This window comes from Rhineura floridana, chromosome 3 (genome assembly GCF_030035675.1).
Source record: "Rhineura floridana isolate rRhiFlo1 chromosome 3, rRhiFlo1.hap2, whole genome shotgun sequence".
Classification (NCBI taxonomy): domain Eukaryota; kingdom Metazoa; phylum Chordata; class Lepidosauria; order Squamata; family Rhineuridae; genus Rhineura; species Rhineura floridana.
The window spans coordinates 79,919,044-79,991,132 of record NC_084482.1 but is presented as its reverse complement, the minus strand read 5'-3'; the positions used below and the strand labels follow the sequence as shown (position 1 = coordinate 79,991,132).

The 72,089-nt window shown below is 40.8% G+C and overlaps 1 long non-coding RNA gene across 2 annotated transcripts; it reads left to right on the top strand.

Moving 5' to 3' along the window:
* The first annotated feature begins 17,154 nt into the window (after positions 1-17,154).
* On the top strand, positions 17,155-39,662 carry LOC133382199 (uncharacterized). Of its 2 annotated transcripts, XR_009761839.1 has the most exons (5): positions 17,155-17,242; positions 19,665-19,747; positions 25,053-25,199; positions 33,530-33,651; positions 39,091-39,662. It is a non-coding gene; the product is annotated as an uncharacterized LOC133382199 (long non-coding RNA). The 2 variants fall into 2 exon arrangements; XR_009761838.1 differs by lacking the exon at positions 25,053-25,199.
* Positions 39,663-72,089: the final 32,427 nt, after the last annotated feature.

The window sequence follows — 72,089 nt, the reverse complement described above, 5'->3', positions numbered from 1 at the left end:
AAAACGGAGAGGAGCTAATGCGGTGTCTATTGCAGAGAGAACTAAGGTGCAGCTTAACTGCCCAACTCAGTGTCTGCTTAGAGTTTCACTCTGGATAGAGCAAATTTGCCATAGGAGATGTTAGAACCAACACTACTTGTTACAAGAATCAAACCCTACTTTGAAGGGAATGAGAAATGTTGTGTGACTGGAAGATAGTTATGTTTGAAATGTCCCAGAATCTCTATGGCTGTCATCAGAGACTTCAGTATATAAAGCAGAATATATAATACTGAGAATTGTGAATACATTTCCTTGCACAAGGTTGTATATTCTATGCATAAGGGACTTTCAGTACATCTCTGAACATAGGTGGTTAGAACTCACTCATTCACTGATGGGTTACCTAAATTGCTGAAGTGTTGACTTTTACCATTTATAGACCAATTGGCACCCCTGTCACAATTGCCTTTTGACATGTGTGAGGCTGGTGGTGGGCTTGCAGCCTGGCAGCAATTACATGGAGGTTCAAGAACCAGTGGCTCCTACAACTAAATTTGGATGACATGCACGACTCAGAAAAGGACATCCATGATCACTCATATCATAGGGGCTGCATCTATATGTGGTGCCTCGTAGAGGTGCCTGCTCCCACCAATAATGTTTCAATGTGATTGCTGTAGGTTTGAAAGCTCTATCCTCTGACAGCTCTGTTTCTAGATAAGCCTTCCCCAACTTAATGCCCTCCAAATGTTTTGGGCTACAATCATTCCCAACATATGAGTGTGCTAGTCCAAGTATCTAGGGGGCACCTGGTTGAAGAAGGCTGATCTAGATGATCATGTGAAAGCCATATATGAGAACCAGGCTTGAGAATGACGAAATCTAGTATATATCAAGTTCAGTACACAGGACATTTTCAACTTTCCGTCAAACCTCCACAAGTAAAGTATGCCTCATATCATTTTAGGGTAGTTTAGAGAAATGGCGGGTCAGAGGAGACATGATAGAAGTGTATAAAATTATGCATGGCATTGAGAAAGTGGATACAGAAAAGTTTTTGCCAACACACCAAGGAAGACTCGTGACACATGTATGGTTGAAATGTTATATTTATTAAAATATAACACATAATCAATCAAATTCCAATCCGCCAATTAAAGAATCTCAAATCCTTCGGGCAGGTGAGGCTCAACCTATCTATGAGGGTCTAGACCCTCCCAACCAGGAGGCAAGTCAGTCACATCATACTGCAACTCCCCAGACAAGGATGTGGGAAAACTTCTCCCTCCTTGCAATCGGAGTCAGGTTTGTGGTTCCAACCTCCGCATCCTGGCCCCACCGTACAGGCGTTCACCATGATGCGCAAGCCGGTCCCACGTGGACGCCCCCCGGATCCACACCAGACATTACGCCTTGATGTTTCACCACGGGGTGCCCTTTTCCCAAATGCCTCATCCACCTCAATTTTAACCCCAATTACCTCACCTGCCCGAATCCAACGCCAGCCAAACCGGAATCACCACAACCCACCCAGAACAAACCAAATGAATCAAACCCAAGCAGTATGGAGTAGGCAAAACCAAAGACATTCTGAAATCAGAATCTCCAAAAAAAAATTCCTACTCAGCCCCCTCAGGCGACTAGCAGAGCCCATACTGACAAGGGAGGGGTGGGTGGGTGCCGCAAGGCGAAAAAGGCACGCACTTAAGGAGGAGCAGGCTATATATAGCTGCTCAAAACCCTTACCCAATTGGTCAAGGTGCACCACCTGACCTATTACACAATTTTCCAGAACCTTCCCGAGCCTTCCCAATAATAGGGTGTAGGCAAATCCGCCCCAGCCAAATGGGCAGGAACGTTATTCTCCCTCTCTCATAATGCTAGAACTCATGGACATTCAAAGAAGCTGAATGTTGGAAGGTTCAGACAAAAGGAAGTACTTCTTTACTCAGCACATAGTTAAACTATGGAATTTGCTCCCACAAGATCCAGTAATGGCCACCAGCTTGGATGGCTTTAAAAGAAGATTAGACAAATTCATGGAGGACAGGGCTATCAATGGCTACTAGCCATGATGGCTGTGCTCTGCCACCCTAGTCAGAGGCAGCATGCTTCTGAAAACCAGTTGCCGGAAGCCTCAGGAGGGGAGAGTGTTCTTCCACTCGGGTCCTGCTTGCGGGCTTCCCCCAGGCACCTGGTTGGCCACTGTGAGAACAGGATGCTGGACTAGATGGGCCACTGGCCTGATCCAGCAGGCTCTTCTTATGTTCTTATGTTCTTATCAGCAGTCCTCTGGCTCAGAGAAGGCTGAGCCACAGCTGGGGTGGAATGTAGAAGTTCTGGACCAACCACAGATTTAGGAGGGGGGGATTTGCTAGGAATGCAAATCTGAAAACAAGACCAGGACCCTCACCCTTTGGTATGCTTTAACAAAATATTTTAATCTTTTTCAGTAGCAGGCAAGAGTATATCTATTCTTTTAAATGCATGCAGTTTGCTAGTATATGCATACGTAGTCACATGTAAAGATCTCCAGTGCTTCTAGGGAGTTAATGAGAAGCAGCTTCGATTTCACTGAAATATAGACAGCAAGATGTCTTATTTCCAGACCTCCTTGTGAATATTCTAAATGAAAAGAAATGTGTAAGTATAAAGAGGGTAATTTACATTAAAGATGTTAATCAGCTCCCTTATATTTGGGCATCTATTTTAGTTTGTATTCCACAAACATGCACATAGATACATTTTTATTGAGGACACTTTTTCCTTTACTTTCTTTTCTTTTTTGTCTTAGCTTTAAAAGATGTCTTGGTAATTTTCAGAAGTTTAAGAAACAAATACACCTAGCTGCTGAATGTAACAAGGAAGGGGACAAGGCTTATTCTGAAGAGTGGAGTTTTCCAGCGGGGAAATCTTTCCTCTTCCTAACTGCTTTTACTTGTCTTTCCTTCAATACACTTCTTCATTATTCATGTCATTTAAATTGCCTTCATTATGCAGACCCACTGCTTTTAAGATCAGGGCAAGAAAAACTGCACTTCCTTCTTGCTCCTATTTTCTATCCAACTTGGTCATCATTTATATTAGTCCCAAACTTGTCTCCCTTTATCTCCATTTCTATTCTGCAAAATGAACTTAACTGCGTCTTTTTCACAGGTGGTCCTTCCGACAAATCACTTAGGCATGGGAAGCTATTTCAAAGTCATTAGTGTTGCAAAAACTCATATCGGTGCCGAATAACCTTTTGAGCCAAAGGCTGCAATCATGAGCACATACACTTGGAGGTAAGGCATGGTTTACCAATGCAGGTGACTCACATTGTAAACACCATTCCTAGCCCTGTACCATTTTATTCATTATTATTTTTTAATTTGAGCGATTTATAACCTGTCCTTCAGCTGTTCCCAGAGCACAAAAAATTTAAATTCTAGCTTTTAAAAAAATCCTTAAAATGAAAGGTGATATCCAACATTAGTCATTTCAGCGGGTCTACTCTGACTTAATTGGATATCACCCCAAAACATTAAAAGGCAATTAAGAAGAGAAGCATAGAAGCAGTCCATTTCAGACTTCCTGTGGCAGATCATGTATGCTTTCTCACACAGAAATCTCCTTGCCCACTGAAAACTAGCACATGAAAGAGTTTCTAGTCTAGCCTTCTGTTTGGCACATTGTTATTTTTTACATGAATAATGGTGTTTTTTTTAAAAAAAATGAGGAAGTGGATAGGAAGAGCCTACTGGATCTGGCTGCCTTACCTTGAATGTGATCCTTCCTCTTAGAATAAGGTCTAAGAGCCTAAAATCCAATGCAAGCAAGTAGATCCATGCTCCTCCAAATATTCATGGTATTCTGTTTTAAATGCAAAAGTTGCTATTTTAAAATACATGAAACACTTAATAAAAAAGTGTTTCATTTTTTAAAAACAATTCCTCCTTCACATTTTTAGTGCATGTTCACAGTAACTGTTTTGCAATCTGCTGCTATTTCATCACAAGTCTAAAAGCTTGAGATGGCTTCTTCATGCTATGGTCCCAGCCTCTCAGGGATCACATAGTGTGTGATGGGATGTGCTAGAATTCCACCCAATCTGGATTTGGTACCAAATTTTTGATTAATGTTCTTTTTTGCTGTTGTTGTGGATCAGATTTTTATGTAGTGAGTTTCCATGGCTATTTTTGGTAACAGATTTTTTTTAAAAAAATCAGCATCTAAAATATTTATACATATAAATATGTATAGATATAGATATTTCCTTCAATTTATCAATATTTCCTTTAATGCATTCACATTTCCTTTAAAATATTGATATTTCCTTTAAAATATCAATATTAATATCAATATTTTTCTGAGGGGAAAAATGTATCGATAAAAGCAGCGGCTTGTGGACAAAGAATGAATTTGACTTGATACCAGCCTGTTAGGTCAATGGAATGCTTTTGAACTGGCACCAACCAGATTCCATTCCTATCAAAGACCCACATAATCAAATCTGATTTGGCTACCTAGTGATGCCACTGAGGTCAAATGAAGATGGATTGCTCACCCTTTCTTGCAGCCCTATTGCTGGGCAATGACCAGAGCTTAGAAGATTACTTTTAAAAAGTAATAAATTACAGTTACAATTACTTGGCCCAAAAAGTAGTAATTACCGTTACAATTTCAATTGCTCTGAAAGTAACTGATTACTTTACTTTTTCTCAGAAGTAATCACTACAATTACATTTCAGTTACTTTTTTTAAAAAACTCCTACAAGGTGCTGGCCTTGGCTGCTGCACATCTAAGAAGCCTAAAACAATATTAAAAATAAACACACACACACAGGGGGTAGTAGAATAAAAAAAATTTATCCTTAAGATTAACATAATGGCATAACAGAATCTCACATCCCCCCAAGCAATGAAGATACCCCAACTCTTGAAATCAGATTTTACACTTGAAATGCTTTTATAATATGTTTCTGTTATGTCTCAAAAGAACAAGATGCTCAAAGAGCATGGCAGACAAGGAATGTCTTTTTACAGTCATTACGTTGCCACCAGTACTAAACAGGCGTTCTACTGCGGCGCTTGAAGGCATGCCTGTGTTGTGCTGCAAAAAACACCGCAGCACACGTGGAAAGCCATGGAGTGATGACACTTCCCTGCTGGGAGACCTCAGGTACCTCACCAGTTCCTCCTCAGCAGTGTCCACTGCTGACTTCTTGCCCTGGGGCAGAAAGTTAAAGAAGTCATCTTCTAAGTCATCTCCTTCCTGGTCTTTATCTGAAGACTGATCACTGTCCTCATTAAGTACACCCATCTTTATTTCAGCTTTCAGCAAGGCTTCCATTGTGTATCTAAGAAAGAGAGAGGATATGTTAACACATATATGTTAGGAAACCATCATCTGCTCTTCATTTCCTGATGCTTGTCATGTCCCCTGGTTCAGGGTCCAGCCTGAGCCTCTGGATGATGACATGGAAGGTAGGAAGGTGACCAAGTCACCACACTCATGGGGCAGCACAGCAGACCCTTAAGGATTACCTGCAGCAACCCAAGGTTGTGATGAGGAGCCCCAGGAAGAAAAGGCCCAGCCCCTGCCTACCACCTTAAGCCCTCTGATGCCTCCCTTGAGACAACATTTCCCTTGGAGTAATCCACCCAAAGGGCTTCCCTAATTGTCTTACTTGTTGGTATGGGTGGTGGCCTGACACGATTCCAGCCGATCTAGTTTGAAGCGAGGGTGTACGCAGGCTGCCAGAAGAAGCAGATCCCTGCCAGATCCCCACCTCTCAAGGGTTGTCTGCTGCTGCTTCAGCATTTTGGGAGGAGGGGTGCCATGCATTGGTTCAGGAAGGCCACGTCTCCTTGCCTTTATTGCTTCTTCAATTGCTCTCAGCTTCTCAGGGTGTGCCCTCTGAGGAAGAAGAACAAAGCATGAATCCAAGAAAAAATGGAAGAGGAACTTCACAATTTAAACATAAATAGACAATGGACACTCTTTGAGGACCAGCATGAAAAAGGCTTACCTCAAAATGTTTCTTCACATTGGATGAGGAGGAAACAGCTGATCTCAGATTTTTGATCCTTGGAAGGCAGTAATTGCATCGTACAACAACATTTTTCCCACTCTGGCTCACAAATGTACAAGCTTTCTCAAAGCCAAACCATGGTACTTGCTGTTCTGCAGATGTGGCTGTGGGCAACTGGCACTGCTTCATGCTCTCCTCCTCCTCGTGCACAGGGCCTCCTTTCTGAACCTCACTTTCTAGTTTTGCCTCCTCAGGATCAACAAGCTGTGACTCAAGTGGCCGCACTAACTGACTGCTGCTCTCAGCAGCAAAACCTGCAACAGGCGTCTCTGTAATAAACAAGAGATAATGCTCCTATATGGGTGAACTTCAGCTGTGATGTGCCCCCATCTCTTCCCCATGCTGCAAGATCCCCCAGTCAGAGTGGAAATAAGCAGGTCGATAGCACAATTAAAAGAGATCCTATTTGCTCACTGAATAACCCTGCCTGGGCCAGTCTAACCTACTATCTCACAGGGTTGTGAGAACAAAATGAGACTAGGGTTCAAATCCCCACATAGCCATGAAGCTCACTGGGTGACCTTGGGCCAGTCACTGCCTCTCAGCCTCATGAAAACCCTATTCATAGGGTCACCATAAGTTGGAATCAACTTGAAGGCGGTACATATATTTTTTATTTTGAATATCATGATTATGATAATAAATATGCAGCATTTCAAATTAATTCTGTATGAGAAGCATTCCATGCCAAGCTTGGAAAACCAAGGATGAGGTATAAAATGTAGACAAAAATACTTTTGACAAAATGCCGTTTATATTTTATATTTTATATATATGAGCCTGGGTAGGAAACATTTAATCTAGCCTACTTGCTTTCAGCAAGAAGGGTTAAGTACCTTCAGGCCAGGGCAGTCACCAGAAGGCCACAGCAGAGACAAAGGAGCCTAGTGTTGTGGAGATGTTAGATGGGAGCTTTGGGGAGTAAAGATGGAGGCTCCTGAAGGCTGCAATTCTAAACACACTTACTAAGGGATTAAGCCCCATAGAACTCAACAGGACTGACTTCTAAGTAGATATAGTTTGGACTGTGCTGTTGGTAAACCTTGACTAGGGTTCTTCTGCAAAGACATCCATATCCAAGCAGGGTTGGCAACCCCCTGCCTGGAATACCCTGCCCTTATCTTTTAATGTGGCTGCTCCAAATGTTTTTACAGATTTGACCCTTTACTTCAGAAAGAGGTCTGAAAAATGAGTAAGAGTAAGAAGTATCTTTTAAAATTGTTCTTTTCAATTCACTCTTGAATGAACATCATACCTAGGGCAGATCCACACCATTCCTTTAAAGCACATTCAACACCCATTTGAAGCACATGAATCCCACCACAGAATCATGGGAACTGCAGTTTGTTAAGAGTGGTGAGAACTATAACTGTGAGGGGGAAATGACACTTCCCAGAATTCTTTAGGGGAAGTCATGTGCTTTAAATGCGAGTTGGATGTGCTTTACACATACTGTGTGAATCCGCTTAATAAATTTTGCCTGCATGTAAATTGTTTTAATTAATTTTTCAAAATGAAAATAAGCTATAAAGTGTAGTGGGTGACCATGGGCTACTCACCATTTCTCAGCCTATCTGCCCCTCAGGATGAAAACAATGGAGAACCATGACTACCCCAAGGCATACTTAAAATGTAAAGGAAGTATTGTACCACCATAGTATGCAATTGGATACTTATAGGGACACAGCATGACAAAACTGAGTGGAAGTAAAAGTTCTACACTTAGGAAAAAGAAACCAAATGCACAGTTATAAGATGGGGGATACTTGGCTCAGCAGTACGACATGCAAGAAGGATCTTGGAATTGTTGTTGATCACAAGCTGAATATGAGCCAACAGTGTGATGTGGCTGCAAAAAAGGCAAATGCTATATCAGGCTGCATTAACAGAAGTATAGTTTCCAAATCATGTGAAGTATTAGTTCCCCTCTATTCAGCACTGGTTAGGCCTCATCTTGAGTGCTGTGTCCAGTTCTGGTCTCTGCACTTCAAGAAGGATGCAGACAAACTGGAACAGGTTCAAAAGAGGGCAACAAGGATGATCAGGGGACTGGAAACAACGCCCTATGAGGAGAGACTGAAGGAACTGAGCATATTTAACCTGGAGAAGAGAAGACTGAGGGGAGATATGATAGCACTCTTCAAGTACTTGAAAGGTTGCCACACAGAGGAGGGCTGGGATCTCTTCTCAATGATCCCAGAGTGCAGGACACAGAATAATGGGCTCAAGTTTCAAGAAGCCAGATTTCGACTGGACATCAGGGAAAGCTTCCTAACTGTTAGAGCCATACAACAATGGAACTAATTACTAGAGAGGTAGTGGGATCTCCGATACTGGAGGCATTCAAGAGGCAGCTGGACAGCCATCTGTTGGGAATGCTTTGATTTGGATTCCTGCATTGAGCAGGGGGTTGGACTTGATGGCCTTATAGGCCCCTTCCAACTCTACTATTCTATGATTCTATGAAAATATTTATATAAGCATCACTATCAAATATGTTTATTTATATAACCTGTAAATATATTTATAGTGCAATCCTATGTTTGTTTACTCAGAAGCAAGTCCCAATGTATTCAATGGGGCTTACTCAACCAGGGAAAACTGCAGCCTCAAGTGATAAGGAACTTGTTCTTTTAACAAGTCCTTTAAGTTGAGAGCTTATCCCAGTCTGTGTCTGTGTTGAAATTGCTTAATATTTTTTTAAACTTTTTCTTTAAAAAAATGTTTTTAAAGCTTTTAAAAATGTTTTTAAAGAAGTTTTGTTTTAATATATTTTAAAGTCTGTTTTTATGATTTTTAAAGTGTTTTTAGTGCTTTTGTTTGCTGCCCTGGGCTCCTACTGGGAGGAAGGGTGGGATATAAATAAAATAATGAAAATAAATAAATAAACTTCATTCATTTTTTTAAAAAATGAGTATTAGTTTCCTACATAAAAACTGTGATAAACCCTGCCTAATTCTTTAAAAATAGGGTTGGAGGGAGAGAGATTTACAACACAAACACAAGTCTGCACTTTACTCACAATCATGAAAGGGTGGGGTTGCAGCCAGAGCTTTGAAAAGTTACTTTAAACTACAACTCCCATCAGCCCCAGCCAGCATGGCCACTGGATTGGGCTGATGGGAGTTGTAGCTAGAGCATGATCTGTTTAAAAAAAAGTTGTGCAGGGGGCGTTTACGTTTTGGTGTATATCTCAGGAATTAGACCACCTAGAAACTTAATTTTTTTTTTAAATTGAAGCGGAGAGTCCAGAGAGTAAGGGGTGGTAGCGAGAGAGCCGGAGCCCCCCCAAAACCAGAGACTCCAGCCAAAAACACACACACTGGGGCACACACACACAAAAATCATCGTCACTCACCTCCACAGCTCTTCGCCATTCTGCTGCAGCCTTCTCCTCCGTTGTTGTCCTTGCCCTGGCTTTTTCCTCCAGCGTCCATTTTTTCCTCTCAGAGTCAGACGCTAGCAGGCTCCCCCTGCCTATTCATCTCTTCCCTTGTGCCTCCTAACACAGATCATGAGGAAAGAGACAGTCTGCGCAGAGGTCCAATCAGTGTGAGGCACATGTCTTGTGTTAACCAATCACAGCCAGGAGCTGACTTCCCCTTGTTCCCGCCCCCAAGTAACGTCCAACCTAATGTGGAAATGTTAAAGCTGAAGCTGAAAAGTAGGGAAATTACTATTCGTTCCATTACTTGCCAAATGTAATGGAATTACCCACTCGTTATTTAAAATTGTAACGAATTAAAAGTAACTCGTTAAAAATAATGAGTTACTTCCAAGCTCTGGCAATGACATAAAGAAATGCGTAGATTTAAATAAATTCTTCTGAATATTTTAGGAGGGAATCATTTAAGATAGTGGCTAACATTTTGATGGTCATGACATACAGTATTTGTGAAATTTTGGCCCCCGATTTGACTCAGTATGAATCATCTCCCTTAAAGAATGATGGTAGGCATTTGTATGGATGATAATGTGTGTAGGCTGTATTCCAGCATTATCTCCATTAGAAAGACTGTCTTACACATGTCTACTTTAAAATAAGTCCCAATGAATTCATTGGGGCTTTTTTCAAGGTAAGTGTGCACATCATATCAGAAAATATATGGTTCAGCTCCTATATTTCATCTCCAAAATGGTAAAAATAGTAAGCATACTGTTAGGGGAAACAAGACAATGATTAAATAGCATAAGAGTCAGATACTGTTCTCTTGAGATATATTCTGATTCCTGCAGATATCAGTGGTACAAAGCTAATGAATGAATGAATATTTTATTACGGTCTATGACCAGCGGAAATCACAGTACAAACTATAAAAACATCATAAAGAAGTTAACAGTACAATAACTGTATACTGATGAGCATATAAACTCAGTCCAAAAAACATTCTTCAAACTGCAACGATCATTGATTTGGCAGCGCTTTTCGATATTTAATGTCCGCATCACAGAAGCTCGCTACCTTGGATGTTACTAGGGGATTTTTATCGGCTAAAAGATATTGTACATAAAAGGCAGCATCCCTACCCATAAATTTCTGTAGGATAGGACTAATAAACCAACTGCGGAGGGCATGATAAAAGGAGCATTCTAATAAAACGTGGCTCACGGTCTCTATAGCACCAGTATCACATGGACAGTGACATTCAGCAAGTGGGATTTTTTGATACCTACCCTCTAAGAGTGCAGGTGGTAGGGCGTTATGTTTGGCCAGTGTGAATGCTTTCCTGAGTCTGGGTATATGGAGGAGGGCCAGGTAATGCTCTGGGGTAAAACTTTTGAATAAAGACTAGGGTCAGAATTAAGACCAACAAGGGACAGGTGGTTTGGAATTCCATACCGAATATTCTCTGCATAATAGCCGGCTTCGCTTGGGAGAAGCCTAGCGCTAGGATAGTAGAGGGAGAGAAACCCAGACCGGAAAGTTTAGTAAGTAGAGATTTCTTCCATTTTGACTGATACATATCAGATAGCACGAGAGGAGCCAAACCGACTGGTACAAAGATCAGTTTTAGCCAATACCTGAATTTGAGCACCCATATACGAGCCTCAATGGTAGGCAGCCCAGCTTCAAGGCGTAATTTGGTGTTCGGGACACATGAGGGAGTGCCCAATATGTTCCTTAGAAACTTAGTTTGGATAGTTTCAAAGGAAGTATAGCTGCCATAGACACTTATCTGGGCACCATATAGTAATTGGGAGATGACTTTAGCAGAGAATACCTGCAGCGCAGATGGAACAAATTGCCCACCCTTCGTGTAAAAGAAGGAGAGGAGCACCTTAGTGCTCCTCATAGTGTTTGCTTTAGCATTTTTTGCCTGCAGGTGCCATAATCCAGAGGAGTGAAGGGTTATTCCCAGGTGTGGTACAAAGCCTAAATTTTAAATGGATCCTAAGCATTCATACTTGGAAGCAAGTTCTACTGATTTCAACAGATTGTTTCAAAGACATGTGTGTTTCTTAAAACTGAGGCTGATGTCTACAGCTCACAAGCCACTGGACACATGTCTGGAAAGGACCATTGATGCTTGGGGTCTATGGGGATTCTCTGAAACTACTCTATGGCTGCAATTACTTGAGAGTAAGTTTTATTGAAATCTGACAAAACATAGGTAAGGTTGGGTTGTTAGAATATGGAATCTGAAAATTACAGTCTTTGGCTCCACATGGAGTGACTTCATTGGCTGCGAAACACTGAAAATTTCATCCCACAATTTTAATTAAATGGTATTCATTTATTATTTGAGGGGAAACAAAAAATGTCATTGTCACATGCTGTGAAAGCTGAGGTGCATGAGTTAGTTTCTGAGCCTTTTAGATGATTGGAACTGCTATTAAAGTGCCATCAAGGCATTTTCAATTCTGTAGCATTAATCATGAAATCTGTTTCTGCCAGCTCACTTATCATATCCGAAATATTAATTTTGAGCAAAATTAAATCGGACACCCACCGACAGCAACATTTTGCCCTTCAGAACTCCCCTTCATATTGATTTATTAATGGCTGCCAGAAGTGTGCAACCTAGCAATTTATTACTACTTTCTCAATGTTTTTCTGTACATACAAATAGTTCTCCAAAGTGAGAGGTCCTATCTAACAGCATTGTGACAAGGGTGCATTCTTCAATTTGCATAATTCTCTTTGGATTTATTGGGAGGCAGAGAAATGAATTTCATTTTACTATCAACAGGAATGAAGCAATTCATTATTTTAAAAGAAAAAGTTTCAGATTCGTCCAAATACTCTGTATCATGTGATGCAGAAATAAGTCAGGCCCCACACTTTCACTGGTAAACAGAGCAAGTGTCACATGGCAACTAGCAAATTGTTTCATTTACTCATTTGCACTGCCTTTTTTACATTACAAAACAATAGTTGCTACACACTGAATAAAAACTAAACATTGGTTTTTAAAAAAATCTAAAATTTGGTTAACATGATCCACTTACCACATTGAGCTGTCTGCTTGTGTCTCACTGCATTCAGTGCAATAATATATTTCAGCCTTTCCCAACTTTTGGATCTCTGGATGTGGCTGGATTACAATTCCCATCATCCGATTTGCTGAACCGTTGCCTGGCCTCGACAATGGACTGGATGAGAGTTAACAAACTGAAGCTCAATCCAGACAAGACTGAGATGCTGTTGGTGGATGGGTTCTCTGATCGGATGGTGGATATATACCCTGTCCTGGACGGGGTTACGCTCCCCCTAAAGGACCGGGTTCGTAGTCTGGGAGTCTTTTTAGACTCTTCCCTCTCACTTGAGGCTCAAGTAGCCTCGGTGGTTAGGAATGCGTTTTACCAACTTCGGTTGGTAGCCCAGCTACGTCCCTATTTGAGTAAAGAGGACCTTACATCAGTGGTACATGCTCTGGTAACCTCACATTTGGATTACTGTAATGCGCTTTACGTAGGGCTACCTTTGAAGACAGTTCGGAAGCTACAACTAGTGCAAAATGCGGCGGCCAGATTGCTGACAAGGACCAAGCGGTCCGAGCATATAACACCTGTTCTGGCCAGCTTGCACTGGTTGCCAATATGTTTCCGGGCTAGATTCAAAGTGTTGGTATTAACCTATAAAGCCTTATACGGTGCGGGACCACGATACCTTGCGGAACGCCTCTTCCGATATGAACCGGCCCGTGCACTACGTTCTGCTACGAAGGCCCTCCTCCGGGTTCCAACTCACAGGGAGGCCCGGAGGGTGATGACAAGATCTAGGGCCTTCTCAGTGGTGGCCCCCGAACTATGGAACAGTCTCCCTGAGGAAGTACGCCTGGCGCCGACTCTGCTTTCCTTCCGGCGCCAGGTCAAAACCTTCCTATTCTCTGAAGCATTTTAAGTTACATTGATCTAATTTTAATAATGTTTATTGTATTGTTGATTGTATTTTAATATTATTTTGTTATTCATTGTATTTTTATACTATTTTATGTTCACCGCCCAGAGAGCTATTGCTAGTCGGGCGGTATATAAATTTAATAAATAATAATAATAATAATAATAATCCTGGATCATTAGCCATGCAGGCTGGGGTTGATGGGAGTTGGAGTCCAACAACATCTGGGGACCCAAAGGTTGGGGAAAGCTGGTGTATTTCTTACAGACAAGAATCAAACACTGGAATTTGAAAAGAGCTATTTGTGGCAACTCTGTTACAAATGTAAGCTTTTTTTCCCTTTCTGTTGGTGATCAGAATGATGTTGGAATTGGGACTGAATTGACAATAAACATTTACAAATGAATGTGGTAGTAATAACGGTAATAATGGTAGTAGCAGCAGCAGCAACAGAAATGACTGGTTAGTCCTGTGAGGGTAATAGGTAAATATGATGTAATTGTGGCTGCATATGCCATAGCTACAGCAGATCAACTAAAGAGCAGATTTGAGGCTTTAAACTTAGTTGACAGAGAACCAGAAGAACTATGGAGTGAAGTCAGAGACATGATCAGGGAAGAATGCAAAAAGACAATACCTCTAGTTAAAAAGAGAGAAAGACTTCAATGGATGACTGAAGAAACTCTTAAAATGGTTAAAGAAAGAAGGAAAGCAAAAGGAGACAGAAACATGGTCAGAACCCTAAATGCAACAGTACAGCGACTAGTACGTAGGGACAAAGAGAACTATTACAATAGTTATTGTATTGAAATAGAAGAGGACAACAAAAAAGGAAGAACAAGAGCCCTATTCCAAAAGATTAGAGAAATGAAAGGGAAATTTAAACCAAGAGTAGGGATGTTGGATAATCGACAGGGAAACACACTGACTGGCCAAGATGAAATAAAAGGAAGATGGAACCCAACACTGAAGAACTCTATAAAAGAGATGGCAGGATGACAGATTCATTCATGGAGGAACTGTATGATGAAGAACCAGAAATTTTAGAATGCGTGGTGAAAGCTGCTCTTAAAATACTTGGAAGAAACAAAACACCAGGAACAGATGGCATACCAATAGAGTTGCTACAAGCTACTGAGACTGAATCTGTCCAAATTTTGGATCTACAGAGATCCAAAAAAAGGGTCACTTTTGCATGACATGATTCATTCTCAGAATGGGAGTCATCCATGGGAGAAAATAGTGACACTTCTACCAGCTCAACACGGCTTTTTTTTCAGGATCCCCCCAGGAGACCAGAGCGTACAGGCACACGACGAAGAGGTAAAAAAAGATACCTGGAAGAACACTCTCCCAGGCAGCTAAGGAGAAGGAAACCATAGTTGTTAATTTATCGGACAAAAGACTATCAGAAATAGAAATCCAAGTTTTGGAAAAAGGTTTGTTGTTTGTTCTCGCGCCGAAACATGATCTTGTACAGACACGCTTTGATCTTTTTTTATTTTTTCGAAACATAAAATTGAAACATTATTTCCAGAAACAAGGCTCCACATGCCAGGATACACAAGCGAAATTCAGAACTCCGTCCACATTCATGCCACCTGGTCCAGTAGATCCAGCCATCCAGGTATATGAACAACGAATTCTGCAACAACTTGGGACCCTGGAAGCCTCTGAATACACACCACGGCACAATATGACCAAAATAAAAATGGATGTGTTACAAAAATTATCACAAGACATGGATATAGTTATCAAGGAAGCAGACAAGGGGGTGCCATTGTAATTCAAAACAGCAAGGACTATGAGGCTGAGGTCCTCCGTCAATTACAAGACCAGGTCTCGTATGCACCAGTTGTATCTGATCCTACCAAGGAGATAAGTTCACACATTAGAGATATTCTGGAGGAGGGCCGTATCATAGGGTGGATTAGCACTTCTGAGTGTGCATTTCTAGCTAAGAAAAATCCCAGAGTCCCTCTATTTTATGTTCTGCCAAAGATCCACAAGGGCATCAGTCCTCCTCCTGGTCGTCCCATAGTTTCAGGGAACGATTCTGTTCTGGAACCATTGTCCCAGTTCGTTGACTATTTTTTAAAACCTTTTATTCCCCTCATGGAGTCTTATGTATGGGATTCTAGTCATTTTTTACAAAAGATAGGCCCCATCAAGGTGCAGCATGAAGACATCCTGGTTACCATGGACGTCAAATCTTTATACACGAGCATTCCACAAGACCAGGCACTGGATATAATGTTCAGTGTTCTACAAAAATGTGAAGTATGAAATCCACCAACTCATTTTTTGACCTCTTTGGCTGACATAGCTTTACCAAAAAACTATTTCTCATTCAAAAAAGAACAAAAAGTTCTTTTGGCAAACCAAGGGGGTTGCCATGGGATGCCCCATGGCTCCAGAGGTTGCAAATTTATTCATGCAACATTACGAACAACAATTCATTTTTGGCAACCACCTATATGGCTGAAATATCATATCTTGGCTGCAATATATTGATGATGTATTTATGATTTGGCAAGGTGCAGATCATGAATTAAATTTTTTCCCCAATGGATTAATACTCAAGATCCCAATCTCAGCTTTGAGACCACTTACAGTAATGAACAGGTCAACTTCTTGGATATTTGGTTTACAAAATGTAGGAAGAATCTAAATACTACTATGTATCACAAACCTACAGATAGGAATACTTTTCTCAAGTACGACAGCTATCATCCTGCTCATTTGAAAAACAATCTGCCATATAGCCAATTCTTAAGAATAAAACGCAATTGCTCTAGGAATTCGGATTATTTTCAGGAATCTCAATCTTTGGCACAACATTTTTATGATAGAGGATATCCTACAAAGGTGGTAAAAACAGCTATGCCCAGAGCTGATGCTTGCAAACATGACACTCTGTTATGTCCTCATAAAAGAACAGTGCTAACCCGCACAACATGTGTTCTTCCGTTTAATCCGATTACCAGGAGACTTCAAACATACATCCGTTCCAAATGGCATCAGGTCCAGGATCTGCCGGGCCTAACAACACGGCACAGGGTAGCCTTTAAAAGAAGCAGAAATCTCAAGGACTGGCTGATCCACACAGATTATGTAAAGAGCGGAAATAAGCAGCGTCAACTCATGATTTTTCACACATCTAATCCAACAGGACACCATCCATGTGGCCATTGTTCATACTGCCAATTCACTCACAAGAAAAAATCCTTTGTCAATCCCAACACTGGAAAGTATATCTAAATTCAGGATTTTTTTACCTGCAAATCTGCAGGAGTTATTTATCTCATCTTCTGCCCTTACAATCAGATTTATGTTGGGAAGACATCAAGACCATTAAAACTCCGAACTGGTAAACATCTCTGCAATTTAAGACATCAAAGAGTGGGTGCTCCATTGGTGAGACATTTTGTTGAGAAACATCACAAGCCAACTGACATAACATTTTGGGCCATTGAAAGAGTTGTGGACAATGAGAGACTACTCAGCAGGAGAGAATTATTCTGGATTATCTCTTTTAAAAGTCTGGTTCCTTTGGGGTTAAATGAGGAACTGGATTTCTCTGAATACAAATGAAATCTACAAAAAGGGTCCTGTATGAAAGTTGGGCTGATTTACTACAACTACTGAGTATGCCAGTTACTCTCTGCAAGTATTTGCAGGATCAGCTGTATTCGCAAATGCAGTAATTAAGCAGCTGAGCTGATCCATAGTTCCAATATAGATAACAGAAGTATCAGAATTCGGTCTGTGGTGCTCGTTTTGTGTGGAGCTGGATAAAGAATTTGAACTGCGCAGGCAGAGAAAAAGAAACAGATCTCCATTGGTCAGTACAGGGTCTTATCTTTGTTGTGTTTGGGGAGGGCGAGAGAGTTTCATGTTGCAGCTGGCTAGCAATAGCATTTCGCTTTGTTTGAGCTGCTTTACATAGATGCAAGAGATGCAAGTTTTAATGTTATGACAATTTTTTACTACATATTTGAAGTATGTTATATGGAATGTGGTCTTTAAAAGTGTTTTGCCATATATTTCTGTAAGTCTCAGACCACAATGTTGTCTCCATGTTATTGATTTTAGTTTGTTTTAATGTTTGTAGCTCCTGAGGAAGGATTACTCCGAAACGTGTTGAGCCTCAATAAATTTACCAAGCACCAGAGCCTGCCTCTCTTTTTTGTCCTTTATAGATTACAGCAAAGCCTTTGACTGTGTAGATCATGAAAACTCTGGAATGCTTTAAAAGAAATGGGGGTGCCACAGCATCTGATTGTCCTGATGCGCAACCTATACTCTGGACAAGAGGCTACTGTAAGGACAGAATATGGAGAAACCAATTAGTTCCCAGTCGGAAAGGGTGTGAGACCGGGATGCATTTTATTATCCTATTTGTTTAATCTATACGCAGAATATATACGGAAAGCAAGATTGGACCAAGATGAAGGAGGTGTGAAAATTGGAGGGAGAAACATCAATAATTTAAGATATGCAGACAATACCATACTCTTAGCAGAAACCAGTAATGATTTGAAACGAATGTTGATGAAAGTTAAAGAGGAAAGAGCAAAAGCAGGACTACAGCTGAATGTCAAGAAGACTAAAGTAACGACAACAGAAGATTTATGTAACTTTAAAGTTGACAATGAGGACATTGAACTTGTCAAGGATTATGAATACCTTGGCACAGTCATTAACCAAAATGGAGACAATAGTCAAGTAATCAGAAGAAGGCTAGGACTGGGGAGGGCAGCTATGAGAGAACTAGAAAAGGTCCTCAAATGCAAAGATGTATCACTCAACACTAAAGTCAGGATCATTCAGACCATGGTATTCCTGATCTCTATGTATGGATGTGAAAGTTGGACAGTGAAAAAAGTGGATAAGAGAAAAATCAACTCATTTGAAATGTGGTGTTGGAGGAGAGCTTTGTGCATACCATGGACTGCAAAAAAGACAAATAATTGGGTGTTAGAACAAATTAAACCAGAACTGTCACTAGAAGCTAAAATGATGAAACTGAGGTTGTCATACTTTGGACACATCATTAGAAGACATGATTCACTAGAAAAGACAATGATGCTGGGCAAAACAGAAGGAAGTAGGAAAAGAGGATGACCAAACAAGAGATGGATTGATTCCATAAAGGAAGCCACAGACCTGAACGTACAAGATCTGAACAGGGTGGTTCATGACAGATGCTCTTGGAGGTCACTGATTTATAGGGTCACCATAAGTCGTAATCGACTTGAAGGGGCATAACAACAACAAAAAATTAGAAATCCCATAGCTACAGCAACCTCATACCCTTCATGAATTGAGAGACACAGTAGGGTCATCTCATTAGCCTAATATTAAATGCATCAGTGGTGCAAATGGGTATAAATTAATATTGAAATGGGCAAAGTAATAATGGAATGAATATTTAAAAATGTATTATTTTAATAGCTTTGTGGCAGACAGAAATTAAACAGAATAAACCTTTTTTTAGTATAGAAATACAATTATGGAGAAAGGTAGGACTTCAACAGGTGAAGCTGTCACACATCTTATGTGTGTGGCCTCCTCCACCACCTGCAAAAGAGGGCACAACTTTGTCTTGCAGCCCAAGGCCCAATCCTCTGTCTGTCTGATGTTTTCTTGGTCTTCAGTATATGTTATATATTCGCACACAGCTTGTGACATTATAAATGCTGGTGGGGGAATGTTGAGGATGAACTGATTATGAACTAAAAGTTCATTTAGAAGAAATTGAACTGAAGTAGTTTGTTTTTTAAAACAACAAACTTGGAACTAGTTTCTTTTGGGCAGGATGACTTGAACTAGAACTAGTTTCTTTTTTAAATGAACTTTCCAAGCACTGCCCAAAACCTAGATGTTTCTTACAATCACCACTTAACTAGGCACTTATCTTTTATTGTGATTGAAGGGACAATGTGTGTAAGGTAGCCACTTCTACTCTTTCCTCATAGCTTATCAGCCTGCTCTCATTAAAATCATAGAACCAGATTTGAATTAACCAAAATCTGGAGACTCAAAATATAACAAAAAAGGGAGTTCTTCATTATAGCTTGAATGGGGAAACTATTATGTCCTTGTCTGAAACACAAAGGCCCTCATCTGGTGGTCACTGAAACATCCAGGAAGTCATAAAATCCAAATCATGATTTGAGCCATTATTCATGTCCAAAAGTTCTGCATCATCATAATTCATTTGGAAGGGAGATGTTAACATCTGTCACCTTGTTTTCATACAGTCCTTGTTCACCCGTGTGCTGCTCTTGATCTGAAATGCAGGCAATAATGTGAGGATCCATGCTGTTTGTTGTCCACGCTGCAGGTAGGTAAACAGCTGTGCCACAGAAAAACAGAATCCCAGATGGAAGATACAGCCAGAATATATTTATATCCATATAAGGAAATCAGGATTTAATCAGCATTTAATTTCTTAGCTATACCTTTGGTAGCTACATCACATTTGCTGCTACCTGCCAAAACAACAACAAAACCCTAACTCCAAAACTACATTATTTCTGGCTGCATCACAACCATGATTCATAAGTAAAATGGCTTCAGCATATTAATCTTTCAGAGTGCTCCTCTGCTACTTCTACTGAACCAACCGAATGTTTCTGATCATTACACACTCAGCATGTATTCCATAATGTGCAGATTCCCTGGTGTTCACAAATACATACATACTTAGACCCAGCAACGGGTTATTTGACACTTTTAAGGACAATTATGCTAGTAGCAGTAGGGGGGGGGAAGCAACCCACAATTCAATAGCAAGACCCATTATGTGCATTTGTACAGAACTGGAAAAATACTACGAGAAAATAGCAGAATGGTCAAATGTCAAGAAAAGGCCAATGGAAAAGCTGGAGACTAAGGCCTAGTTGTCACTGAAACCCTAAACCTGCACCTGACTTCTGGCTGCAGGTGGAGGCAGTCATGATCTAATGCTCTGCTTTTTAATAAATAAAACAAACATCTGCACGTAGAACACAAAATATCAGGGAGAGGGGATGCTAGCCTAGTTTGGCTCCCTGACATGCTAGTATTCTGTGTGCATAATTTTTAGGGAGGAAGCCTTTCATCACGTGCAGATTGCAGTAGTACAACTGAGACTCAGATTTATTACCACTGTAAGAAGTGGCCTATGACAAGAGATGACGTTTATTGTGTCATGTTTCATCTGCATGAGAGACCATGGCTGAATTAAGAATAAGAAATATTAGATTATAATGCTGGGACAACCCCCCTGACCCCCCCATTATATGGTTGCAAAAAAGGGGGGAAAGAGGATCGATTTTAGATTTACATTTAGTGTAACAAGGTTATATATTAGGAGGCAAGAGGTTTTCAGAAGTCAGTGATGACACTGAGTGGGAGATTCATTGTCAGTCTCTAACAGTATCACAGTAAACAAATAGACGTTTGACTCCCACAAGTACTGAATAGATGGCCAGAGAGAATCACAAGTCATTTCACACAGAGTCATTAATTGAAAAATGCCAACATGTTTTATTTCAACAAGTACTCACAGCTTATGTCCAGAAGGAGAAAGCAGAGCTGCCAGTTACAATTTGTATTACATCCCAAATTAATGGCCACTTAGCACTTCCTAGAAGAGGCCTACATCATTTATTTCTTAAGTAACATCTGCCTTTCGTCTTCCAGTCTTTTCACCAAAATCCCAGGTATTGTTAATTGAAAGCAAGTCCCAATGATTTCTATAGAACTAATTTCCAAAAATGTGTTCTTAGGATCACAGGTTTTGGCACTCCCACAATTTCGACATGCTGCTCGTGAAGCTAGAATAACAATGTTATTTCAGAACAAAAGGAGGTGTTCAGGGTCTTATGCTACCATAGAATGGCAGATACATTTCCTAGCCAATTACTATGCAACGCAACTCATTTTTGTTAGACCAGAAGTACTCATCTGATAATATTTCAGCTTTCATTCACACATTTGCCTGGGTGGCATATTCATTTTTTCTAAAACAAAACAAAACACCATTAAGCATCAAGGCCAGTAACTGAAGGTTACAGCACAACAATTTTTTACTTTAAAATCTATTTTTATTATTATAAGGGTGTCTGTTTCTAATTCAAGATTGCCTAATGAATCCATTTGTTCCATGTGTTCTGGGATAACCCTACACAGAACGAGCAACAAATGTTTAAACTGGAACCACAGGTGATAAAACATGGATAATTTTGGCACCAACCCTTAGCTCTGAAATGTCCACCATTCTTTCACTTACTTTTTGCAGAGAATCTAGACTATATCATGTCACTGATAGTTCAGGAACCTCTCACCCATAAGCCAAATCCAGACTGCCAGGCCTAGGCCTTTCTGACTGACCCCTAACACTCCCCCCAGTGCACATTTCCTCAGATATGTCCATATCCACAGCCACTCCCCAACCCCCATCACTGGGCTCCTCAAACACCACTACTGTACTGGCACCTGATCAGTACCCTCACCCCTGGTCAGTACGCTCCCCTGTAGCTCTTACTGCAATTCCAGAAGCATTTGTCCTTCAAAGCACTTCCTGGTTCTTTGAGAGCAATCATTGGTAATTGACTTCCTTTGCTAACTTTTGTCAACTTCAAAGAATTTCCTCATTGTTCAAGAATGTTATTTTGCTTCAAACAATGTTGATATGTGTATGGGCAGGGCTGGCACCAAAGGGCAGCCAGGTCAGGTCCTGGCTGAGGGCCTCTGTGGCCCAGAGGGGCCCCTGAAGGGGCCCTCCTTAGGGTGTGGGGGTAGCGCTCCCCTTCCACAATCCTCAGCAAGGTCAACTCCCGACTCTGCTGCAGATCGCAGAGACAGAGCTCCCAGCTCTGCCACAGACTGTGTGGGCCCGCAGTGCCAGCCCGCCCCACCTACCCCTCCTCCCTTTTTGTGAATACTCTGGCTGGGCAGGTGCCATCAACCAATGTGGCAGCAGAGGCTTCTATAAGGGGCTGATGCCCTTACCGCCATATTGATTGATGGCAGGCATGTCAGTGCACGAAGTGTAGCACACATGTGTGCCATCAACAAAGATGGCAGCGGGGATATCAGCCCCTTAGAGAAGCCTCCACCACCATCTTGGTTGATGGCAGCATCCTCTGTGCCCACCGTGCAGGGCATTCACAGAAAAAGAGAAGAGGTAAGTGGAGCGGTCCCACACGGTCTGTAGCGGGGGTTGGGAGCAGTGGGCCCAAGTCAGGCTGGCACCCAAGGGCCCAGCCATGCCTGGCGCCGGCCCTGTGTATAACCTGAGTCAACATTTATAGAGGGCTTTTGTCCATGGAGGAGGACATAACGAGATAATACAGAACTATATTAAGTGTTGTGTGGAACCACCATTTTAATTTTGCTTCCAAAAGACTGGGAAAAAGGGAATGCTGGGAGGACTCTTGTATGGACACATTCATTTTTTTTTTCCTTTCCTCTGGATATGAAAGATGCCATCCTCCCATTAAACAATTGTCTAACAGCAGTAAAGACCTGGATGACGCAGAATAAACTTAAACTAAACCCAGATAAAACAGAGGTGCTGGTGGTTGGACATCGAACTAAGTTGGAAACAGGGAATGTTCCGATATTAGACGGAGTTGTACTCTCTTTAAAGACTCAAGTCCGTAGTCTCGATGTTCTCCTAGACTCGGCCTTGACTCTAGAGGCTCATGTTCTTGCAATCTCTAGAAGCGCTTTCGCCCGCCTGAAGCTAGTTCGTCAATTGCGTCCTTTTTTGGAGCTTTCTGACTTGACCATGGCTACCCATGCCTTGGTCACGTCTAAACTAGATTATTGTAACTCACTTTATTTAGGTCTTCCCCTTAGAATACTCCGCCAATTGAAATTGGTTCAGAGAGCAGCTGTTAGGATGCTAACTGGGGCGGACGTCCGAGCTCACACTACTCCGCTTTTAAAACAACTACACTGGCTTCCAATCTCCTATCGAGTTCAGTTTAAAATCCTGGTTTTAACGTTTAAAGCTTTATCGGGCTCAGGTCCTAGTTATCTATCAAATCGTTTGTCATTTTATGAACCGGCACGTCCTTTAAGATCTTCTTTAGACCCTGGTCTTAATATTCCCTCCTTTTCCCAAATTCACCAGACGGGCATTAGGAATAAACTGTTCTCAGTGGGGGCACCAACTCTTTGGAATGCTCTTCCCCAGGAAATTCGTTCTTCCCCTTCTCTGTTTAGTTTCCGTTGCCCAGTTAAGACCTTTTTATTTCGGTTAGCTTTTGAATTGTAATGTGTGATATACTGTATATTTCTTATAATGTTTTTATAACTTGTTTGGTATGTTATACTGTACTATGTTGTTTTATTATGCTATTGTTTGCCGCTTAGAATTCATTGGAACTGAAGCGGGATATAAACTTTTTAAATAAATAAATAAATAAATAAATAAATAAAATAAATAGCAACTTTCCATCATTGTTGGCAGTATTTCATTTAATATTTGCCTCTAGGATAGCTCTGTCTCCATCTGATTTAACCTTGGAAGCCATCAGGCACTATTCTTCCTCAGTGAATAGCTTTTTAGCTAAAAAAAAGAGTCTTGCCAAAAAGGCCAGGTTAGATCTAGTATGCCAACATTAGTGTGACTAGCACCAGTAGCAAAGTAGTTCTCTGTAGGTCCAGGATTTCAGATAACAAAGCAAAGCAGTCCATATGCAAATAGCTACCTCCATAACTGGAAGAAACTAAACTAAATTCTTTTTACTCTGCTTTCATAAGGCCATAATTATTTCAGCAGAATCATTAGTTACCATGTGCAGAATGACACTCTTAGTTAAATATTTCATTTGAAAAGAATCCTATAATTAAGATATTTGGCAACATTACTAAATCAAAAATAGTTCATAGAAATTAAAGGAGCCGTGCACACTGCTTTTTGGTAGGACATAAAGTCTCACTGCTGCTTGCTGGGAAATTAGATTGAGGGCTTCAGGACCATTTCTGTTCAGTGTATCAAAAGTCCGGTATTCAGCTGGGGTGCAGGGATTGTTATTCATCCACAGCTGAATCATGTAGAGAGCAAAGGTCTGTGACTGGATCTCTTACCTCTTTCTGTTGTCACAAGGGCCATGTCTCAGTGGCAGAGTATCTGCCTTGCATGGTGAAAGTCCCAGGATCAATCCCCAGCACCTCTAGATGGGCCCATGAAAGGCTGCCTGCCTAAACACTGGAGAGCAGCTGCCAGTAACTGTGGACCATAGTCAGCTAGGTGGACAATAGCTTTCCTATGTTCCTATGACTAATAGCAATTGCAGGAGGAACATAGTGTTGATGAAGGTAGTGGAGCTGGGCGAGCAGAGTTAACCATTTCCCCTAAGGAATTTCTCAATAAAAATATTCCATCTGCATTTTGCCCTGTTAGGAAAAACTTACAAGAGCAGCTCCTATGTTTTTTCTAACCGGGCACAATAGTTCCTCATTACCATCACCACAATTTTCATCAAGAAAATGACACTAGGGAAAACCCCTACCCTCTCTCACCACTGCACCACCCCTTATTTGCCAGACATCACAGATCTGTGTACCTGATCTCTCAGTCAGATTTGCAAATACCCCAAAGGAAGTTTAGATTCATTAATAGGTAGTGGTATTTTCAATGGTTTCCCAAGGCAGCTCCCTTCTTGGAGGTTTATGCGGTCAAGCTCTGGCTGAAAGTAGGTTGGCCGGTGGCAAGATTGCTCCTTGAACCCCATCACTCAAGCATGGTTGGAGGAGAAGCATGCATATCTCCCAAGTGAGCCTCAGCTTCCAAACAGGTATGTATGAGGTAGAAGGAAGGATGATCTTCCCTGACCAAAGCACTTAAGATCCCAAATGCAGATCTAAACTTTGTCTCCAGCTCTACTGAGAGCCGTCCCTAAGACTAGAAATTTTACAACAATTCCAAGATTGCTCCTGGTCTTGCTTGCTGATTCTATTTGTCACATTCTTTATGCAGGGATTTAGCTGATTTATAATCTGCAAACATGGTTTGTTTGTTTGTTTGTTTGTTTGTTTGTTTGTTTGTTTGTTTGTTTGTTTGTTTGTTGAACTTATATCCTACCCTTCTCTCCAAAGGAGCCCAGGTCTGCAAACACATCAACAAACAGTTTAACAACAAAAAGAAATGCATTCTAAAACAGTACAAAAACCCAATTGCAGTTTAAAACACTCTAAAAACACAATTACAGTTAAAAGCATTCCAACCCCCACTCCCCCACAGTTATAGTTAAAAACATTCTTCCACCCGGTGATATCTGAGTTGCCAGAAACAGTTTCCCTCAGCCATCAGATGCCTGAATAACCAGGATATTTTTTTCAAATTTCTCCTGAAAGTCAATAGTGATGGAGACAGATGCACCTCACTGGGGAGGGCATTCCACAAATGGGGAGCCACCACTGACAAGGCCCTGTCACGGGTTCATTCCAACCAGGCAGCACTACCAGGGCCTCACCTGGTGTGAAGAATAGAGACCTACTTATAATATTTACCTCATGCAGTGGGGGCATCATAAATCCCCACCCATCCACATTGTCCAGGAACAAGTAAAGGAAGGGCAGGGGCCATACAGCTCTGCCCCTGTCAGCTGCAGATTCAGCACACATGTGAGAAAGGACTCCATGTACTCATGTACACTATAAAGATCATCCATGTGTGTAGGGAATCTGATTAGACTAGAAGCCCCTTCCCACAGATATCAAGCACAGAATTGGCAGTATGTGTGAGTGGTGCTGAGTGTGTTAGCAGTGGGAAAAATACTGGTCTTCTGCAACCAACTGAGAGCAGAATTAAAACTTTGATCCCCCACAGCACTTAGCATAGAGGTCCATTTCCCATAAAAATCCTGCACTAGTGAATTCTGAAGTGCAAGCGCTCTTCCTGACAAGCCCCATAGCCAGATACCCATAGCCATGTTCCTTCTAAGACTACACAACAAAAATGATTTTTTGATGAGTACAGACGTTATGGCTTCAATACCAGGCCAGCTTTTTTGTCACCCTCCCCCACCCTCCCACTTTGCTTAACATCCAGCCTGAAGAAGAGCTCTGATGGACTCAAAAGCTTGCTCGCTATTTTGTGACATTTCAGATGGACATAATAAAGGGATCTGGGTTGTTGTTTTTTTCAAAATAAAGTGGTAGTTTAACCTTTAGCCATGTGTGCCAATATAACTTACCACTTCCTCTGCCTAGCTTGTTTGGTGGGTTTTTCTCTGAGAAAAGACTTTTTTTTCGTGCAGGGGATTGGTAAATAGCACCCCAGGGAATGACATGATAAATCCCTCCTGTGAAATAAGTTGTGGTGCTTCATCTCTGCCCTTCCATGCTCCACTACACCATTGCTGCAGTAACTATTCTCATTGGCAGGTTCCTAGGTATGTTTAGTCAGAAGCAAGTGCTATTTCATTATAAGCAGCAACAGAACTAGACACACAAACAGAATTCTCTTAACAATCTGAAAACAAGACATCCTTTACTGAGACTAAGATCTTCTGAAATAAGTATTTAACTAGACATTGCATGTTCCTTACCAAAACTGTCCTTTTAATTTCTAACTTTTCTTTGCAGGCAGGTCAATCTCACAGTTTAAAAAAAAATTTACTAGTGAAATTGTGCTTAAGAGAAAGTAAAAAAACCTTTAGAAAGAGAGAGAGAGAAACACTGGTTGTGAGAGAAGGGAAATGAAGGATGTGTCCAGTGATGTTCTTAGTGCTTTCAGGGAGCTCTTTGATTCCCTGAAGGCTTCTATCAGTGTAATTGGGAGAAAGGCATAGTTTGCTGATTCCCTCCTGCAGCCTCTCATGCACCCTTCCAAAATCTGCTCCAGATAGTTGGGGGTAGGGATGGATGAATCTGTCCATTTTGGTTCTCTCAGTTTCTCATCTTTCCAATCTTTCATTCAGTTCTCCACATTTCTGCAGCAGTTTGGATTTTTTTAAAAAACAAACAAACATTCTTCAGTGTTTTAGTGTTTGTTTTTTGTAATGAACACATTTTCATATGCAATTTTGATAAATATACACATTTTCTACACAATTATTTCTAATACAATGCATTTTGCATGTTATTATCATTAATAGGAGTATTTATATGTGCACTTTACCCTAATTTATTGCCGCCCTGGACTCCTACTGGGAGGTAGGGCGAGATATAATATAATATAATATAATATAATATAATATAATATAATATAATATAATATAATATAATATAATATAATATAATATAATATAAATTTTTAAACAATATTTGCCTGGAAAACAGCATTGTAAAATTCAGGGAAATGCACATTTCAAAGGATGGATGTGTTTTGGTTCAGGTATTGTTTTGGAAAGTGCTAATTAGGTAGGTTCACCTTTAAATGCAACCTGAATCAAATTTCTCCCCCATCCCTTGTTGGGGGCCCCATTCAGAAGAGCATAGGAGGTGGCAAAGCAGGCTGTGGGGGGGGAGAATGAGAAAAAATGTCCTCCCTCCCCATTCTGCTGATAGAAGCCTTTACTGGATCAAACAACCTTCTGCCAACAGAAGTGACAACACTGGACACAAACCAGGGTAAGCAAGGCAGAAGGGCAAAGTTTCACCAACCTCATTGCCAATTACCTCTGGACCATTTCTCCCACCAGCTGCCTTAATAACCCTTTGCCTGGCCACAAAATATTTTTCAAAAAATAATAATAAAGGACACCCAGAAAAAAAAAACAGGCTGAAAGTGTTTAGCAATGTCATTGACTTCATTCTCTGAAATAACTGAATGAGTGCATGGTGTCAGTTTCAGATAATATGAAACACAGGGAATCAATCCAAGACATGGGAAGGTGAGTGAGCATCTGAGATACATCAGTGAAATGCAGCATACTGTTATTATTTGGAAGGTAGATGGATTGATTCCATAAAGGAACACCTGAACTTACAAGATCTGAACAGGGTGGCGCATGGCAGATGCTCTTGGAGGTCACTGATTCATAGGGTCACCATAAGTCGTAATCAACTTGAAGGCACATAACAATGACAAAACATCAAAACCACATTTCTGCTAAACACTGGAAAAATGCAAGAGAACTTTGTGATAAGTATTCTGTAAAGCCCATGAGGAACAAAACAATGTATTAGTTTTAGTCATTAAGAAATTACTAAATAATTCCCCAAACAACTTCTTTCTCTTTGGGTTAAAAGCCCACCCCTTCCTCAACTCCCAACGTCTTCCCCTCCTTGCCAGTGTCCACAGAATATTCTATCCAATTCCACTCTATTCCAACCACTACCAAATTTCTCCCTCACTAGAAAGATAAAAAGAATGAACTGGATTCCTTCTTTCCCGGTAAACACAAAATGAAAAGACATAACTACTGATTTATCTGTATTCCAACTTCTTTAAGAAGCACCATTTTACTAGAGAAATTGCAAGAGTTGTGTAGAGCAACAGTGACATCCAATGGCTGGCAACATCACCTCAAAGAAACATCTCTTCCTTCCAGCTCTGCTTTGTGTGGGGGATGGGAGGGAGAGAGGATCTTTCTTTTAATAAGGGTGAATTGGGCATTAGCTGTTCTATGTGAAAAACAAGCAGAATGTGTCCCTGGAAACACATCCCAAGGTGTTGAGATTTATCTTGAAGCACAGGCTTAAGCAAAAAAAAAAGAAAAAAAGGAATCCTGGAAATTCATTCCATTACCTTGCTAACAAGTAAGTCCCTATGGGATCATGCAAATAGGAAGGAATAATTTTCATATTTCATTTATATGCCAGTAAGATGTGCAATTGTTGTTCTCACTGTGAAGAGCACAACAATCTGGAAGATGCTGTGTTTCTTTCATGTAGCCAACAGGAAAGAGAAATACGGATGCATCTACCATATCACTTCACCTGCAAAAGGGGAAGAGGGAAAGTTATGAAGTGTTAAAATGCAGCCATTATATCTCTTGCAGGGAAGCAAAATTTACATTCTTTAAATCAGATGGAGCTGAAGCTTTAAGACTGAAGTCAGCTAGATAAATCTGAGCTTTTTTATGGCAAAAAGCCCAAAATCTAAATGCCTATTAATAGTACCGATGAGTTATATGCTTCTAATAGTTTGGTGACAGTGAATTTCATTATATAACAATAAAACCAACTTTATGACTTGCTTAAATACACCTACCTCTATAGTGGGGAGTTTGGTCATTTTAATGTGCATGTTTTTAAATGCAGTACAAAATCACTTTGCTATTACTGATTTCTTCTGTTCTGAAGCCAGAGTTTCTGCATTTGTTAAAACATTCATTTACATAACTCTGATTTCTCACTGATGGATTCTTCCTCTCTTTCTTGAGTTGGAAACTCACGGGACATAAATGATAGAAGTAGGATGAGGGTAGGGTTGCCATATTCCAGTTCCACAAATCCGGGCAGGTTAATTTGCATATTATGTAAAGTATTTGCATATTATGCAAATATTTGCATATTAATACTTGGATTGTCCAGTTGTTTTGTTTTTGTGCCTAGGAATTACCACCAAAAACTGGGAAAAGATGTGAGAAATCTTTTTTTAAAAATAAACATTTTTAGTCTTAAAGGCCTAGACTCTAGTTTCCAACACTATGGAGTATTTATTGATTGATTAAGAGAATTTATATCCTGCCCTTTTGCTGTTAAAAACAGAGCTCAGCACAGCTTACAAATATAATAAAAACAATAAAAATACACAATCAATATAAAAACATAATAAAAACACAAAATAGCAACAAACATAAAGTAAGTCAGGGCAACAGTACAGTTAACCATATACGATATATTTCAAAGATGTGGTGGGTGGAGAAAAACAAGAAGCCAAAATGTTAGGAAAAGGAGTCTTTCACACTACATGCTCAGTTGTAAATACTGTTGCAGCAAGCTTTACAAGTTCCTCCAGTATTCCACTGGTGCAGGCACTCAGACATTCAAAGTATCTGTATGTTTCTTAGGTTTTATAAAAGCAGAGCTTTGCTTAACTCAAAATTTCTTCTCCCTTTGATCAACCACATCTACACAGGTTCCACCTCCATACTCAAAATGAAACTGGGCCTGGAAGTGTGCAACAACCCCACACATACCTTGCTAATTAGATTACCAATGCCAGGAGGATGTCTGTCTTATGGACTACTCTCCTGCTCCCCCCCCCGGGCATCATGAAAGACCCAGTCCTGGGCTCAGAAAGAAAATAAATATCTGGTCCTCTTCAAAGTATTGATAAGCCTCTTGTTTTAATTGAAATAATAATTATAAATTCTTGTTCTTATCACTAATGGGAGTTAATTATCTTGCATATGCTGCTGTTGCTTCTATGGCTGTAACGGAGTGAGGTTAAAGATAAGTGAAATGCAAATAGGAAAAAAACAACACAAAAGGCTGTAATACTTTCCTAAGTGTAATACCATACCAACCACAACAAGATTCCTATGAGTAAGGCAGAAAACTAAGCATCCCACAACCAAAAATATGATAAATGAAGAAATACTTATATAAAAGCATGACTATCAAATATATTTATTATTTACACAAACTGTAAAGATATTTATAGTGCAATCCTAGGTTTATTTATTCAGAAGCAAGTCCCAGCGTATTCAGGGGGGCTTACTCAAACAGGGACAGAAATGCAACTTCAAGTGATAAGCAACTTCATTCACACAACCCAAAATTCTGAATCATGCCACTTTACGCTGTTTTGCAACTGTTTATACTTGTTTTTATGGTTATTGGATTTTAAATGGCTTTATTTCTTGTTGTGAGCTGCCTTGGTTTCCAACCCTACCTCACAGGGGTGTCGGAAAGATTCCATACACGCACATGCAGACACTGCAGATGTATAAATACATACAGCCGATATAATAGTTTATTGTCAAACCAGTTGGTCATTGCAGAAAAATCAGTATTAATTTTTAAAAAATCAGTATTACTTTCCTACAGAATAAAAACTGTAATACCTAAGTAAGCCCTGCCTACTTGCTTTAAAATAGGACTGGAGGGCACAAACACAATTCTTTTTTTAATTCACTCCAAAGTCCCATTGATTTTCAGCACATTCATAACCGTGTCTACTCAAAAGTAAGTCCTATTGAATTAAATGGGATTTACTCTGGGCATATGGGATTAGCATTGCTTTTACAAAAAGCAAGCATTGGGAAAGTTTTCAAAACACTGCCCAAGATCTGACTCCTGCACACAAGAGGAAAAATAACTGAAATGTATATACTTACCCAATTTATGAGATTTTCAGATAAACAGGGGGTGAAACCACCATTTTGTTTTCTAGACACTGCCTAAGGTCACTGAAACTGAAACACAATCCCTGATTGGCTGCAATCCTGAACGGGCGGGGTTAAAGCTACGAAGTGCTATACAGTACTGTTTAAAGAAAGATTTAACAGTCGGGGGGCGGCTGATGTTTTTATGTATATCTCGAGAACCGGACCACCTAGAAACTTAATTTTTTAAAAAAATTAAAGCTGAGAATCCGGGCCATCTAAAGGGCTAGCCGGGCGCCGGGTGGCATGCATAGAATCCGGGTAAAACCTGGCTAACTGGGCAATATGGCAACCCTAGATGAGGGTGATTTAAATGTGGTAGCAGTCAAAGCAATATAAAATTAGGAAGTGGATAAAATGGGACAAAGTGTGATGGAAGGAGATTAAGGAGTAGAGACACACTTACTGTTCTGCTGATTCCATTGTGTCTCCACCTCTCTTTTACTGTAAAACCTGGTGGGATTCGCTTGAGTGCTTTTTAAAAAAAATCAGCTTCAAACAGATTTTGCAACTGATCAGCAGATCAACCCATTGCCCATCCAGGTGTGGCCAAATGGAAATGCTTTGCTGTAGGCGGCTAGTGTGCTCGCAGCCTAAGGCTGCAGTCCTACATTTGTTTAGCTGGCAGTAAGCTCAACTGAACTTAATGGAACTTACTTCTGAATAAACATAGGGTTGCACTGCAAGAAGTCTTTAAATCAGAAGTTTATTTATGTATTATTTATTTATTTATTTAACTTGTATCCCGCCCTTCCTCCCAGCAGGAGCCCAGGGTGTCAAACAAAGCACTAAAACACTTTAAAACGTCATAAAAACAGATCTTAAAATACATTAAAACAAAAACAGCATTAAAAACATTTTAAAAAAAGAAGTTGCCAATGTGATGCTTTTAGAGGTTGTTGGACTACAGCTCCCATCTTCCTTGGCCATTGCCCATGCTGGTTGGAGCTGATGGAAGTTACAGTCCGACAACATTGGTTAAAAATGTTCTCAATACATATCTAGAGAGCACCACATTGGCTGTGGCATAGTTGATCCTGAAGTTTGCTTCTCAAAGTTGGGATGGGGAGAGGCTGAGTATGAGGGCAGCAAGAATTAGACATCAGGCATATCTAAAACTGGTTGGTGAAAGGCAGCTTAGCTGGAAATGTTGCATAAGTAGGGGATTCTTCTTATTCCCAGGACTGGTTCTAGGATTTCAGGGTCACCTGAGCACTGATGGGTCTTCCTCAGTGGATTCTCTTAAGGAGTGAAAGATTGAGAGAGAATGAACAAATGTAGCACTTAAAACATGCTTCTCCACTGTCCCAGAATTCAGCCAGTTCTGTCTCCTCCCTAACTCTTAGCATTCACCAAAACTTCATCAAAAGGTTGTGGGGGTTTTTCACAGCACACAAGGGAAGGTTCTGCAAAGAATTTTTATTTACTACTTTTTAAAAAATTAACTATCTATATATAACGCCTATCAATAACATTGTTCTCTGGACACAGAGAAGGCAGAACAAATACAAACAGAATGAAGACAAAGCTTCTCATGACCACATCACCTGGTGATGTCTCTTTTCCTGTTTCTTATGGCTCAGAATATTCAGAGTGCTCAAATTAAGGGGATATAGGTAGAGATAAAACCCTAATGTATCCACAAGCCCCACCCGTAGTTTTAGTCAGGCCACTCTCTCTGTCCCCACCCCACAGCCTGGTAATGCATGCACTGCTCATCAGCCAGTAATCTGGGCCAGCCAGCCAAAGAAAAAGACAGCCAAAGATAAGCATCTGGCTGATTCAATATAACTAAGACTGCAGTTCTGCTCATTGTTTCCTGCATGTTATGTTTCATTGCACAGTCAATAAGACTTACACAGACATGACTGTCTACAGGATCACAGGCTAAGCCAGAGCACCAGCCTGAAACTCTCCAGGATTCTTGACCCAGACAAATGAGTTCCTGTTAAGACTTCCTGCCACCGTAAGTATCTGTGCATTTTCTGATTTAATTGTTTCTCTTTCTGTGGAAGTAAAAGATGTGCAACATCACCATCTCTGTGGGCTGTATATGTGTTTCTAATTAGCTAGTTCCAGTGGCTCGCTAGAGGGTATTTTGAAGTGTATACACTCTAATTGTCTCTGCTGGGTGTCTTGGGTGATTCTATAGACAACTTAACCTCACTGTAGGAGGGCTGAGCTTAGGGGCATGTCTCTCTGCTCCTTCCCTCCTTCCTAAAATCTCTGTCTCAGATGCCATATAAGGGTAGCAAGAACACAAACATGCTTAAAATTAGAACAAACATTAAATAGCCCAAAGAGAATATGAACCAATGAAATTAAACAGCCGAAGGGAAAACATATAGGGTTGCACTGGTGAATTGTGGCCTTTTCATTCTCTAGAAAATGATTTCAACCAATTTGGAGTTGCAAGGAATTCAGTACTAGCCAGCCAAATGGCAATATTTTGGATTTTCTTTTTAGTTGCTTTGGGTGATTTTTATGGAAAGGTGGGGTATAAATTTTTTAAAAGGAAGCAATGGCTTTTTATGGCTGCCAGATATTTAACCCAAGAGAGACAGGTGGGCGGGGCTGAACCTAGGGAATGTCCCAAGGATTGAACAGGGGAAGTTGGTGGGCTGCCTTTGGCTTCTGGACCTGAGCTATCCTACTCCTGGCCCAGAACTAATCGCTTGATTTTGTTTTTTTAACAAAGGTTGCAGAAGAAAACCTGAAAACAGTTTCTAAACTTGCTTACTCAAGCTCATACTATACTTTGAGTTCAAACAGGACATACACATATCACAAAACCTGACTCTATTCATGGTTCTGTAGCAAAACAGATGTTAATTAACTAAAACATGTAGTCTTAGTAATGCAATAGGTAATGACAACAATTGCCACAATGCATTTGTTTGACATCTATGCACATTTAGGAGACTACCAGCTTCTTTTTTCAAAAGCATTAAAGGATATAAAATTATTGAGGAAGCACATTCTGTAAACTCTACCATACTGTGAGCTACAAGTTTTGACCTAAGTATTTCAAACAAAATATTCATGCCTCCTATTACAAGGGCAGTAAATTAAGCATGGGGATTACAGCAGCTGCAGTAAAAACCCCAAAGAAGAGATGCTATAATTGTTTTATAAGCAATGGTTTCAAACAGCTTTTATTTATAATAAAGAGGATTTACAACACAGTCCTCAATTTGAAGCTGTTCAGCCACTGCATACCCTGATGCAGGGACTGGGACCAGGGCCAGCTGATTCCAAGCATGGGCATTATTCCTTCAATCCCACAATTACTGTGTGCATGTTGAGCAAACAGAACCAACCATGACATGGATCCAGGTTAGTCACCGCTCAGTGCCGATAATTTCTGGATCACTGCTGGAGAGGCAATGGAGCAGAGACAAGGGTGGTAGCAGAGCTACCTTTCAGCAGAACAAAAGAAGTTAACTGCTCTGTGCACCCAGCAGACCCTTGCAGTTACTTTAGGAAGTCAGGAAATCAAATGAAAAGCCTCACTTTACCAGTAATTTGTATGGAATGGACTATTCACTCAGATCTTCCAACTTCAGTCATTTTTATACCTTTAACTGAAATCTGGAGACTATCTGAATACATTGTGTGCTTTCTGGGTGGAATGGTCCACAATCATGGAGCTTTTGTACCTGTAGGACTCTCACCAACAATTCTTACTGCAGCGGTTTAGTGCAGGGGATTATAACTCCAGGTTAGGATTGGGTTCTTGAGGAAGGAACATGACAAGTTTTCAGAGCTTGGAAAAGTTATTTTTTTGAACTACAACTCCCATCAGCCCAAACCAGTGGCCATGCTGGCTGGGGCTTATGGGAGTTGTAGTTCAAAAAAGTAACTTTTCCAAGCTCTGCAAGTTTTGCTCTGAATGTAATTTAATTCAAACTGGAATTCTCTACAATGACTTTTCTGCAAAAGAAGATGTCCCCTACCCATGAAGGTCTGGCCTAGTGCTAGTCTTAGTTTATCTCTCTCAGCGTAAGTGAGAGCCAACCAACCAGCCACCATCTTTGTTGCACTCATTCATTGGGTCCCTATCTAGTATGAATCTATGCTGGAACTATTTTTAACTTTTTATCTGTGGAATTGTTTTTAAATGTTTGTATTGTTTTGTATATGTAATAGTTTTCAATTGTTTTATATATGGCACTGTTTTCAGTTTTGTGTGGGGTTTTTTACTTTTCTTATTTTTATGGTTATAACTCTTTTATTTGTTTTAAATTTGTATATTTTATCGGTGCAACCTGCTCTGGGACCTTATAGTGAAGGGCAGGTAGGAAATCTCATAAAATAAATAAATAAACAAATAAATAAATAAGATCCTAATTAAATCATTAGAAAAGATAATAATGCTGGGGAAAACAGAAGGGAGTAGAAAAAGAGGAAGGCCAAACAAGAGATGGATTGATTCCATGAAGGAAGCCACAGACCTGAACTTATAAGATCTGAACAGGGTGGTTCATGACAGATGCTATTGGAGGTCGCTGATTCATAGGGTCACCATAAGTCGTAGTCGACTTGAAGGCACATAACAACAACAAATTAAAACAGCATTTAGGGACTTTGCACTATCAAGCTGTTATGTGTCAAAGTGACAGCCCTCATTTGTACATCTGCAGTTACTCTACTGAAAATGTCATCTCCTTCCTGCTCTTCTTGACTATGCTCTTCTGATCTTCCTGACTGTGCTCTGCCAGTTTTCTGATGATGATGATGATGATGATGATAATAATCTGGATTTCTAGGCTGCCTTTATACCCTTACAAGGCAAGTTTCAACAGATCATAAAAGACCACATTGCCACCTTGACATACTTTTATGAAAGTGCACATTATAATTACTTAAATAAATACATATAAATTATTTAAAATACCAAGATGTAAAATAGGAGTGAAAACAAACAACAAGAGTAAAATAACAGCAGTAAAAGTTAGCTATAAAATCACCCCAATCTAGACTGCCTTATATTTACACAGACAAAGGCCCTGTCCTCCTTTTCTGTATCTGATCGAAAACACAGATAAGACATTCTTTTCAGAGCTTGGAAGATTACTTTTAAAAAGTAATAAATTACAGTTACAATTACATGGCCCCCCAAAAGTAGTAATTATTGTTACAATTACAATTGCTCTGAAAGTAACTGATTACTTTTTCTCAAAAGTAATCACAACAATTACATTTCAGTTACTTTTTAAAAAATGCCTACAAGGTGCTGGCCTTGGCTGCTGCACATTTAAGTAGCCTAAAACAACATTAAATATAAACACACACATAAAGAGGTAGAATAATAATTATTTTTATCCATAAGATAGCAATGGTGGTCTCTCCGCTGGTAAGGGAGGTGGGGGGGGAGGCAGAGGCCACTACTCAGATCTTTGCACATCAAGCCAAGTGCAACCCCCCCCCCTCAGCCAGCTAGCATAATCTCTCTCACTTAACCACCTTCCGGACCCTGACCTGCCACCAACTAAGGGACAATCACTCAAGCAAACATTTTCCCCTGAGATGCCAAAAAGTTAAAATACTGCAAATGCAGCACAGTAGCCAGAGAGGGTGGTGGAAGCCACTTTGTGTGCCAGGTGCAAGCACAGTATTCACACACACATGTTGTCATCTTTCACCTCCACAGTTCCTTATCTCCATTTTGCTGCTGCCTCCTTCTCCTTTATCCATGCTCTTGCTCTCCAGCTTCTTTTCCCCTCCACTCCATTATTCACCACCACCATCCATTTTTTTAAACAATTGTTTTCTCCACTCTGCCCTGTCTCACTCTCTACCTCCTCCCTCGTCGCCTCCTACCCACCCACAGAGCATGAGGGAAGAGCAACACTGCACAGAAGCCCAGTTTGAGGCACATGATTTTCATCCACAAATCAGAGGACCAGAAGACTTTCCCTGCTGCCCCCCCAAGTAATGCCCCGAAGTAATGCTGGAAAAATTACAATTACTCCACAAAAGTAGTAAAATTACTCCTAGTTCTATTACAATCAACATGTAAAGGAATTATCCATTCGTTCCTCAAAAAAGTAATGAATTAGAATTAATTTGTTACTTCCAAACTCTGATTCTTTTGCACATTTTTCCCATATTGAAACTTGTGAAAGAGTCCATGGTGCATTTTGGTGTGTGTGATGCTAACACAGCAGCCATGTCCAGGAACTATGTAGATCTGGGTAGACGACATTCTGCACAAAGTTGCCACAATCTAGCCATAGTTACAATACACTCCTTATTTCCTCTAGTTCCACCCAACTAGATGTGTGGCTGATGGCATCAGTCTCAAGCCCCTACAATAAATCCAGGGATTCTCTGTTTCCAACTCACAGGACTACAGGTAGGGTTGTTTCAATTTCTACTATAAACAGAGATTTAGGAGTGCTAGAATCTAGTTTGTAGGTTGGTAAACATATGGGACAGGTTTAAAGAAGCTGTAGCTCATCTTTAATGTCCTTCAATCTGTTCCAACACTTCTTGGGATCAGGTATTTCTCTTAAGGGAGATATATTTTGGAACAGAGTTTAGGATATATATAACCTGCTAGTTAGTTAGTTGGTTGGTTAGTTGGTTAGTTTTTTATTTTTTTTATTAATATCCTGCCCTTCCTCCCAGCAGGAGCCCAGGACAGCAAACAGAGATGCTAAAAACACTTTAAAACATCATAAAAACACATCTTAAAATACATTAAAACAAAACAACGTTAAAAACATTTTTTTAAAAAGCTTTAAAAAGATCTTTTTAAAAGGGTTAAAAACTTTATTAAAAAAACATATTAACAAGCAATTCCAACACAGACGCAGACTGGGATAGGTCTCAACTTAAAAGGTTTGTTGAAAGGAAAGTCTTCAAAAGGTGCCCAAAAGATAGCAGAGATGGTGCCTGCCTAATATTCAAAGGGAGGGAATTCCACAGGGTAGGTGCTGCCACACTAAAGGTCCGCTTCCTATGTTGTGTGGAACGAACCTCCTGATAAGATGGTATCTGCAGGAGGCCCTCACTTGTAGAACACAGTGATCGACTTGGTATATAAGGGGTAAGATGGTCTTTCAGGTATCCTGGTCGCAGCCTGTATAGGGCTTTGTACACCAAAACTAGAACCTTGAACTTGGCCCGGTAGCAAATGGGCAGCCAGTGCAATTATTTCAGCAGCAGGGTGACATGTTGGTGATACCTGCCCCAGTGAGCAGTCTTGCCGCCATATTTTGCACCAGCTGCAGCTTCCGGACCAACCTCAAGGGCAGCCCTAAATAGAGTGCATTACAGTAATTCAGCCTGGAGGTATCTCTGACTCCACTGTTTTACTAGTTCTTTACACACTAAATGGGCCAGCATAAGACAGAGATGAAAGATGCTAGAAATGACTATGTGTTTTATTATCATGCAGGTTACTGCGTGATGCTTGGATTTTCTTTCCACAAGGAAAAGGAATCAGAACATGACATAAAATGTTTGGGAAATATCAGTTACCTATATGTCCCAAGGAGATGAGAGATGTCACTTCAGTGCCTTAAACTTCTATAAATGAACCCTTAGAATATTTGTTTTCAAGATACTATGCTGAATACTATCCTCACACACTGTATCAACTACAGCAGCAATCAGATTGGATGCTAATATTTTAATTACTTCAATGGGAATAAAAGACTGGTTTAATTTCTATTCTTAATGAGACAGTACCTGTAATGAAGTCTCTATCTGATTCTCCTTTGGAAGGGGATGTTGGAAGACTAGAAGAAATCATCAAGAAGACCAGGGACCCTGTTCCTGACTGAGAAGACTCCACTCCTCCATCCATCGCCTCCCTCAGTCTCAGTGTGTGTCTCAGATTGTTGGCCGTAATCCTCAGACATCCTGCATCAAATCGCCAGACATCCTGCATCAACTGATATCTAATTTTCTTGCCAAGTTTTGTGTTAATATACTAGGAAAACTGTAGATTGATTGCAATAGCTTTATAAAGGTATAAAATAAAAATTATTATTCCATTGCCCTTGTACTTGTTGAGTTTGATCATTTTCCTGCTCCAGTGGAAACTAGGATACAAGATCCTGCAAAATTTCACCAAAACAACAGGTAGCAAGAAAGAGCACCAAATGGGGAAAAAAACTGTAGTACTTGCTCTACCCTTTCTGGCCTTGAGTTCCCAGCAAGAAGTGGCTGCCACCACTTACTCTGTGCCCAGTTGCCTTCTACAGGGATGCCTTCCTTATTTTGCCAGTCCTTGCCTTGACTTAATGGGCAGCTTCCTCATCTCCTTCCCTGGCACATCTACCAGTGACTTATGAAAAAGTTTCTGCTAGCCCAATTTACTCAGGAAAGAACAACCACTGCTGGAATGAGAAAGATATTCATGGGGAAGAAAGTTGCTTTAGGAATAGGGATGTGCAAAACTGTCAATTTCAGTTTCTCTTGGTTTCTCATTTTTCCAGTCTTAAGTTCAGTTTGCCACATTTCTGCATCGGTGTATTATTTAAAAAAAAGTCCTCCCAAAATTCATCAGCATTTGAACGTGGATTTCTTCTAATTTAGACATGTTAGCAAGCAATTTTCCTAATTTAATACAATTCTGTATGTTTATCTCCATGAATACATGCATGTTTATGCACACTTCCCCCTAATTTATGCATTGTTTTTGTTGTTGTTGAAGAACTCCATCGCAAAATTTGGAGAAATGTGAATTTTTTAAGATTACCGTGTTTTGCTGCACATTTGTTTTTCAGGAAGGGTGCATGAGGTAGGTTGGAATTAAAATGTGAACTGCACTGTATTTCTGTCCCATCCCTACTGAGGAATTCTTCTTGCAGGAAGCATGAGTCAAGTGAACAGAAGGAAAGAGGAAGGAACAGTGAATGTAGCCACCCCCTTCTTCCAGATCTTACTGCAGGCAGAGCAAGGTTGAATATATGTTTCCTCATTATGAGGGCAATGTGTGAATCGCCCCGAAGAGGTGCTGTGCATTGGCACACTGTCATTTTACTCATTCCTGCTACGTTCATCCTAAACAAGCATTACAAATGATTTCATTTTGTACTTTAGAATGTCTTATAAAATAATTAGCTTTGTGAGGAGAATCACTTTACATATCTGTAGGCTTGCCATGTTCTTTAAATGAGGCTGCATAATAAAGAAAAGGTAATTAGAAATGCCAGGGTTTTTCAAATGGAATGTGCTTAAATAAAACACATGTCCAGACCCCTCCAGTTAAAAATCCAAATGTGAGCCATGCCTATTAATAGTATTCCTATACACATTTATGTGCAGGATAAAAAATGTCACCTGTCAGAAACAGCCATAAAAAATTAAATACCTGCCTACCATGAAGCTTCAAGTACTGCAAATGCAGCATTCATTATCATAAATGCAGTAGCATGATCTAATTATGTATTCCGTACTCAATTTGTCAGATAACACAATTTAAAAATGGCAAAACTAAATCAAACATGTCTACTTACCTATCGAGCGATAGTCAAATTGCACATAAAAGGCCTGCATTACAGTCAATTTTGTGGTGCTACAATATTGTACAGAGAGGATTTTGTTCCATTTCCTATCTTCAGTGTTAGGTGTGGAAGTGGAAGGCAAATTCTTGACTCAACATTCCAGAATTGTTTCACCATTATTATCTCTTTTCTACATCACCTTGAAGCTGGTCTGGCTGAGGGCAGGAGATATCTTCAGGCCTAATGTTCCCAGCCATTCTGCGAAAAACAGAAACCATTTTCCAATCACAGAATCTTTTCCTTGATTTGAAACTATGTAAATAGCCTGGATGCATATCCAGACACTGTCTTGTTTTATATCTTAGTACCTAGAAAATGTTTTTTAAAATGCCTACAAAATATTAAGTGCTCTACTCTATAAATGGGGAAGCAACAACAACAATGCATATGTATATCCTGATATGCAACTGCACTGCAATTCCTGTTCAGACATGGGGTACTCAGTAGAACCTCTGTTCTTGCTACTTAGTATAGTTGGATCTTTGCACCCATATTGTAATGCAGATGTGGAAATGCTATCTCTACCCACTAATTTTGACTGCTATATAAATCATTGTTTCACCCAACTATATCTGGATCTAGTTAGTCTGTCTGTCTTTCTTGGATATACTTAGTTAATAGTAAGTTAATAGCAAGACAGAGCTGATTCTGAGATTCATGTTAGTGAAACACTGACATGATTTATGTCCTTGGACTGCCACCTCATTGTGCAATAATTTAAAAGTTGAAAGGAAATTTGCAGAATATTGGTGAGACAGAATAAAGTTCCTGATGCCTCCTCCCCAAAACTCCTTTAGTTCTAGACATTCTCCCCCTCCCAGATGCATCAGGAGAGGTACCAGGCTCAGTGAAGTTCTGCCCTTTTAAGTCAGGTCCTGCATAAGCACTTGGAATCTTTGGAGAGGTACTAGGGTCTACCAGCACTGACACCTGTCTTTTACATTTCCTACTCTGTAAAGATGCTAGGTATTTTATATTTCCTGTACTGAACCAATGGTTCATTGCTCTGGGCACCGAGGAAAATGAAAATGGTGGCTCATACCTGCTTGCCACTGCCATCAGGTAATCCCAGAGCCCATTAGCATAGGAAGGGGCCCATCAGAGGATGCTTTGCAAAGAGCCCCCCTCAGCTGATGTTAGAGTCAGCCCTTAACTGATCTTTATCTGAAGCCTGATCTCTTCCAAAGAGAAAAGCAGGAAGCTTCAGACCAGTGCCAGTGCAGCACACCAGGTTGCTTCTTCTGTGGCCTAAGCCCTGCTGGACAGTCTCAGCATCTAGCACCCACAGCACTGAACTAATGAATGCTGGAGTCATGCTGTACTACCACCAGGGCCAGTTCCAAGGGGCGGCCAGGTGGGGCACTGGCCCAAGGGCCCCGCAGCTACAGGAGCTCCTGAGGGGCCCCTGGGGGCCCTCTGCTCCCCTTCCGCGATCCGCAGCAGAAGCCACGGATCGCAGGACGGGAGGAGCTTCCGAGCCACCCTCCATTCCCCCAGTTCACCTACCTTTCTCTACAGTTCTTTGCGGCTGCGCACACTGCATGCGCAGGGTTGCCATCAATAAAGATGGCAGCCAAGGTTTCAGTAAGGGGCTGAAGCCTCTGCCGCCATCTTGGTTGATGGCAGCAATGCACGCGCTGTGTACCATCAACCAAGGTGGTGGCAGAGGCTTCAGTCCCTTACGGAAACCTTGGCCACCATCTTTATTGATGGCAACCCTGCGCAAACAGCAGAGAAAGTTAGGTGAAGTGGGGGGGATGGCGGGTGGCTCGAAAGCTCCTGTCTTGCAATCTGTGGCACGGCTCGTGCCACGGATTGCGGAAGGGGAGAGGAGGGGCCAGGGGCAGGCTGATGCCCAAGGGCCTCGGCATTCCTGGAGCCGGTCCTGACTACCACCACAATGTGCTCATTTCTATCATCTGCCTGTATCACTCTGCAACTTATCCATGGCTAAAGTTGCAGATGCAGTACGCTCCCAACACACACACACACACACAACTTGGCAGTGGCTCCTCTGTAGGCTTCAGTTGGAAACAAGAGATTCACCTTTATTCAAAACATGAAATGAGTAGATGAAAGGATAAAAGCCTTTTTTTAAAAAAAAGCCAGCAGGCATTTGCTGCACAGCATTTCTGGAGGGACAGGTTTGGGCAAAAGATGAAGCAGAATAATGTAAGCAAGCCAAACTCTATCTATTTCTCTAGGTAAGTGGAATAAAGAATGACAGCAGACCAGAAAAAGAGATGCACAAGTGTCTGATCTAATCTACTTGGACTGTAGAAGTATTAGATACTGAGCTCTGTAGGATATTAGTTACTGAAACTTTAAAAGGCAGGTATCAATGCAATTACAATAAGAAGGGCACACTCTGGCTGCAATAAAGAAGACAGCGTTTGGCAGGGAAAAAATATTTCAAGTAGGAGAGAAATGATCAGTTCCTGTGGGACCAGTCTCCGGACTGATATTCAATATTTTATTGGTGGAATTTGGAAGGGAAATAGAAATGTATAGGTGATCTTGAAGATGAAGTTAAATTGACATGCTGTAAATGCATTAACACTACACCCAGTTATGTTCTACCCTCAAATATGCAGATTTGACCCATTTTTAGCAGACTCATTTACATTTACATCTTATCCACACTTACCTGGGAATAAGCCCCATTGAACGCAGTGGGACCTGGCTGGTCAATTGAACGTAATAAATTAATGAATGAAACACAGTGGGACTTACTTATGAGTAAGCATGTGCAGGATTGTGCTGTCAGATCTCTTTAACAACCAAAAAGAATAAAAACTTTCAGTATTGAAAAATATGTAGGGATAAGTTTGAAGACAAATATGTTTATCAGCCAAGGGTTCATCAGCTGAAATTCATATGAGAAAGTGATCGCAAGAAGAATATAAGCTAGTTTCATGCAGCTGTAATGAAAACCAATGCAATATTTGCATGCATTTGGCAAAGCATTTCTAGTATAGATAAGGAAGTGTTCATGTTACAGGGAAAACTTGTTTGGAATGTATAGCTCATCTCCAATCTTCCCATTTTGAGGTTCGTGAAGTTTGAGGAGGGGATTTTGGACAAGCACCAAAATGGGAGAGAACAGTAGCAGGAAACAATGCACACCATTTCAGGGAGAAATGGTGGTTCTTCGTTTTTTAAAAAAAGCTTTAATAGCCAGTGGGGATGTGCTAGAATACCACCCAATTCAGATTTGATACCAAGTTTTCCACTAATTCACTTATTCTCTATCACTGAGGATTGGATTTTTATGTAGCAATTTTCCACAGCTACTTCAGAAAACTGATTTTTTTTTTAAGGATCCTTTAAGCCCACCTTTAAAATATTGATATTAAGAATGATAATTTTATCAATATTTCCTGTCATTTATTGATATTTCTTTTAAAGGCTTTGCCTTTAAAATTATCAATATTTCCTTTAAAATATAGGTATTAATATAATTTTTAGAAGAGGAAAAATGGATTGATAAAAGCATTGAATTGATACCATCCTGTTTGGTCAATGGAATGCTTTCAAAATGGCACCAGCCAATGGATCCCAGCCCTAATAGCCACCAACTTTGACAGTGTTTTTGGCAATGTAGCATCAGTAGCGCCCTTCCTTCCTTCTTCCTTCCTTCCTTCCTTGAGTGCTTCTGGACATTTTTTAAAAAAAGGTAAGATTCCCTTCCCCTAAAAAAAATTCAGACAGAGACTTGTAGTCCCCACAAATAGCAATGAAATTGCCACCCCCAATTTACCACCTGAGAAGGGGGAGGGGATGAGAGCCATTTTGGTTCCTTTGAATGTAGTATCCATTTTCTGGTCCCCTGTGCTAATAAGGGTAGATTCAGATTAGGCAGAGGGATGGAAACAATCACAGCTGAAGGAATGCAAAAGTCAGTAGAGATCTGAGCAAGGAAATCCAGCTGTAATCAGCTCTTTGTTGAGCACAGGTAACCAGAACCTGGTACATGAGTTTACCTTTAAGAAAACTGTTGATCACAGTACTAATTGTTAAAATGTGGCAATTTAAACATTTAGATTGAGCATTGAGTCAGAACACTGAGGCATAATTGCAACTAAACAGGTATGGAAACAGGGTGGGGGAATTCTCCCTTTCTTGAGGCCAGACCAGAGCTAAGCAACTTTATGAAGTTTAGTTTGGGGTTTTCATTCTTGTAACTTTTTGGTTTCATCTACATACAGTTTTGGACACTTGGGCAGAACAATCCTTTGTGATGGGGGGGAGAATCCATGGTGGAAAAGCCACCAAATCTAAAGCCCTGTCAGTCAGACTGAAGGTGGTGGTGATGGAAGCTGCAGTGAAAATGTATACTAGATCCTGTTGAGGGCATGTCGGGGAAATAGGAGGGTCTTTGAAGTGTCTGATTTATTATTATTATTATTATTAACAACAACAACAACAATAATAAAATCCCACTCTTCCTCCCAGTAGGAAGATACCAAGGCAGATCATTGGTCCATCTATCTGAGTACTGTCTACACTGGCAGTTGATCTTAAGCAGGAGAAATTCCCAGCCCTACTTGGAGGTGCCAGAGATTGAACTTTAATCTGCGTGCAAACCATATGCTCTGCCACTAGCGATGCCAGATCTCCGGCAAACAGCCGGAGACTCTGGCCCCGCCCTTGCTTTTCTCACCTCCAGCCAGAATTGCCCCCATGTTGTGTAATCTCCGGTTTTCAGCTGGAGTCTCTGGTTTTTTGGGGGGGCTCTGGCTAACACCCCTTAATCTCTGGACTCTCCGCTTCAATTTAAAAAAAATTAAGTTTCTAGGTGGTCTGGTTCCCGAGATATACACCAAAACGTCAACCCCCCCGCGCGACTGTTTTTTTTACAGATCTTTAGGACAATTCCTTGCTCTGGCTACAACTCCCATCAGCCCAATCCAGTGGCCATGCTGGCTGGGGCTGATGGGAGTTGTAGTTTAAAAAAGTAACTTTTCTTTTTTTATCATTAATTTTTATTCAAATTTTCAAAGACAAAAAACAAAACAAAACAAAAACAATTAAACAATAAAATAAAATGTTGACTTCCGATTTGTTGCAGATCAGTTATAGGTCTACAATATATAACAATCCTGTCTCTAAAATTATATTATAAAATCACTTTCCTCCAGTAGTTATCTTAATTAATCATCAAATCTCATAAACATTACTTTATTCTTTCCACAAAAAGTCAAAGAGAGGTTTCAATTCCTTGAGAGATATATCTTTCAATTTTTCTCCAAATAAACATGTCGCTTAATCCATCTGATTCAAATCTGTTAGGCCCAATAATCTCAATAGCCATTCTTCCATTATCTGTATTAATTCCATCTTCCATCTTCAATAATCCTGTTAAGTCCAGTAATTTCAGTAGCCATTCTTCCATTATCAGTATCCCATAATAATCTTGTTGTCATAGCCATAGTCCAAATAAACATATTGATTAATCCATCTCGTCAAATCTGTTAGGTCCAATAATTTCCATAACCATTCTTCCATTATCAATATTAATTCCATCTTCCATCTTCAATAGTCCTGTTAAATCCAGTGGTTTCAGTATCCATTCATCCATTATCAGTATCCCATGATGATCTTGCTGTCATAGCCATAGTCATATAACAAGAGTCTGATGAGAATTTCCCCCATCACAAATATGTCCTTGCCATCAATTCTGAATATGTTGCTGAAATATTGTTGTAAAGTCACATCTCTGCTCTTCTTTTTTACAAAATGCACTGGCTCATCTCTTAAAAGTTTTTCCATTGTCACATATTTGTTGTTAATTCCATAAATTTTTTCTATGTCAAGCCCCATCACATCATTCCAGTCAAGAATTCTGAATATGTTGCTGAAATATTGCTGCAAAGTCATATCTCTGTTCTTCTTTTTTACAAAATGTACTGGCTCATCTCTTAAGAGTTTCTCCACTGTCACATATCTGTAGCCAACTCCATAGATTTTTTCTATGTCAAGCTCCATCACATCATTCCAGTCCAGAAAATTATCCAAGACATTGATAACTTTACCACCAAAATCTTCATTAATTTCTTCAGAGACAACGTTGAATTCCAAACAGTAAACTTTATTTCTAACATCCATAAACTCCAAATCTTTTTCCAATTTCACATTTGTTCCAATCTCCAGGGCTTGTAGCTTCCCTTTAATTTTTCTTTTCTCATCTCTAATCTCATCAAACACCTCTCTCACAGAATCTCCTATTTCTTTAAGCTCCTGCGTCATTTTGTTAAATTCAATTTTCATCTCCTGTCTACCCTGTCTCAGGGTTTGTTTCATTATCTCAATCTCACCCATTATTTTCTGAAACATAATTTCTTCCATGGTCTCAATCACTTTCCTGGTTGTCATTCTTAAAACCACAGAAACAAAAATTATTTCAGCCACAATTGGGTTAATATTACAGGCTTGCTGACATCAGTGTAGACAATACAGCCTGCCTTATCTTTTATGTGTTCAGGAATACAAAACAAACTTAGTTCCCAACATCAAAACAATTAGTGGCGTCATGAACAAGCAGATTCGTCAAAATGAAATAGACTCAAAAAAAATAATTCCCCCCCCTCCTCGAAATAGAAATCCCTCTTCCGTTGGTATCTTTAGAATGCACCTCCAGGACTGCTTTTTGCAATAAAAACAAATATAAGCTTTTTCGATTTCTTTCCTCCTTAATTTCGTGAGTGAAAGAGAAAAGCCATAACTCACCCAGAAGTTCTTCACAGCTGATTCATTGACAAATCTCTTTTTTGCTGCAACAATTTAAACCAAGTGAAAAAAGACAATAGAAAGAAGGAGACTTCCGGGAAGGGTTGCTTTGCCTGTGCTGCCTCTGAGTCGAGCTCTTGTCTCAGAAGAAGCTTTTTCAGCTTTAAAATCAGTCAAAACGTTCTTTTTGACTGGTAAAGATTTTCTCCCAGACAGGGAGAAACGTAGAGATTAACCACAAAGCCTGTTTATGTGGGGAGGACTGGATTTCATTTATTTATGAGAGAAGGTTCAAACTGCAATGCCGGACGGACTTTCATCAAGCTCTAGCTGATTACAGCGACACGTTTATCTTTTCTTCAAAGAAAAATGGACTCTAACAGGCAAAAAAGTAACTTTTCAAAGCTCTGGCTGTAATCCTGCCCTTTCAAGATTGTAGCCAATGAAGCCAGGGTTGTGACTTGTTGATCCAGGCATGCCTAGGCTGAATTTCAATGTCAGAAAATGGTGGCTTTAAGATTTTTGCAGTCTGCATAAGTAATATGGCTTAACGGTTTTTTTCCTCTTCTGTCCAAGAGTCAGACCCTGGGCTATGAAATATGAAAGTATTTAATCCAATATCTGCTTTTCTGGGAGTAAAGCAATTCTAATAATCCCATGTACCTGGAGTAAACCCCACTGAACTCCATTAGGACTTACTTTTGAGTAGACATGGTTAGGATTGTGCTGTAAATTAATGGGACTTATGAGTAAACATAGTGCAGACTTGTGTTTGTGTTGAAAATCTTCCCCCCTCCAACCCTATTTTTAAAGAAATTAGGCAGGGTTTATCACAGTTTTTATTATGTAGGAAACTAATACTGATTTAAAAAAAAATGAATGAAGTTTATTTATTTTTATTTATTTATTTATTATTTGATTTATATCCCCCCCTTCCTCCCAGTAGGAGCCCAGGGCGGCAAACAAAAGCACTAAAAACACTTTAAAAATAATAAAAACAGACTTTAAAATATATTAAAACAAAACATCTTTAAAAACATTTTTAAAAGCTTTAAAAACATTTTTTTTAAGAAAAGGTTTAAAAACATATTAAAATGCAATTCCAACACAGACGCAGACTGGGATAAGGTCTCAACTTAAAAGACTTGTTAAAAGAACAAGTTCCTTATCACTTCAGGGTACAGTTTTCCCTGGTTGAGTAAGCCCCATTGAATACATTGGGACTTGCTTCTGAGTAAACAAACATAGGATTGCACTATAAATATCTTTACAGGTTGTATAAATAATAAACATATTTGATAGTCACGCTTATATAAATATTTTCATAGAATAGTAGAGTTGGAAGGGGCCTATAAGGCCATCAAGTCCAACCCCCTGCTCAATGCAGGAATCCAAATCAAAGCATTCCCAACAGATGGCTGTCCAGCTGCCTCTTGAATGCCTCCAGTGTTGGAGAGCCCACTACCTCTCTAGTAATTGGTTCCATTGTCATATGGCTCTAACAGTTAGAAAGCTTTCCCTGATGTCCAGTCGAAATCTGGCTTCTTGCGACTTGAGCCCATTATTCTATGTCCTGCACTCTGGGACAATTGAGAAGAGATCCCAGCCCTCCTCTGTGTGGCAACCTTTCAAGTACTTGAACAGTGCTATCATATCTCCCCTCAGTCTTCTCTTCTCCAGGCTAAACATGCCCAGTTCTTAAAAGATAAGGGCAGGGTATTCCAGGCAGGGGGTTGCCAACCCTGCTTGGATATGGATGTCTTTGCAGAAGAACCCTAGTCAAGGTTTACCAACAGCACAATCCAAACTATATCCTTTTTTTTTACAATAATTTTTATTCAAATTTTCATAAAACATAGAAAACAAAATCATAAAACATTCAAAGACAAAAAACAAAACAAAACAAAAATGATTAAACAAAAAAAAATAAAATGTTGACTTCCCATTTGTCACATATCAAATCAGTTATAGGTCTACAATATATAACAATCCTGTCTCTTAAATCATATTATAAAATCACTTTCCTCCAGTAGTTATCTTAATTAATCATCAAATCTCATAAACATTACTTTATTCTTTCCACAAAAAGTCAAAGAGAGGTTTCAATACTTTAAGAAATATATCTATCAATTTTTCTCCAAATAAACATGTCAATTAATCCATCTCGTTAATAATTATAATAATCTTATTGTCATAACCATAGTCCAAATAAACATTTCGATTAATCCATCTCATCAGAATCTGTTAGGTCCAATAATTTCAATAGCCATTATTCCATTATCCCTATTAGTTCCATCTTCCATCTTCAATAGTCCTGTTAAGTCCAGTAATTTCAGTGTCCAATCTTCCATTACCAGTATTCCATAATAATCTTGCTGTTGTAGCCATAGTCATATAATAAGAGTCTGATGGGAATTTCCTCTATCCCAAATATTTTCATGCCATCAATTCTGAATAAGTTGCTGAAATACTGTTGTAAAGTCATATCTGTGTTCTTCTTTTTTACAAAATGCACTGGCTCATCTCTTAAGAGTTTGTCCATTGTCACATGGCTGCAGTTAATTCCATAGATTTTCTCTATATCAAGCTCCATCACATCATTCCAGTCCAGAAGATTATCCAAGCCATTGATAACTTTATCTCTAATATCTTCATTAATTTCTTCAGAGATAACGTTAAATTCCAAACAGTAGATTTTATTTCTAATATCCATAAACTCCAGATCTTTTTCCAATTCCACATTTGTTCCAATCTCCAGGGCTTGTATCTTCCCTTTATTTTTTCTTTTCTCATCTCTGATCTCATTCTCCTCTCTCACAGGATCCCCTATTTCTTTAAGCTCCTGCGTCATTTTGCTCAGTTCAATTTTCAGCTCCTTACTACCCTGTCGCAGGGTTTGTTTCGTTATCTCAATCTCATCCATTATTTTCTGAAACATAATTACTTCCAGATTCTCAGCCACTTTCTTGATTGCCATTTTTAAAACCACGAAAACAAAGCAAAACAAAAATAAAGAACCACTTCTTATTTCAGCAACAATTGCGTTAATGTTCCAGGCTTGATGACATCAGAGTATAAACAGAGCAACCTGCCTTATCTCTCTATGTTCAAGAATGCAAAACAAATTTAGTTCCCAGCATCAAAACAGTTAGTGGCGTCGTGAAGAAGCAGATTCGTCAAAATAAAATAGACCAAAAAGAGAATAGTCCCAGACAATATAATATTCCTCAGAATAGAAATCAGGAATAGAAATCCCTCTTCTGTTTATTATCTTTAGAATGCACTTCCAGGACAGCTTTTTGCGACAGAAACAGAGATAAGCTGTTAATTTCGTGAATAACAGAGAAGAGCTATATCTCACCCAGAAGTTGTCCAAAGCCGATCAATCTGACAAATCTCCTTTTGCTGCAACAATTTAAACCAAGTAAAAAAAATAATAGAAAGAAGGGTGCTTGCCTGTTAGTCCGTTCTCTCTTTAAAGAAAAGATAAACGTATCGCTTAAGCAGATAGAGCTTGTTAGGAAGTCCGTCCGGCATTGTTGGCTGGACCTTATCTCATAAATTAATGAAATCCAGTCCTCCCAACAAAAACAGGCTTTTGAGGTTGATCTCTACGTTTCTCCCTGCCCGGGAGAAATTTCATCAGTCAAAAAAAAAATGTTCTGACTGATTTATATCTGAATAAGCTTCTTTTGAGGCGGGAGCCCGTCCCAAAAGCAGGCACAAGCGAAGTCACCCTTCCCGGAAGTCACAATCCAAACTATATCTACTTAGAAGTCAGTCCTGTTGAGTTCTATGGGGCTTAATCCCTTAGTAAGTGTGTTTAGAATTGCAGCCTTCAGGAGCATCCATCTTTAATCCCCAAAACTCCCATCTAACATCTCCACAACACTAGGCTCCTTTGTCCCTGCAGTGGCCTTCTGGTGACTGCCCTGGCCTGAAGGCACTTAACCCTTCTTGCTGAAAGCAAGTAGGCTAGATTAAATGTTCCCTATCCAGGCTCCATCTTTTAGCTAAGATTTCTATCTTAATTTCCAATCAGATATATTTTTAATTGTATGCTCCAAGCAACTGTGACTGATGCTTAATGTATCATGCTTAATGACATCACTAGGGCCTGCCCCGTGACATCACTAGGGCCTGCCCCTCAAATCTCAGGTTTTGCGATGCTTCTGACCTGGCAACCCTATCTGCCACTGAGCTATGATCTTTCCTGTAGGAGGGGAGATGGTTGTGGAGCTTCCCATTGTCACAATGAAAAGGCTTCCAAGTGTGGCCTATCCTTCTCCACCCGGTCCTGTAGCCAACCTTCCTTGTTTGGTGGGACAGCCACATTTCTAGGTAGAGTATGGGGGGGAGGGCATAGCGCAAGCAAATCTTCCCCTCACTGGTGGAGAGGATGTGAGGGCCAGGGCAGTGGAAGGAAAAGGTAGTGACCTTCCCCATCACTCCTCCTCCAACCAGAGAGTGTGTTAACCTCCATGAATGAAGTTTAAACTGTTGAATTGACTCACCCTTTTTTGAGTGATCCCCCCAGGAATACCAGACTCAAAAGTTTCACTTTGCCTATAGCTACAGTCCCTTTTCACCTGTGGTCTATCCCTGTGTTCTGATTCTTCATGAACTGAACTACTTTGGTAATGACAGTGAGCTCCTGAGCTTGGCTTTGATGCTGGCTTAGGTATCTCTGTTTTATATTCACCTGAAAAACAAACTTGTCCATACTACAAGTTTAGAGAAGGGCAGAGAGAAAATAAATACTATAGGGTGTGTTCATTAACTCTTATTTCAGAGTCCCTCCTCCTAGTCTTGTTGCTGACCTTTAGATTTTCCTTCCTGTTGGACAATCAAGGGAAAACTTTTTAACTGACTGCATAGAAAAGACTAACTAAGTGATAGGAAACTAATTGTGGAAAGCCATTGGATTTTTTTTTCTGGTTGCTTGGTTGATTTTTCTGTCCAGGAACTCTGAGAAGACCTCATGCTGAGCTGCACATATAGGGAAAATCAGAAATTAGGCCTGAATTACAGCCTAGATGACCGCCAGTCAGCCAGCTAGCTAACTGTAGTGTACACAGCAATATTTCTAACCTAGAGCTGTTGCCATCAAATAATCAGGAAAAAGAAGAAAAATAGCCACTATGATTGTGCATATAGTGAGTACTTTAAAAGAGTAACTTAGGGTAGCCATCTTTTTCAGAACACTTTAAGTAATTTCTTTATTTCACCCTTTAGCAACATGCACCCAATCATCTCCACTTATTATAATAGCTGCAGAATAAACAAACTCTTTTTACTGCAGGCAAACAAACATGCTTATTTATTTATTTATTTATTTAAGCTTATATACCGCCTGACTAGCAACAGCTCTCTGGGTGGTGAACATTAAAAATACAATAAAAGATAACACAATATAATATAACACAATGCAAAACTGTACAAAAAACTGTACAGTCTAAAATCAGATTATAATACTTTAAAATTAACATGAATTAAAATGCCTCAGAGAAGAGAAAGGTTTTAACTTGGCGCCGAAAAGATGATAGTGTCGGTGCCAAGTGCACCTCCTCGGGGAGACTATTCCATAGTTCGGGGGCCACCACTGAGAAGGCCCTAGATCTTGTCACCACCCTCCGGGCTCCCCTATGGGTTGGAACCCGGAGGAGGGCCTTCGTAGTAGACCGTAGTGTATGGGCCAGTTCATATCGGGAGAGGCGTTCCGACAGATATCGTGGTCCTGCGCCGTATAAGGCTTTATAGGTAAGTACCAACACTTTGAATCTGGCCCGGAAGCATATTGGAAGCCAGTGCAGGCGAGCTAGCACAGGTGTTACATGCTCAGACTGCTTAGTTCTTGTTAGCAGTCTGGCCGTCGCATTTTGCACTAGCTGTAGCTTCCGAACCGTCTTCAAAGGTAGCCCTACGTAAAGCGCATTGCAGTAGTCCAGACGCGAGGTTACCATAGCATGTACCACTGATGTGAGGTCCTCCTTACTCAGATAGGGACGTAGCTGGGCTACCAACCGAAGTTGGTAGAACGCATTCCGGGCCAGCGAGGCTACATGAGCCTCAAGTGTGAGGGAAGAGTCTAAGATGACTCCCAGACTACGAACCTGTTCCTTTAGGGGGAGTGTAACCCTATCCAGGACAGGGTATATATCCACCATCCGATCAGAGAAACCATCCACCAACAGCATCTCAGTCTTGTCAGGAATAAGTCTCAGTTTGTTAGTTCTCATCCAGTCCATTGTCGCGGCCAGGCAACAGTTCAGCACTTCGACTGCCTCACCTGAAGAAGATGTAAAGGAGAAGTAGAGCTGCGTGTCATCAGCGTACTGATGACAACGCACTCCAAAACTCCTGATGACCGCCCCCAGCGGCTTCATATAAATGTTAAAAAGCATGGGAGACAGAACCGAACCCTGCGAGACCACACATTGGAGAACCCACGGTGTCGAGCAATGTTCCCCAAGCACTATCTTCAGGAGACGACTCGTTAAGTAGGAGCGGAACCACTGCCAAGCAGTGCCTCCAACTCCCAATTCCGCAAGCCTCTCCAGAAGGATACCATGGTCGATGGTATCAAAAGCCACTGAGAGGTCAAGGAGAATCAACAGAGTTACACTCCCTCTGTCTCTCTCCCGACATAGGTCATCAAACAGGGCGACCAAGGCCGTCTCAGTGCCAAAACCAGGCCTGAACCCCGATTGAAATGGATCTAGATAATCGGTTTCATCCAATAGCGCCTGGAGCTGGTCAGCAACCACTCATTCCAGGAACGGAACATTGGCTACTGGTCTGTAGCTGCTGAAATCCTCTGGGTCCAAGGAAGGTTTTTTCAGGAGTGGTCTCACTGCCGCCTCTTTCAGACAACCAGGGACCACTCCCTCTCGTGGAACTGTTCCTTCCTTGCTAGTTTTTATTAGCCAAGAGGGGCAAGGATCCAGTACTGAAGTGGTCACACGAACCTGTCCAAGCACCTTGTCCACGTCCTCGAACTGAACCAACTGAAACTCATCCAACAAAACATGACAAGACTGTGCTCCGGACACCTCAATAGGATTAACTGCTATTAAATAGGAGTCTGTCCCAGCGAATGCATGAGATCTTATGCTGGAAGTGCTCAGCAAATTTATTACATTGAGCTACCGATGTATCTGCCGTGTCCTGAAGGCCTGGATGGAGTAGACCACGAACCACTCTAAAAAGCTCCACTGGGCGTGAGAGAGATGACTGAATAGTGGCGGCGAAATGTTGTTTTTTCGCCGCCCTCACCGCTCCTACATAGAGCTTAGTAGAAGCATGAACCAGCTCGTAATTGCATTCGTCGGGAGTTCGTCTCCATCTCCGCTCAAGCCGCCTCCTGTCTTGTTTCATCGCTCTCAGCTCCGGAGTATACCAAGGAGCTGTATGAGCTCTACAGAGGAGAGGGCGTGCAGAAGCAATCGTGTCAACAGCCCGGGTCATCTCTGCATTCCACAGATCAGCCAGGGCTTTGACAGGAGTGCCAGTCTTATCAGCAGGAAAACCCCCCAGAGCCTTTTGAAAACCTTCAGGATTCATTAGTCTCTGGGGGTGGACCAATTTAATAGGTCCCCCACCCTTGCAGAGGGAAAAGGCTACTGAAAGTCTAAACTTCAGCAAGCAGTGATCTGTCCATGACAATGGGAGAGATGTAAAACTCCCCACATCCAGATCACTATCCCCATGTCCAGTAGCAAAAACCAGGTCAAGAGTATGCCCCGATGTATGTGTTGGACCACTAACGTATTGAGACAGCCCCATGGTTGTCATGGCAGCCATGAAGTCCTGAGCTGCCCCGGACAAAGTAGCCTCGGCATGGATGATGACATCTCCCAGTACTAATAGTCTGGGGGATCTCAACTGTACCTCCAAGACCACTTCCGTCAGCTCAGTTAGGGAAGCCATTGGGCAGCAAGTGGGCGGTACACCAAAAGGATTCCCAGTCTGTCCCTCTGGCCCAGCACAAGGTGCAAACACTCCAGACCAGTGATTGCATGGACATGGTGCTTGGTGAGTGAGATGGAACTCTTATAGACCACAGCAACCCCGCCTCCCCGACCCTCAGATCTACCATGGTGCTGAACCAGATACCCCGGTGGGCAGAGCTGGGAGAGACTAACTCCTCCCTGTTCGCCCACCCAGGTCTCGGTTATACATGCCAGATCGGCCGCCTCGTCCACAATCAAATCATGGACGAGGGAGGTTTTATTATGTACCGATCTGGCATTAAAAAGCAGCAACTGGAGATCTGAGAGTTGGCTGATAGGACCAGAGCTTGGAAGTAACTCGTTATTTTTAACGAGTTACTTGTAATTAGTTACAATTTTAAATAACGAGTGGGTAATTCCATTACATTTGGCAAGTAAAGGAACGACTAGTAATTTCCCTACTTTTCAGCTGCAACTTTAATGTTTCCACGTTAGGTTGGACGTTACTTGGGGGCGGGAACAAGGGGAAGTCAGCTCCTGGCTGTGATTGGTTAACACAAGACATGTGCCTCACACTGATTGGACCTCTGCGCAGACTCTTCTCTTGTGATCTGTGTTAGGAGGCATGAGGGAAGAGGTGAATAGGCAGGGCCTGCTAGCCTCTGAGTGGAAAAAATGGACGCCGGAGGAAAAAGCCAGGGCAAGGAAGGCAGCAGCAGAATGGCGAAGAGCTGTGGAGGTGAGTGTTGATGATTTGTGTGTGTGTGTATGTATGTGCCCCAGTGTGTGTGTTTTCAGCTGGAGTCTCTGGTTTTGGGGGGGCCTCCAGCTCTCTGGCTATCACCCCTTACTCTCCGGACTCTCAGCTTCAATTTAAAAAAAAAAGTAAGTTTCTAGGTGGTCTAATTCCCGAGATATACACCAAAATGTCAACCCCCCCGCACAACTTTTTTTTAATCAGATCCATGCTGTAGCTACAACTCCCATCAGCCCAATCCAGTGGCCATGCTGGCTGGAGCTGATGGGAGTTGTAGTTTTAAAAAGTAACTTTTCAAAGCTCTGGCTGTAACCCCGCCCTTTCATGATTGTAGCCGATGACGCCAGAGTTGTGACTTGTTGATCCAGGCATGCCTAGGCTGAACGTCAGAATATGGTGGCTTTGAGTTTTTTGCAGTTTGCATAAGTAATATGGCTTAATGTTTTTTTTCCTCTTCTGTCCAAAGACCCTGGGCTATGAAATATGAAAGTATTTAATCCACTATCTGCATTTCTGGGAGTAAAGCCATTTCTGGGAGTAAAGCATGTACCTGGAGTAAACCCCATTGAACTCCATTAGGACTTGCTTTTGAGTAGACATGGTTAGGATTGTGCTGTAAATTAATGGGACTTGTGAATAAACATAGTGCAGACTTGTGTTTGTGTTGTAAATCTCTCTCCCTCCAACCCTATTTTTAAAGAAATTAGGCAGGGTTTATCACAGTTTTTATTATGTAGGAAACTAATACTCATTTTTTTAAAAAATGAATGAAGTTTATTTATTTATTTATTTTTATTATTTGATTTATATCCCACCCTTCCTCCCAGTAGGAGCCCAGGGCAGCAAACAAAAGCACTAAAAACACTTTAAAAATCATAAAAACAGACTTTAAAATATATTAAAACAAAACATCTTTAAAAACATTTTTAAAAGCTTTAAAAACTTTTTTTTAAGAAAAAGTTTAAAAACATATTAAAAAGCAATTTCAACATAGACGCAGACTGGGATAAGGTCTCAACTTAAAGGACTTGTTAAAAGAACAAGTTCCTTATCACTTGAGGCTGCAGTTTTCCCTGGTTGAGTAAGCCCCATTGAATACATTGGGACTTGCTTCTGAGTAAACAAACATAGGATTGCACTATAAATATCTTTACAAGTTATATAAATAAACATATTTGATAGTCATGCTTATATAAATATTTTCATAGAATCATAGAATAGTAGAGTTGGAAGGGGCCTATAAGGCCATCAAGTCCAACCCCCTGCTCAATGCAGGAATCCAAATCAAAGCATTCCTGACAGATGGCTGTCCAGCTGCCTCTTGAATGCCTCCAGTGTCGGAGATCCCACTACCTCTCTAGTAATTAGTTCCATTGTTGTATGGCTCTAACAATTAGGAAGCTTTTCCTGATGTCCAGTCGAAATCTGGCTTCTTGCAACTTGAGCCCATTATTCTGTGTCCTGCACTCTGGGATCATCGAGAAGAGATCCCGGCCCTCCTCTGTGTGGCAACTTTTCAAGTACTTGAAGAGTGCTATCATATCTCCCCTCAGTCTTCTCTTCTCCAGGTTAAATATGCTCAGTTGCTTCAATCTCTCCTCATAGGGTGTTGTTTCCAGTCCCCTGATCATCCTTGTTGCCCTCTTTTGAACCTGTTCCAGTTTGTCTGCATCCTTCTTGAATTGCAGAGACCAGAACTGGACACAGCACTCAAGATGAGGCCTAACCAGTGCTGAATAGAGGGGAACTAATACTTCACATGATTTGGAAACTATACTTCTGTTAATGCAGCCTGATATAGCATTTGCCTTTTTTGCAGCCACATCACACTGTTGGCTCATATTCAGCTTGTGATCAACAACAATTCCAAGATCCTTCTTGCGTGTCGTACTGCTGAGCCAAGTATTCCCCATCTTATAACTTTGCATTTGGTTTCTTTTTCCTAAGTGTAGAACTTTGCATTTATCCCTCTTGAATTTCATTCTGTTGTTTTCTGCCCAATGCTCCAGCCTATCAAGGTCCCTTTGAATTTTCTTTCTGTCTTCCACGGTATTAGCTATGCCCCCCAATTTTGTATCATCTGCAAATTTGATAAGCATGCTCTGTACCTCCTCATCCAAGTAGTTAATAAAAATGTTGAAGAGCACTGGGCCCAGGACCGAGCCCTGTGGTACCCCACTCATTACTTCCACCCAGTTTTGTCATGCTGTGTCCCTATAAGTATCCAATTGCATACTATGGCTGTACAATACTTCCTTTACATTTTAAGTATGCCTTGGGGTAGTCATGGTTCTCCATTGTTTTCATCCTGAGGGGCAGATAGGCTGAGAAATGGTGAGTAGCCCATGGTCACCCACTACACTTTATAGCTTATTTCCATTTTGAAAAATTAATTAAAACAATTTACATGCAGGCAAAATTTATTAAGCGGATTCACACAATATGTGTAAAGCACATCCGACCCGCATTTAAAGCACATGACTTCCCCTAAAGAATTCTGGGAAGTGTCATTTCCCCCTCACAGTTATAGTTCTCACCACTCTTAACAAACTGCAGTTCCCATGATTCTGTGGTGGGATTCATGTGCTTCAAATGGGTGTTGAATGTGCTTTAAAGGAATGGTATGGATCTGCCCTAGGTATGATGTTCATTCAAGAGTGAATTGAAAAGAACAATTTTAAAAGATACTTCTTACTCTTACTCATTTTTCAGACCTCTTTCTGAAGTAAAGGGTCAAATCTGTAAAAACATTTGGAGCAGCCACATTAAAAGATAAGGGCAGGGTATTCCAGGCAGGGGGTTGCCAACCCTGCTTGGATATGGATGTCTTTGCAGAAGAACCCTAGTCAAGGTTTACCAACAGCACAGTCCAAACTATATCTACTTAGAAGTCAGTCCTGTTGAGTTCTATGGGGCTTAATCCCTTAGTAAGTGTGTTTAGAATTGCAGCCTTCAGGAGCCTCCATCTTTACTCCCCAAAGCTCCCATCTAACATCTCCACAACACTAGGCTCCTTTGTCTCTGCTGTGGCCTTCTGGTGACTGCCCTAGCCTGAAGACACTTAACCCTTCTTGCTGAAAGCAAGTAGGCTAGATTAAATGTTCCCTACCCAGGCTCATATATATAAAATATAAAATATAAACGGCATTTTGTCAAAAGTATTTTTGTCTACATTTTATACCTCATCCTTGGTTTTCCAAGCTTGGCATGGAATGCTTCTCATACAGAATTAATTTGTAATGCTGCATATTTATTATCATAATCATGATATTCAAAATAAAAAATATATGTACCGCCCTCAAGTTGATTCCAACTTATGGTGACCCTATGAATAGGGTTTTCATGAGGCTGAGAGGCAGTGACTGGCCCAAGGTCACCCAGTGAGCTTCATGGCTATGTGGGGATTTGAACCCTAGTCTCATTTTGTTCTCACAACAACCCTGTGAGATAGTAGGTTAGACTGGTCCAGGCAGGGTTATTTAGTGAGCAAAAATGATGCAAATAGGATCTCTTTTAATTGTGCTATCGACCTGCTTACTTCCACTCTGACTGGGGGATCTTGCAGCATGGGGAAGAGATGGGGGCACATCACAGCTGAAGTTCACCCATATAGGAGCATTATCTCTTGTTCATTACAGAGACGCCTGTTGCAGGTTTTGCTGCTGAGAGCAGCAGTCAGTTAGTGCGGCCACTTGAGTCACAGCTTGTTGATCCTGAGGAGGCAAAACTAGAAAGTGAGGTTCAGAAATCTGGTTCGCATTGGACTCCCCAAAGATCTCACCATCATATGTGCCAAGACTCTGAGAGACAGAATTGAGAAGAGAGCATGCCACATGAGAGAAACTCTTACAAACCGAATGGGTGCTGTGGCATATATAGCAACCACTGCAGATTGTTGGACCAATGGCAAAAAGAGTTACTTTGGGGTAACAGCCCACTGGATCAACCCAACTACCCTGAAACGTGAGGTCGGGGCCTTGGCTTGTAAGCGTCTGAAGGGGCGCCATACATACGATGTCCTTTCAAAAGCACTGCATGATGTACATGTGCAGTACAGGATCCACAACAAAGTTATGTGCACTACTACAGACAATGGCTCCAACTTTGTGAAAGCGTTCAGAGTTTTCATGGCCAAAGAACCAGTGGAAGCTGCAGGCACCAGTGACGATGATGGTGATAACCAGGAGGAGGAGGAGGCTGAGGTGGAGTTTGTGCCTATCTGTGAGATCCTGGACACAGGACCTGAGGCAGAGGAAGAAGCTGCAGACTCAGGAGAGGATTTTGTTTTACCACCACACCAGAGATGTGCTAGCCACACCCTCAACCTTGTGGCAACACAAGACATAGAGGCCATGCTTTCTGACTCCTCCAAAAGTAGTCTTCTTGGTCCTTTCAAGAAACAGTTTCGTTCCTTGATGGGAAAGTGCAGCAAGTTGTGGTCCAAGCAGAACCAGTCAGCCCAGATTGCTGAGTATATCCATGCGCAATGTGGTGTGTATCTGAAGGTACCAAATAAGACCAGGTGGAATTCCATCTTTGATGTATTGAAGCAACTACATGAGCTCCTGTCAACTGTGCCACTAAAAATGCATGCCATAATGGACCGCTGCTCCTTGTCCAGGATCACAGCTGCTGAGATTGAAGCGGTACAGGAATACACAGAGATTATGGAGCCACTAGCCCAGTCCCTAGATATCCTGCAACGGGAGAACGGCATGTTCATGGGGTATTTGCTACCAACGCTCTGCAATCTGGACCACAAGTTAGAAGGACTGGAAAACAAACCTGAGAGGTACACATACACAAACCTGAGAGGTACACAAGCTCTGGATAGGACAACCAACAACCCTGCAGGTATGAGAAGGACCGGAACACGGCACACCCACTACATGTCTGGGCCGCGTTCCCCTTACCTGACATGTCCCTCTCATATCACCATACCTTCTTTATGGATGGGTGAATACAGCACACAACTGAAACTGAAACTGAAAAGCAGAGCAAAGAAAAGTCCAAGGGATGGAGTCTAACTCTAGCCCATAGTACAAAGTTCTAATATTTAACTTTTCAAGGGTCATCTTACTATACAGGCTGCTTTTTCAGGGACACTTAAGTAATTATAGGGTATTGTGATCATGAAACATCCATCCTTAGGGAAAATCTTGAGTGAGCAGACTTAGAATCATAGAATTGCAGAGTTGGAAGGGGCCTGTAGGGCCATTGAGTTCAACCCTCTGTTCAGTGCAGGAATCCAAATTATAGCATACTCAGCAGATGGCTGTCCAGCTGCTTCTTGAAGGCCTCCAGTATTGGAGAGCCCACCACCTCCCTAGGTATCAGATGGATCCACAGTTAGCTCCAGAATCATACTCAAAGAGTGCTTATCAATGGTTCCTTCTCAAACTGGGCAGAAGTAACGAGTGGGGTACCACAGGGCTTGGTCCTGGTCCCAGTGCTCTTCAACATTTTTATTAACGACTTGGATGAGGAGGTACAGAGCATGCTTAGCAAATTTGCAGATGATACAAAATTGGGGGGGCACAGCTAATACTGTGGAAGACAGAAACAAAATTCAAAGGGACCTTGATAGGCTGGAGCATTGGGCTGAAAACAACAGAATGAAATTCAAGAGGGATAAATGCAAAGTTCTATACTTAGGAAAAAGAAACCAAATGCACAGTTATAAGAAGGGGGATACAGCCAGCTCCTTCAATACTCTAGGATACAGTTCATCGGGCCCTGGAGGTTTGAACTCATTCAAAGTGATTAGGTATTCCTTGACCATTTGTCTATCAATCTCAAACTGTAATACTGCCCCTTCAACTTCACATTTCTCAGGAGGGCCATAGACCCTCTTTTGGGAGGACACTGAGCCAAAGTAGGAATTGAGCACTTCTGCCTTTTCTTTGTCATATGTTATCATCTTGCCATCCTCAATGAGTAGCTGTACCACCATTTCTGTTCTCTGTCTTTTACCATGGATGTACATGAAGAACTTTTTTTGTTGCTTTTACCATCTCTCGCTAACCTCAGCTCATTCTCAGCTTTAGTCACATTGGCTTCTTCTGCTGTCTTCCCCTTTGTTTTCTTGATGGAATTGTTTACCATTGTGCCTTTAGAATTTCCTCTCTAGAATCTCACACCTCTTGGACTCCTTTTCTCATTAGGGTCACTTGCCATGGAACTTTACTTACCATTGTTCTGAGTTTATTAAAATTGCTTTTCCTGAAGTCCAGGGTATGCGTATGGCTACTCTCAGCTTTTGCTTCCTTTAAAATAGAGAACTCTAGTATAGAGTGGTCACTTTCTACCAGAGTCCCTGTAACTGCCACTTCATCCACCAAGTCATCTCTCTTGGTTAGAATCAAGTCAAGGATAGCCAATCCTCTAGTTGCTTCCTTCACTTTCTGTAGGAGAAGGTTATCTCCAACAAAAGTCAAGAATTTCTTGGAGGGGCCATGTTTGACAGAATTTGTCTCCCAACAGATATTGGGGTAATTGAAATCCCCCATTACTACTACATCATGCCTCCTTGAAACATTGGCAATATGCTTTGCAAATGTTTCATCCTTGTCTTCTCCTTGATTGGGTGGTTAGTAGTAGACTCCAACCACCATGTTCCTTTTATTCCTTGCCCCATTTACATTAATCCAGATGCTCTCAGTGGAGTTACCAAGCTCATCCTCCTGTATTTCTGTGCTGGGATATATATATATATATATATAGTGTGACTCCACCTCCATCTTTCTATTCCTTCTGTTCCTTTTGAACAAGTTATATTTTTCAATCACTATATTCCAGTCATGGGAGTCATCCCACAAAGTTTCAATTATACCTATCAAGTCATATTTACTCTCCTTTATTAAGAGTTCAAGTTTGTCCTGTTTGTTCCCCATACTCTGGGCATTAATATACAGACATCAACAACCATGTGGTTTACGGCATGGCTTTCTTCCTACATTTTCATGAATACTATTACTGGGCCCCATTAGAGCCATTTTCTCAGTTCCTCTTACAGTGCACAAACCTTTGTTAGTTGTTACCGCCAAGTTTACAACTCCCTCCCCCTTAGGATTCAATTTAAAGCTCTCCTAGTGAAGTTCTGCATGCTGTGGCCAAACACATTCTTCTCAATCCTTGTGAGGTGCAACCCATCACTTGCCAGCAGTCCAACTACCAAGAAGTGTAGGCTGTTGCCCCAGAATCCAAATCTCTCATGTCGGCACCACCTTCATAACCAGTCATTCACCTGAAGTATTTTCCTTTCCTTTTCCACTCCTCTTCTAAGTACCAGGATTGACAAGAAAACTATCTGGGCCCCAAAGTCCTTGAGTTTCCTTCCCAGAGCTTCAAAGTCTGATGTGATTTCTTCATAGCTCCACTTGGCAGTATCATTCTTTTCCACATGGATGAGAAAAAAAGGAATATCTGTCAGTGGGCTTTGAGTGATGGCATTTTGCCATCACATCTTGAATCCATTCTCCAAGGAGGCAGCATACCTGGAGAGTCCATAGATCTTCTCGGTATACTTGTGTTTCAATCCCATGCAGAAGGGAGTGTCCCACTACTATGGCTCTCCTCTTGTTGTTGTGGGGTGTGGTTTCATTGCCTCTGCTTGACTGAGCTTCATTCTCTCACTCGCTGTTGCATGGGGTCTCCTGTAATTATTCCCCTGCAGACTTTTGGGGTCTCTTCCAGATGAGGCATTTGTTGTGCAGTCGCCCTGCCTTATTTACTCAATTTTTCAGAGGGTCCTATTTTTATATTTCTCCTGTTCTTAAAACAACCTGCCATTCTTTAAATGGAGGTTGTCATTGTCATGTCACAAATTAAAAAGAAAATTGTCCCCAAAACAAATCCGCTGTGTGTGTGTGTTAAGCACAGTTTAACCCCCCACCCCCGGCTACAGGGTTGTCTCCACCCAAAGAAAGGGATGCCCAAAATATCCTGTAGTCCAGTGTTTCCCAAACCTTTTCCCCAATGGACCACTTGAAAATTGTTGAGGGTATTGGCCGACTGCTAAATGATTTCTTTCTTTCTTTTGTGTAATGTACTGTGCTAGATGCTGTATGATTTTGATCTGTATTTTTATTGCTTCTTTTCTTTCTTGCATTGTAGTTTTTTTGTATTACAATTTTCATTCCATAAAACTCTTCTAAAATTAGAATGCAATAAAAGACAATGCAAGAAGCAATAAAATGCAATCAACAATGCAATACAAATATTTAACATTGGTCTGCTGCAGACAACCTGGATTACGCTCTCAGACCACAGACCACAGTTTGGGAACCCCTGCTATAATCCCTGGAATGTCCTATCAGAAACCAAGGACTGTGCCCTCAGATGATCTTTTGATGTTTTGCTGTTCAAAATGTACACATTTTTACATCCAACTCCAGGGTGAAATATTTAAAATAAAAATACTGTATAACCCTCACACACATGGGAAGCAAACATGCTGAAGGACCAAATGCGTTCAGATTAAACCTCCCAAGCTTTGTGGAACTCATGTTCCACGTGTATATTTATAGGCACTTCATCTCACTCGTTGCAAACCTTCGCATGACAGAAAATCCACTTTGAAATTATGGCTGTCTTTGAACAGTGCTGGTCCACTTTATTTGAGATGAAGTTCTATCTTTCCTTGATAGCTTTTGGCTGTTCGTCTTAGAGAATAATTCATTTAATGTGAGTCTTTCTTCAAGAGGTGTCAAGGACTTTTTTGTCACAGAATCCATTAATTTGCATTTAAAAGATTGGGAGTGGGATCTTCAACTAATTATAATCAGTGGCTATGTCTTTATGCAAAAGCCTTTGTACGTTCACAAAGAAAAAGATCAGCAGACACAGATCTATTTTATGCCTCTTCGTGTTTTTCCCCAAATGGTGTTTTATTATTACTCTCTATGAATCTCATTTTCGTTCACATTGCCTCTTCAGCATATATTTTATTGTGTAATTTTGAACATCCTCTGAATTCCAATATTCGTTTATTTAAGTGCATGTTATTGTCCCTCCCCCATTCTTCCTCTTTTCAGACTTTACTCTCTTTAGTGTAGGAAGATTACAAGAAAACACATGGCTTTTCCTTTGTAGCTTTGTGGTAAAGAAGTTTTGTGTGTGTGTGTGTGTGTGAACATTAGAAGACACAGATTATAAATGTGTTTAAAATGTACAGAATATTTCTGAATAGCTGATATCAAAAGAAGGGCCATGCATGTGCAGAAGAAGAGCAGGAGAGAGCTGGGTGCATAGCCAGAGCTTTGCTTTCTGTTTTTTCTGCAGTATTGGCAGCCAAAGAGACAAGCCATCTTATAACCAAACAGCAGCTTATCTCTTTACAGTAGAACCCACTGCAATAAAAAGAGAGGGCAAAACTCAGAGTAAAGATGCCATTTGCTTTACCAGCATGTCAGAAGAATGAAGAATTCATATATAATTCCCCCAAAGTATGAACAGACACATGAGTATATGGTAATCATGTACTATCGCTCCAAGCCAAAGGACAATACACCAAACATGGTGTGTGAAGTAAGACTGCCAAGTTTCTTGGTTCTAACATCAGTCTTACTATTTTAAAAGCTACTCACAAAATTCAGGACACAAGAGAACCTCTGAAATGTCTTTGAATGCAGCCAGAGAAGGGAAAATGAGAAATATAAGCATGCATATACTGCTGCAAACCTTTGCATGTATGAATTGTTGAGGGATAGATGAGTGTGAATCTTTTGGTTTTGGCTCTACCCAAAGGTTTTGGCTCTACCTTTGGTCCTACCCACTGTTGGTATCTGCCCCCCTCCAGTCACTCTCCTCCAAGGGACTGCAATCCTCAACTTTATAAAGGTTCCCCATACCTTTTAATAAGATTCACTAATAGACCAAAAAAACCTTGCAGTTTAAGAATGTACCTATAGCCCACAGCTATTTCTATCAAACTTTAAAAAGCAGGGAAATTGGGCAGCTATAGTGAATGCACCAGGGGAGCAGGAGACCTGAACTCCTCTCTGATACATTGTACTGCCCTACAAATTTGTCAAAATGCAAACACCATTTGGGTTGGTCTTTCACAGTCCAATGCACTTGCTGTGTAGCTTGGAAGAATTGGGTAACATGTGCCTCTCAGCATATGGTGGGTGGTGGCAACACCTGCCATCTCCAAAGATGGAAAATGGCATTTTTATATGTTGGTTGGTGTTCTTCTTACTCTTCTTCTTTCCTGTGTTACTGCTGTTCCTACAGAGAATCTAACCTAGAAAATTATATTTCTCTCAAAATTCATCCTGGAAATCTGTTGTCAAATTTATTTTTATTAATTTCAAAACCTTTTTATTGGTCAATGGCATATGTTGGTGAACACAGGCTTTTGTGTTCCAAGCTGGAGGTTATGTTCTATTTTGGGTGCATTAACAGTTGAATGTGAAACTGCAGTTTGATATAAAATCAGACTGATTACAATATGTTGCTACTTAAGCAATGAATCTAGCTGTTGGGAAAGACAAACTTGGCCTGCACAAGATGCATGTTTTCAGCCTGCTATGGTTAAACCACTCCACTTAAGGAAAGGTGGGCATGGTCAATAAAAAACATAGGGCACACCTATAATTTTGCTAGAATATATTTCACCTCCCACTTTTTTATCTTGCACAAACTGAGACACTCCTCATGTCCATTGGAAACTACTCTGCAAAATAGTCAGCGCCATTATTCCACAATTGTTTTTGGAGTTTTTTTAGTGTAGCAAAGTGTGGGTGTACTTCACATAATCACAGAAACAGAAGCAAAAGAAATGATTTACAATAGGAAACTTCACTAAAGTTGCAAAGTAAATCAAACATATTTAAAGTGACTATCTGAACTCTATCAACGGTCTTCATATTGTTGCTTTCTCCCTACTAAAACAAGATCAGCACAGCACATATTTTGTTTCTGTTATTTGGGCTGATTGCAGATGTTGCCACCACTCACCATATGCTCAGGGGCACATGTTACCCAATTCTTCCAAGCTACACAGCAAGTGCATTGGACTGTGAAAGACCAACCCAAATGGTGTTTGCATTTTGACAAATTTGTAGGGCAGTACAATATCTCAGAGAGGAGGTCAGGTCTCCTGCTCCCTGGTGCATTCACTATTGCTGCCCAATTTCCCTGCTTTTTAAAGTGTAATAGAAATACCTGTTGGCTATAGTTTGTGAATTTTTCTGCGTTTTAATCCAGGAGGTAAGAAGTGGGATCCTGTGCAAGTTTGCTGAGAATGGGTTGATCATTTCCATGCTTATTGAGTTCAGTGGGATTTACTCTCAGAGAAGAACTCTCAGAACCGCTGTGTATTATCTTTGAGAAATCATGGAGGACTGGTGAAGTGCCAGAGGACTGGAGAAGAGATAATGTTGTCCCTATCTTCAAAAGGGGCAAAAAGGTGGAACGGTGGAACTACTGTCGTGGAATTTATGACTGAGTTCTTTTTGAGGAGATTTAATAATGAAGCCAAAGCCTGTTTTAAGGTTGTTTATTTAGCTAAGCGCTTAGCCAGAGTAGAGCACAGGCCTCTACTCTCTTCCTCAAAATGGTGGTTAGTTACAGACAGTTATATACCTCTTCTTCCGTCACAAGCATGGCAACAGTTACATTGCTACAATAATGCTATACCCCCTGTACCATCCATCCTCCCTCCGTTCTTGCAAAACAGTGTCCTTGACATATTTTCACTACAACAGCACTTTTCTTTCTTGTCTACGTGACTCCCTGTTAAGAGCAGAATGGCAGTCAGACTTGTTCAGTATTGCTCCAAATCCTCCTCACTACAGACCAGTCAGCCTAACATCAATCCCTGGAAAAACTCTGGAGCAGATTATAAAGCAGTCAATCTATAAGCACCTTGAAAACAATGCAGTGATTACTAGGAGCCAGTATGGATTTATGAAGAACAAATCCTGCCAAACTAATCTTATCTCTTTTTGATCGGATAACCTCCCTTGTAGACTGTGGGAATGCTGTGGACATAATATATCTCGACTTCACCAAAGCATTTGACAAGGTGCCCCATGATATTCTGATTAGCAAGCTAACTAAATATGGGCTAGATGAAACAATTAACAGGTGGATCCACAGTTGGCTCCAGAATCGTACTCAAAGAGTGCTTATCAATGGTTCCTTCTCAAACTGGGCAGAAGTAATGAGTGGGGTACCACAGGGCTCGGTCCTGGTCCCAGTGCTCTTCAACATTTTTATTAACGACTTGGATGAGGAGGTACAGAGCATGTTTATCAAATTTGCAGATAATACAAAATTGTGGGGGCACAGCTAATACTGTGGAAGACAGAAACAAAATTCAAAGAGACCTTGATAGGCTGGAGCATTGGGCTGAAAACAACAGAATGAAATTCAAGAGGGATAAATGCAAAGGAAAAAGAAACCAAATGCACAGTTATAAGAAGGGATACTTGGCTCAGCAATACGACATGTGAGAAGGATCTTGATCACAAGCTGAATATGAGCCAACAGTGAGATGTGGCTGCAAAAAAAGGTGAATGCTATTTTAGGCTGCGTTAACAGAAATATAGTTTCTAAATCACATGAAGAATTGGTTCCCCTCTATTCAGCACTGGTTAGGCTTTATCTTGAGTACTGCATCCAGTTCTGGTCTCCACACTTCAAGAAGGATGCAGACAAACTGGAACAGGTTCAGAGGAGGGCAACAAGGATGATCAGAGGACTGGAAACAAAACCCTATGAGGAGAGACTGAAAGAACTGGACCTGTTTGGTCTGGACAAGAGAAGACTGGGGAGACATGATAGCATTCTTCAAGTACATGAAAGGCTGTCACGCAGAGGACGGTCGGGATCTCTTCTCAATTGTTGCAGAGTGCAGGATACGGAATAATGGGCTCAAGTTGCAGGAAGCCACATTTCAACTGAACATCAGGAAAAACCTCCTAACTGTTAAAACCATACGACAATGGGACCAATTACCTAGAGAGGTAGTGGGCTCTCCGACACTGGAGGTATTCAAAAGGCCCCTGGACAGCCATCTGTTGGGAATGTTTTTATTTGGATTTCTGCATTGTGCAGGGGGTTGGACTTGATGGTCTTATAGGCCCCTTCCAACTCTACTATTCTATGATTCTATGCTTAGGATAGGTGAAACCAGAGCTTGGAAAAGTTACTTTTTTGAACTGCAACTCCCATCAGCCCAATCCAGTGGCCATGCTGGCTGGGGCTGATGGGAGTTGTAGTTCAAAAAAGTAACTTTTCCAAGCTCTGGGTGAAACTGACCACTGGGAAGGGAGTTGGAGGAAGGGCAGGAGGAGGGGAGGAGGAAGGGCAGAGGGGAGGAGGGAGAGGGGAGCAGAAAGGAGGGGGAGAGGAGGAGGAAGGCAGGTTTAATCATTTCCATGCTTATTGAGTTCAGTGGGATTTACTCCCATGCTATCGTGCTTAGGATAGGTAAAACTGACCATGGAGGAGGAGGGGGGGAAGGAGGGAGGGCTGGAGTGGGCAGAGGAGGAGGAAAAAGAAAGAAGGGAGGAAAAAGGGAGAGGAGAGGGGAAGGAGGGGAAAGGCATTTGCATGCTTATTGAGTTCAGCGGGATTTACTCTCGTGCAATCATGCTTAAGGTAGGTAAAACAGACCATGGGGGAGAAGGATGGGGAGGAGAGGGGAGGGGTGGAGGGGGAGGGCAGATTTGATCATTTGCATGCTTTTTGAGTTCAATGGGATTAATACTGTGCAATCAAGCTTAGGATAAGTGAAACTGACCTGGGGGAGGGGCAGGGAGAAAGGAGGAGGGGAGGAGATTGGGTGGGTGATCATTGGGCAAAGGGAAAGCCCCTTTCCTTTCAAAAAGGAAAACATTGTGAACAGTATCATTGTTTTTTAGCATTTCCTCCACCATTTTCTTCTATAGTAGGCACATGTAGTCTCCCACCCAAATTTAAACCAAACCTGTCCTTGGCCACATCCACACCAGACCTTTATTAGACAGTCATGGCTTCTGCCAAAAGTCCTAGGAAGTGTATGAATGAATCAAGTTTATTACGGTCAAAGACCAAAGGAAAGCAAAAGAGCAAACAACAAAATTTACAATAATAAGGAACTGATTATACCTAAAAAACCATCAATTAATCTACTTACATTGCTGAAATTAATAACTTTCTAGTGGCAATAGCTGCCACACAGAACTTAGCTACCAGTTGGGTTACTTGTGGGTTATGATCCGCAAGCAAACAGTCCACGCAACAGGTTTTGTTTCTGTCAGGCAAGCAAGTAAGTAGGGGTAGAATAAACTTGCACCTGGTCTCACAATAAAATGAACAATGGAGGAGAACATGAGATATAGTCTCAACCTCACCGTCTCCACAAGGGCATAGTCTGTCATTGTACGGTATTTTCTTAAATCTGCCGTCTAATAAAGCAGAGGGCAGACAGTTAAACCTAGCCCACGTAAACGCCTTCTGATACTTTGGAATAGTTAAATTAGTTAAATATGGCATAGCCCACGGCTTATCATTATATCTATGGTTTTTAACTAATACCAAATGCTGTTGGAGATTGAGGTTGTAAATTCGCTTTAAAATCTGGTCTTTGGCTTTCGAAAAGCCCATAGATAGAATAAAGGGAATAGAAAACCCCTATTTAGAGATTTTATCGATAACCATTTTTTCCCATTGGGAATGAAAATTATCTCTTAGTATGAAGGGGGCCAATCCAATTGGTCTAAACAGTAACTTTAGCCAGGCACTAATTCTAAGACACCACACCCGAGCATCAATGGAGGGCAAACCAACTTCCATTCTTATAATAGAGTTGGGAATACATGAAGGCACTGCCAGTATAGATCTAAGAAAAGTAGTTTGGACAGCCTCTAGATGGTCGCACTCAGTCCAAGTGGTTGCTTGTGCACCGTAAATGAGTTGAGGTATTATATTTACCCTAAAAATCTTTAGCGCAGCATTCAAGATTTGACCCCCTTTATTATAATAAAATGCCAATAAGGCCTTCGTTGTTCTTCTTGCATGCATAGCTGCCATTTTCATATGTTCTGACCATAGGCTGTTGGCCTGAAAATTTATTCCTAAATACTGGAATGAATTTACTTCGTCGATTACATGGCCATTTAACCTCCATAGATGTTTAGTTCTTTTATTTGTGAAGATCATTACTTTAGTTTTTGCATAATTTATTATCAAAGATTCGTCAGAGCAAAAACTAGTTAATTCTAACAACAGACATCTCAAACCAATTGATGTCCTTGATATTAAAACAATATCGTCTGCATAAAGAAGAATGGGTCTAGAACTTCCAGCTAGTAGCGGGGGATGTGCATTAATTAGCATCAACCTTTGCACCACAGAGTTTATATAGATGTTAAATAGGAAGGGTGCCAGAATGCACCCCTGTCTAACTCCTTTATGGGTGGGGATAAGGTTCGTTAAAAGGCCTTTATTATTG